At 35.1% G+C, this 72,089-nt stretch overlaps 1 protein-coding gene across 1 annotated transcript; it reads left to right on the plus strand.

Moving 5' to 3' along the window:
- Positions 1-4,463: 4,463 nt before the first annotated feature.
- On the plus strand, positions 4,464-28,169 carry LOC122198202 (uncharacterized). The gene is made up of 13 exons (XM_042902375.1): positions 4,464-5,601; positions 6,814-7,692; positions 7,982-8,158; positions 8,312-8,419; positions 8,536-8,730; positions 8,818-9,003; positions 9,233-9,303; positions 9,402-9,501; positions 26,109-26,165; positions 26,312-26,368; positions 27,313-27,393; positions 27,497-27,579; positions 27,913-28,169. Exons 1-13 carry the CDS (start codon positions 4,660-4,662, stop codon positions 28,025-28,027), a joined length of 3,051 nt encoding a protein of 1,016 aa, XP_042758309.1. The 5' UTR covers positions 4,464-4,659; the 3' UTR covers positions 28,028-28,169.
- The last annotated feature ends 43,920 nt before the right edge of the window (positions 28,170-72,089 follow it).

Raw genomic sequence — 72,089 nt, forward strand, 5'->3', positions numbered from 1 at the left:
TTTAATGATGGCTACTTATACCATTAGCTTAATGATTTGAACGTCTTAAAAAAATATTATTATTATATTGAATCTATTTATAGAAATAGTGAGATTTCTTTTATAAGATAGTATATATATATATATATATATATATATATATATATATATATATATATATATATATATATATATATAGGAGTAGGATCAAATTAGAACGCCTAAAAGATTGAGAACACGAGAACAAATCTAAGCCCTCTAAATTTTAAAATCAAAGGTTAATATTAACGGGTCATTTATATAAATTCTGAAAGTCATAGGATTAAACTGTAAATTTTTAATTGACTAAAAGGGTACTATAGTCATTAGGTTTTATCATATTTTTATCAGCTCCTAAAATCTCTCTGTCTCTCTCACATCTCACTTACGTTTCCTTTAAACCCTAATCGATGGAAGCCAACACTAAAAAAACGTACGCCTCTTCCCTCTCATCTCTCCACTGCCGGCCGACCCTTTGATTTTTCTTCATCTTAGCCGCCGCACAAGACACAAAAACACCAACACTAAAATCTCCATGGAACAGCCATCATAGAAGCCGATAGCACCAATAGTTTTTTATGCATCGAGACCCACCAAAAAAAACCTACAGTAGCCGCTGGATAAAAGAAAACCCTACAGCAGCCACTGGAAATTACAATGTTGAATCTAAGCCTTTTTCAAATCCTAGAAACCCGATATCAACTAATTCATGCGAATCAGAAGGTCTCTGGGGAATAAAAATCAATGATTTTTGTTAAATGCATAAAAAGGTTCACTTCTTAATCTCTATCCGGTAAGATGAATCCTATTTTTTGGTTTTTGTTGTTTTGTATTTTAATTTTGAAAGAATATATTATCTACGAGTTTACTTTTTGGATGTCTTTTAAAGTTTAAATATTTAAGATATAAGAATTTGGCATTCTGAATTTTACAACGCTAATATTGCTTAAAATTTTGGACTTTGTCATTCATTTGAGTTTTCTGAATATGCACATGGTTCAATAATTTAATATATATTGATCTCAATATGTTTTTAATTTGTTTGTCAAGTTGGTATTTTGGAAAAGGCCCAACAAACAACATGCCCAACAACTTGACAAAAATTAATGGTTTATACTATGATATTAATTTATGATTAGAAGTGTATTATTTTTTGTTAATGATATATATAAATATATAAATATATTCATGTATGAATATAAATATAATTATACGAATTCATATGTATTTTATATTTTGTTCATGTCTCTTCATTTATAATTTGATGTAATATGTGTTTTTCTAAATCCTTTTCATTTAACTGATTGTTCATTGTATTTATTTCTATATTTGATGGTGTATAGAGGAAATTGAGATGCTTCTACAAACGGGATGTTTAAGTGTTAATATACAACCAAACAATACAAAGTGGAAAAGATCTGGCCTTATTCATTGATGATTATATAATAATAGTTAATTATTTTTATTCAAATTTTTGTTTATGTTGTATTCATATGTGATTATAGAAAAATAGATATGCATTACATTGTAACTTTTTGTGTTAGTATTTATGAGTAGATGTATAATCTAGATATATATATATATATATATATATATATATATATATATATATATATATATATATATCCAATATGTTCTATTTATTTATGATTATAGTTATATTGTAATTTTTTCCTATAAATTGTGTTATATTCGTTTATTATTACAACTTAATTCATCTATTCAATGACGATTACAACAGATTCATATATGTTTACAAATATGTTTTATTTTTGTATGATTACACACATTTAGTTGAAAATGATAAATTCATCAATTTTTTGGATATACTGCTAGAAAACTAATAATAAAAAAACGTTTTTTTAATCATGGTAAACAAAATTTTTTAATAATCTATTTGATTAAAAATAGATTAAATTCATTTATAGTATTTAGGTAAAAAATCAATTAATTAGACAATATCCCATGATTGTAGGATTTAATTAATTATCCATATTTAATTACATTGTAAAATTCCTTTTATGCCCTTATGGAATGGATGGTCTACAATTGTTCTCGCGTTCTCAACCTTTTACGTGTTCTCATTTGATCGTCTCCATATATATATATATATATATATATATATATATATATATATATATATATATATATATATATATATATATATATATATACTAGTTTATAACTCGTGGGAATCACGGTTATAAAATTAATTAAACTTTTATAGTAAAAATTCAAAATTATTAATCAATTATTTTAAATAAATTATTAATTTAAGAGATATTTTTTTAGTTATGCGAAATTATAATCGTTGATTCAGATAAATATGTAAAATTAATTTTTAATATATATTAGACATTTTTTATTTGTGAGTTAATGAAAACATTAATATAAAATTTAAATTTTAAAATCTCCCTACCTAATAAAAGAGTAGGAAATTTGTCACGTGTCAATCAATTAGAGCTTGAAATTAATTATTTGTCACTTGTCAGTCTTTGGTTTCTTCTCATTAATTATATTTCCACTAATTCACTCATCCTTTTACACAACAAAAAATTGATTTGTAATATTAATTGCCTAATTTATTACAATAACCCTTAATCAATAAATGTAATTTCAAACAATAATAATAATAACAATAATAATAGTTAATATAATAATAATAAATAGATAAATGAATCTTAATTTTTGTAATCTTTTAATTTCGTTCAAATATAATGAATTTCGGTTTACCCTTGATAATAATGTAATTATTGGAAAAGGGGTTGGTTCGTTTGTAAATTTGTAATATATGATTTTTTTGCTTTTTATTTATTTTAATGATTCCAATAAAAAAACAAATAATATTATAAATCACTATCTTACCAAATAAAATATTTAATGTTATGTATACAAAAATATATATAATTACAAAATATATATCTTAATTAATAATTTATTTACAATAATTGATTAGTAATTATAGGTTTTTTTTATAAATATTTAATTTATTTTATAACCATGGTTCCCACGGGTTATAACCTAGTGCACTAATAAAATAGTAGTTCTTTTGTCATGTGTCATCATATTAAACCTCTTAATTAATGTGTTGCCACTTGTCAATCTATTAGTTCTCTATTTTAAATTTATTAGACATCATCATTAATGTGATGCTATTTGTCAATGTATTTATTCTCTACTAGTTTATAACCCGTGGAAACCACGGTTACAAAATTAATTAAATATTCGTAGTAAAAAATTCAAAATTATTAATCAATTATTTTATATAAAATTTTAAGTACATTATTAATTAAGAGATTTTTTTTATTAGTTATGTAAAATTATAATTATTGATTCAAATAAATATGTGTAATTAATTTATCATATATATTAATCTATTTTTATTTGTGAACTAATGAAAACAATAATATAAAATTTAAAATAATAAATAATAAATAAATAGATTGACAAATAATATTAGATTAATTAGGAGGTTTAATGAATTTAAAATGGAGAATTAATATAATGACAAGTGACATCATATTAATTAGGAGTTCTAATATTATGACATTTAGCAAAATCACTAATCTTTTATTACTATATATATATATATATATATATATATATATATATATATATATATATATATATATATATATATATATATATATATATATATATATATATATATATATATATATATATATAGGCTTAGGTTTATTTGAGACCACTTATATTTTGTGAGACCGTGAGACGCATTTTTTTTATTTTTTTTTATTTTTTTTTTTATTTTTTTTTAGTTAATTCATGTTCCGAAAATAATATTTAAAAAAAGAATTTTTTGATTTTTCCATTTATTTTGCATTTTAAAATTATTTTTAGAATATGTACAGTGTAATATTCTATTTAGAATATTTCACGTATTTTTCAAAAAAAATAGAATTTTTTTTTTTATTTTTTTTTACTTTTTTTAGTTAATTCAAGTTCCGAAAATAATATTTAAGAAAAGAATTTTTAGATTTTTCCATTTATTTTGCATTGTAAAATTATTTTTTAAAATATGTCAGTGAAATATTCTATTTAGAATATTTCACGTATTTTTCAAAAAAAAAACCGATTTTTTTATTTCTATTTTTATTTTTTTTATATTTTTTTTAGTTAATTCAAGTTCCGAAAATAACATTTAAAAAAAGAATTTTTGGATTTTTCCATTTATTTTGCATTTTAAAATTATTTTTAGATTTTGGTTTCACGGTCTCACAAAATTAGAATGGTCTCAAATGAAACTGAACATATATATATATATATATATATATATATATATATATATATATATATATATATATATATATATATATATATATATATATATATATATATATATATATATATATATATATATATATATATATATATATATATATATATATATATATGGGAATAAAAATAGCGTGGTTCTCTCTCTCTAATGATGCGAATTGTTCGTTCTCTCTCTTATATAGCTTTGCAGGCTCTAGCACCTTAAATTCTCTCTCTCCTTCTCTTCTCACGTTGCACCACCATTACCGCCCTTCAAGCTCGATTTGCAGGTGAAGAAGACGTTCGGATATGTTTATATAAATAGAACAACAACGCTACTTCTGCCATAACCATACATAAACAATGTCTTCTTCAGCAGTAAACCTCCAAAAGTATCAAATTCGATTAGCAGATATTCATCGGGCCACAAATTATTTCGATAAAGAATATCAGATTGGAGACGGTGGTTATGGTATCGTCTACCTAGGACAACTCTCAATAGGGTCGGAGGAACGCAGTGTAGCCATCAAACGCCTTAGTAAGTGTGGTCATCAAGGAAGCGACGAGTTCCATAAAGAACTTGAGATGGTTCCCACTTTTGACCATCAAAATATAATCTCTTTCATTGGTTATTGCGAAGAGGCCAATGAGATGATTATAATTTATGAGTATGCTGCAAATGGAAGCCTCGATAGTCACATCCAAGACCCAGTTAAAAGGCACCGCATAACATGGGCTCAACGCTTGAAGATTTGCTTAGGGGCAGCAAAAGGCCTTGGCTACCTTCACTCCGCTATTGGGGAGAACACAAGAGTAATTCACAGAGACATGAAGAGTGCAAATATACTATTAGATGAGAATTTGGAAGCCAAAATATGTGATTTTGGTTTGTCAAGATATGGTCCACGAAATCAGCAACAAACCAAACTCGTTACAAAGGCTGCGGGCACAAACTTTTACATTGACCCAGTTTACGTTCAAAGAGGCAGGGTCTCGAAAGAGTCTGACGTATACTCGTTTGGAGTGGTACTATTTGAAATGTCGAGTGGGATGCTGTGTTATAATCCAATGCACTTTAAAGATGCAAAGGAGCAATATCTCCTGGACCTAGTCCGATGCTACTATGACGAGCATGAAGAGGATGGGCTAAACAAGTTAATTGATCCAATAGTAAAAGGGCATATTGACATGGAGTCTTTTCAAATTTTTAACGAAATTGCACATGAGTGCATTAACCTCGACGTTACAAAGCGCCCCTCGACGGAAAGGATTATCGACAGGATTCAGGAAGCATTGACTATTCACGTGAGTCTTTTAATTTAACTGAATTTTTGCTGTTTTCTTTTCACTTAATTATTTTTAACAAAATTTAGTTTGTTATAAAAGAAAATGCATAAGATGGACCATATTATAAGATACGTATTATAAGATACGTATTTAGGAAGGAAACTGATTCGTATACAACAGTTTTTTGTAATACACAACAATTTATGTATTATAGAATTGTATAATACAACATTTTAAAACACCAATTGTTTTGTATAAAGAAAAACTGTTGTGTACAAATCATCTCGTATTCAGGAAGCATTGTTGATTCTTTTAGCGTAAAATAATTTTTGGTCGGTTACTATTTTTTTAATGACAGCCCTAGTAGTTCAATTATTGATATTTTTATATACTATCGAACTTCTTTTGTCAAAAGTAATGCTGGTTTTAATTATGTTCTCATATTTTTTATATGATTTTAAACAGAGAATCTCTCTCTCTCTCTCTCTCTCTCTCTCTCTCTCTCTCTCTCTCTCTCTCTCTCTCTCTCTCTCTCTCTCTCTCTCTCTCTCTCTCTCACATAGAGAATTATAGGGCTGAAGTTGAACTTCTCTATTTTTTTTAAAATCTAATGTGAACCGTTTATATATATATATATATATATATATATATATATATATATATATATATATATATATATATATATATATATATATATATATATATATATATATATATATATAAACGGTTCACATTATATAAATTAATTCGTAGATAATAATTTATACTTTGTATAGTTGTGTAATACGATATTTTATAAAACAAATTGTTAGGTATTAAAAAAAAAATTATGTACAAATCAGCTCAATATATAATACATTTGGTTTTACGGTCACTGTATGTAATTGTGTTAGTGAGCCGAATGTTGATCCACTGTACTATCAAGAAAGTGGGCGCATTATCTCCTTTAATTACCTTCAAATTCGTACCCTCTACAATAATATAAAGACCTACACATTTGTAAAAATCCAAAGATATCTTGTAGAATATTCTCTTTATTACTCATTTGAATTATCTTGTTAGTCTAACACCATTTTTAAATGAAAAGTATAAAATTTTGATAAATATCATTTCCTTATTATCAAATACTTAGTGAAACGTAAATTATACACGGCCGTATTTTATGTTACAAAGTTTCCTATTGAAATTCCTTCATACTATCTAAACAAATCCCATTTCATATTTGTTCAGATTCAGAGTTCCCAATGTCAAACGCCAATATCTTCTTTAGAGGTACACCTGAAAAATTATTTAATTCCACTCGAGGAGATCAACCACGCCACCGACAACTTCAGTGAAAACAAGCGTATCAGGCACGGTGGATATGGTGATATCTACAGAGGACAACTCTCTAAATGCTGGCAATACCGCACAGCAGCCATCAAACGTCTTCATCATGATGGTTACCTTGGAGAGGGTGAGTTCCACAACGAGCTTGAGGTGCTTTCCAAATTCCACCATAAAAATATCATCTCTCTAATTGGTTACTGTGACCAAGATGATGAGAAGATTTTAATATATGAGTATGCTATGTATGGAAGCCTTGATCATCATCTCGAAGACCCAAATAAGATGCGCTGCATCACATGGACACAACGCCTACAGATTTGCATAGGTGCAGCAAGAGGACTCAATTACCTTCACACGGGTCTTCGAGACTACAATGGAGTAATACATAGAGATGTGAAGAGTGCCAACGTATTGCTAGATGGCAATTTGGTCGCAAAAATTACTGATTTTGGTTTGCTAAGATCAAGTCCCAAAAATAGGCTATATACCGAAGCCAAGGTTACTGGTACCCAAATTTACTTGGATCCCACCTACAATGCAAGTGGCATCCTTCGAAAAGAATCTAACGTGTACTCATTTGGCATGGTAATGTTTGAAGTTCTTAGTAAAAGGAGCGTTAGTGATGATGAGCTAATTGATCCTCATATAAGGAATCAAATTGACAATCGTTCTTTTGATACCTTCAACGAAATAGCATATCAATGCACTCATCTCAATTTTATGGAACGCCCTACAATGGACAAGGTTGTTGACAGGATTGTGGAAGCACTAGATATTCAAGTAAGCCTCTTCATTTAATGATTTTGATGGAAATCAAGTTTCATATGCAAGAATGAAAACTCTCATAGGTCACACAAGATGATAAATTTCCCTAATCATTTACATGATGGGCATTATTTGCTTTTAAAAAAATATTCATTTGGAGTCTGGCTACACGAAAACTATCATCTGTCCATGCATTTTTCTCTAAAAGTTTGAAAGTAATAGGTTTAGTGAATAGCTTAGGTTTTTACTGATTGAGAAGAAGTGTTTCAATACAACAAGGTTTGTTGACTGAGTTTGAATGCAGATGGAGGAGAATGTTGCTGTACTTTGTGAGTGTGTTCGGGTAGAAGTTGGATTCAATTATGGCAAACCTGTTGCAGCGTACACCATATACAAATGCCTTCTCCATTGGAAGACTCTTGAAGATGAAAGAACACCCGTATTTGATAAACTTATTTACATTATTCTTTCAGCATATGAGGTAATTCCTTCGATGTTAACAATAAAGACAATATACAACCATTACTGCAAAAAAGGTTTTCAGTTATGTTTTGTTTATTCTTGATTTTCAACCTACTTTTAAAAATGAAATTTTATCCGCTTACTTCAACTGTGATGGTTCACCTTATTAAAGGATGGAGAAAATAACAATCAAATGGCGTATTGGATATCAATTGCATCTACTTTGCTATTCTTAATAGAAGAAAGTCAAAAGAAGCTACCACCTCGATGTTTGGCTATGGTATTTAGACATTTTAACAGCCCAATTTTTTTTTTTTTTATCTAAATACTGGTTTTATCTTTCCAGCTTATACATATTCATCTTCCATGATATGGTTTTGCAATTCAAATATTCAGGGATCTGGTCCGTCTGTATTTTCTGGTGACCTTACTGAGGATGAGGATACAACTGAGATAGTACAACAAGTTGAAGCCAAATACCCTGCTTTGCTTTTCAAGAAGCGACTAATAGCATATGTAGAGAAAATGTATGATAATATTCTTGGAAACGTGAAGAAAGAGTTGGGATCATTACTTGCTTTATGTATTCAGGTAGTTGAACTTCGATTTATCCTCACATATAATATACCCCAATGTATGTACTAGCCATGAGTTTTTCACATGATTTTTAAAATTCAGGCTCCCCCAAGGTCAGAGAAAGTGCTAATATTTGGAGTGTCCTTTGGGAAAGATTCTCACTTCAAATCCGTAAATAGTCTTCACAGCAGATTGAAAAAGAAATTTGGCAAAGATTCTCACTTCAATCATTGGCAAGGCATTGTTGATTGCCTCAACACTCTTCTCAACACATTGAAAGAAAATTTTGTATGTGCATTATCCATGGCCTCATGTCTGTTCTATTAATGTTAAGATATTTATAAGTGATGCAGTTCTTTTTGTGAAAAAAAAATTATTGTTTCCTAAAACGCTTATACAATGATTCCAATTGTCACTCAAATTATGTAAAGCGTGCCTAAACTTTTGATATTGCATCAAGGTGGACTGCAATTGATAAATAATATAATTTTTGCTCTATTCGGATGCATTTCTTCAGGTGCCTCCTAAAATTGTTCAGAAGATATTTGCTCAAACTTTCTCATATATCAATCGGAAGATATTTAATAGGTATTTTGTTAATCAACCATGGCTTTATATATTGGGGTCATTTTCCTTGTTTCCAGTAAAATAAAATATTTTCTTTCTCATTTCTCTTCACTCTACAGTCTTCTTCAGAGCCGGGAGTGTTGTTCCTTCATTAATGGGCAATATGTGAAAGCCGGTTTAGTAGAGTTAGAGCTATGGTGTTGTCGGTCAAAGGAAGAGGTACTGCCATTTTATTAACTTTTCATGTTGTGTACGTATATGCTTGCATGCCAGATCATTCCATAGAAATGAATGTAGTTTGTCACCGCTCTAAATAACTTAGGGAACATATTACAAGATGAATTAGCATCTTTTGCCACAAATAGTTTATTAGCATCTTTTACTTTTAACAAAAGATATGAGAAAAAGTAAACACAAATAGTTTATTATCATCTTTTGTCAAAACTAGTAAGGGCATCGACAATCCACTGAACTCTATAGAGTTCAATGGATTGTCATATCATCCATTAACCATCTATATAACAACACTAACAACCCATTAAACACTTATTCAATCCTAATCACCATTTTATTCCTTATATTGAACCATTCAATGATCATTCAACTCATCCATTCAACTCTACTCCATGTCATCACTCATACTCTATTAAACTCCTCTTCAATCGTAATCATCACCCTATTCAACTCTTATACCACTTCCATTATGGATGCTTTAACCGTTGAAAACGCTCCGGCACTTGATCTACAAGATGAATTAGCATACAACCTAGGATAAGTAGAGCAAATAAGATAAACTACACATCAACCCAAAACTAGTGTTTTCTCCCCTACGCGTAACAAGGAGAGAATGGAGACGATTAGGCTGGAAAATACCTTCTAGATGTTGAACCAATAATACTAGACCAAATTAACACCTGCACGTTTACTTTTGAAATTAGAACAATCTATTAGACCCATAAAACTTCCATAGGATTGGGCAACATCGCATGGGTAGATACGACCCATGCCAAGACCACTACTAAGAACTTTTTTCTGTGTGATCCAAGTGATTGTAAAGACCTTACCTTCCATCGAGAAACCAATGTCCATCCAACATCAATAGTTTGTCTTTGTCCCAAAAGAACATCAACATGATAAGCGACATTATAAAAAAGAATAGAGGCCGTTGCTGAGAAGCATAATATTAGGTTTTAAGCACCTGAAGAAATGATTCAACAATTTCACACATAGAGTAATAATGCAAACAAAATATAAAGAACATAATATTTAATGTGTTGCACACGATCAGAGTTATTAGCTATGTCTACGGGAAGACATAGGAGAGAGAGGAAGGGAAGGAGGATGAGAGAGAGAGAGAGCATGTGTGTGTATGTGTGTGTGTGTGGAAAGGCAGAGTGAGAGAGCATACTGTTAGGTTTTAAGCACCTCAAGAAATGATTCACCAATATCACACGTGGAGTAATAATGCAAACAAAATATAAAGAAAACAATATTTAATGTGTTTCAGACGATCATAGCTATTAACTATGTCCACAGGCTGACACGGGAGTGGAAGAGAAGGGGAAAGAGGGGGGGGGGGGGGGGGGAGAGAGAGAGAGAGTGTGTGTGTGTGTGAGTGAGTGAGTGAGAAAGATTTTATTTATTACATCAGAATTACATTTATTATACCTTAGCTTAGGGTGACAAATCGGGTCATCAGAATTACATTTATTATACCTTAACTTTTCACAATGTTTTATGTAACACACGCACGACATGACACGATGTAGTGTTTTTTAACTAACACAAAAACGAACCAATTAAAAAACGACAAACACAACACGACACGAAAAAAGATAACATAATATAACAATTAGTTTATTTAATTAATATTTAATCATACATAACACCGCAGACACGAAAAACATGACCAAAAATGCTAAATCGTGTCAATTTCGTGTCAAATTTTGAACATGAACACAAGTCGACACGGCAGCGTGTTTTTACAGTTCGCACAAACATGACACGAACACGAATTCAAATTTCAGTTTTGTCCCAATTTTGTTTTGTGTCATGTATTTTTGTCGTGTCGTTCCACTAATTATCACCCTATCTTCGCTTAGGTTACACGAATTTAGGGAATCTATTTATAGGATCATAATGACCTAAAACTTACCAATATGGTGAAGTCCAAAAATTGTGACGAATTTGGCCATGACTTAGTTTTATGTAGAATCTAATAGAGGACCTCTATGCTTGGTCTGCCCAGTACCTATAGAGTCAAAAGGTGAATCATGATCCAAAAGTCAACACATCATTCTTGAAAATAATATTTGATCTTAAACAAAAGAATAGAGTTTCTTTATGTATCCACTAACAAGAGCAAGGATCATGGAATGCAATTTCCCTTCTTGTATGAAGTACTCCTTAATCATTTAAGTGCTTAACGCAATTAAGCACTAAAGGAGAAGCACTTGTAAATCACTAACACTTGAAACTAGTCTTCAAAAGGTAACAAATGTACATGAAGAGAGAACCCATGGTTCTTGAAAGAGTAACAAGAAGAGAAATTTCAAGTAACATAAAAGTTAGTTATGCTTCTCCTTTTATAGCAACTTGCAAGTAGTAAACACCATACCTCATAAATGAAATTTTGTGTTAAAATGGAAGAGACATGGGGGTGTAATAGGTTGCATTATAAGCAACCTCACCACTTACCTCACTATCTATGACTTTGACTGGGAAGAAGTCAAAGCACGGGTGTCTTCCTTTACTTGTTTTATACAAGTATTTACACCTTTTATATATGTAGAAACTATCTTTAAATAAATTGACAAAAAATGGTCCAAAAACATATACACAACATATAAATCATACACAATGACTTTCTAGTTATTATTCTATCTTATAAAATATTATTTCAGTAAATAATAATTTCTTAATTTAATACAACAGTTGGATATATTTATCAATAATCATATTAATAATATTTATTCAATATGTGCCAACTTGCTAAATGCGTGACTCTATAGGATCATATGTTATTGGAAAACATCACTCTAAAATTATTCTTCAGCATATAGATCTAACACCTTCTAGTCTAAAGCATAATAGCTTTGACAATTTTCAACATGCCATGAAGTTCCATTAATGCCTTGTCGAGATTGTTCATAATATAGTTTATAATGAAATGATGATATGAAGCACAAACTGAGTTGAGGACCATGTAAATGACCAACTCCTTTGGAAACTAGACATCCAAGTTCCACAATCTTTCCATGTACGACTTCATTTTATGGATGTGCGAAGATACAAAAGTCCCATATTGATGTTTGCAAGCCATCAAGGATTTCACGTTCTCGAATCGTTCATGTCGAGCCTACTCTTTTGGAGCTCAAAAGACATCGTCGCTAACATTATGCAAGAAAACTTTATTGATTCATCGTAATGCTTATTGTAAGCAACCACTTCCTCTTCAGATGAATCATCATCTAGTAAGGCGAGATATCCATTAAGGACATACTCTTTACCCTCATACATCAAGGAAATCCTTAAGGCACGAATCCAGTCGAAATACTTTGGACCAGTGAGTTTCTCCCTTGAAATGATTAAGAAGAGTGAGAAGTTAGAGTGAGATGGTGGAAGAGAAGGATGAAGGTTGTTGTATTCATTCGACATCTACAAAACGTACGTTTAGTTAGTTTGATTTCATCCTTAAAATAATTATTAAACCTAAAATGAATTATCAATTATAATAGGATACATATTTGGTTTCACAATGTGTAAAGGGATGTCGTAAACACACTACAAAGTTATTTTGGTAGGCATTGCACCTTTTTAGCTTTAATCTTTTTAAAACTCTTAAATCATTCTAGATTCATTGTCAATCAATCGAATGTAAATAGCGTACTGTGCTCATCTCAATTCTATGATGGGGATGTCGTTGCTCATAGACTATATTATGGGTCAATCATGCAAAACTGTGTGACCCTGGATACAAGTTGTTCTTCCATCAACATGCCAGTTTACCACACACGCTCCATTGACAACAAATTTATAAGTGACACATAATTTCAACTTGTACTCTCGCAATGATGTGATGGTTAACTACAAACGCTCCATCATCAGAATACAAGTAAAATGTGTGTTTTTCATACATCTCATAGTTTTATAATATAAAACGAGATTTTTTTTATTACTTTAGTTAATGCTTTTAACTTGAACATTATCTAATCAAATCGTTTCAGTAACTCCACTCTCAAAATGACCAGAGGCGGTGAGTGTGGTAATCTATGAGCTTTTCAAAATCGACCTCATTAGACATTATAGAAATCTCCTTAAACATCTCTTATAACATTAGAGAGAGTGGGCCTAGTCATGCGTCGACGATGATGTTTTAATTAAACATGTGAGGACACATATTGTAAGTTTGTCATACATTTAGTAATCATACCATATAATAAATTTAAACCTTTTAGATTTATATCTTTATATTTTATATATTCTAATTAATTCTCTATTAAACAATATTTAAATTAAATACTCGAACTTAAGTTCTAATTTAAATAATATTCAAATTTTACTTACTTAAATATTCATATTAAAATTTTTTTAAATAACATTTACAACTACTCTTAGATTGAATATTCAAACTTAAATATTTTAAATAATATTTAAATTAAGGGGTTTATCCCCATAATTCTAAAAACCTAGAAAATTCGAAAATCTGGAAATTTAGGTGTGTAGTGTCCATCACAGATCCAGAACAACGTTTTTTGATTTTTACAAAGAAGTGCATATAATTAAAATGTAAAGGATCTAATACCATTGTTGGTTTTTATTACATCTATATATAAAGGATTAGCACAAATAATAAACAAAATCATTCCTATGTGTACATACATCCTAACAACTTGGTTTTACTAACAACCTACTTTAAAAACTAAACTGGAGAAGGATAAAATAACTAAGCTCTTGATACTTTGGTTTTAACCTTATGATTGCCAGCTCTTGCAAAGGATGAAGGACCCAAAGTAGAATCTCTCTAATGTAGTCAAACCTAAAACTCCAATAAGGAAATGTAGAATAACCCTTAGGAAGGTAAATTCAAAAATCACTAATCCTAGGAACAACTTGTGATTTTCGGCAATAAGTGAGAGATGGAGAGAAAGAGAAAGAGAAAGAGGGTAGACGATTTTCAGAGATGGAATCAACCACTGGTGCTTGATCCCTAACAATCTATTTATTCGCAGTTGATAAATCCTTATGCAATCCATATAGTAAAATATAATATTTATTCAAAACACGCCTTAACCCTACCAAGATAGACAAAAATCGTCCATATGCTTCTTCCAGGAGGCTTCTGGATTATCACAATTAATCTCTACTAATTAATTAATATTCAAGCCTTTCAATTAACTAAAACTATTTGATAAAATCCAAAATAATTTCCAATTAATTTATTAATAAATTAATAAATTAATAATGAATTTTTCTTCAGTTCCTTATTGTTAATTGTGTTATGAGACCAACCCAAAAGGATCATGATATAATTAGAAATATTATAAAATAGTTAATGTCATTGGACAATATTTCCAACATTAAAGTACATGCAAAAATGTTTGTAGCTATGCTAATGCCCAATATATGATTGGGAGCCCCAAAGTCTTTCATCTCGAACTCTCTGGACAACAACATCTTCATATTGTTGATCACATACATGTATGACCCACCAATGAACATGACCTCAACATATAATAAAAGGATGCTATATGAGGCATAAAAAAAACTTTAATTTTCTTTTCTAGTTGTTTTTCTTTGGTGTGGATCTTTGTATTCTCATCCTTGTATAAGACACTTTCGTTGAAAAGTACACCACAGATTCCGACAACCTTCTTGTTGTGGTTATCCCATTTGTTATAACGTATTTCATCTGACATGTAGCCTATGAATGTACACTTCCTTTCCTTGACCATAACCTTGTCTCTTTCGAAGTCCTTGATCTTGAAATACTATACACAACTTAAAACTTTCAAGTGTCTGAAAGAGACCTATTTACCTTTCCATCCGTCTTCTGGAATTTATGAACCATTTAGATTGTGATGTACTTGATGTTCTTCAAATTCCAATTAGTTCCTAAAGTTATTTTGAGGATAGCATCCTCAACACCCGTGATATCTAGTATTTTGTATTCTTCCAAACCAACCTTTCCACTATAATGGACGAACAAGAGATAAAGAGAGAAAGAGGGAGAGAGAGAGAGAGAGCAAGAGAGAGCGAGAGAAAAAGAACTTAATTGATATGTTTTATTACATTTAGGATATCTTAGCTTAAGTTAGCTTAGGTTATAAAAATTCAAGGAAGCTATTTATAGGAGCACAATGGCCTACTACCAATAAGACCCGCTAAAAAAATTGTGACGAAGTTGGGCCATGACTCATTTTCAAGTTGAAATTGATAATGGAACTCTTTCTTAGTTTGTATAGCGGCCTTAGGGTCAAATGAAGAATCAGGCTCCACAACTCAACACATACCCCTTAAATAAAAGATTTGATCTAAATCTGGCATACAACCATTTAACTAGGAAGTATGTAAACAAGACTTACATATAACTCATATTATTAAAGAACTAGTGTGTAAAACTTCTACAACTCACAACTCATAACAATAATTCTCTTAACAACTTGCACTCAAAACTAACTTTTAAGTGATATATTTAATATCTCTAAATCAATAGACATGACAAGAAATCTGAACTAAACTAATTAGGAGGACTAGTATTAGAGAGAATTATCTTTTCTTTCTATACATGTGGCTAGATAGAGATAGAGTTATCTTTTAGGGTTTTGTAACACTCATATTTTCAAATCATATAATTTACCGTGGATGAACTAATATCATGTTATACAACCATTGTAAAATAAGGTTTAACAAAATCTTCTAAAAACATCAGAGTGAAAATACTTAGGTGTTACAATATCAATAACAAGAACCACACAAAAGGGAAATAATTGTACAAACACGTCTACATCATAGATAGTATGTCTCTCGTTGCGTACTATAATCTTCACCTCCCAAACCTAAGAACATATCACATACAATGTAAGTCATGAATACATGGGTTTTGACCAACACGATACTCTAAAATATAATTTCGAAATATATTGAAATATAATCACGACGTTATAAGATTTAAACAAGCAATACACACGCTACACCAAAGGAAAAAAAACTAGCTAGGGATTTTATCCTTCAAGTCCCAAAAATCACATTCGGATAAGATTATTCATGTTATCAATAATTAGTCTTGCATATTTATCTTCAATAGCACATACCCCTAGTCACTACTTTCCACTAGTAATGTCAATCACGTTCACTATCTTTCACCAATACTATCACATAGATGCCCATACCTAAATCTGTCATAAATAAGGATATGTACATACTATAAACACAGAAAACTCATCACGAATAATTACCAATAAAGTTATCAATAATGGAATCCCTTGTATAATATAAATATCAATACCCAAAAGATTGATGTTATACACTCATTATAAGACTTACTAATAAATCAACACACTAATTAATAAACTAACCTTATTTTAATTTTATAATAGTCACCCATGAATATTCAAAGCACTTTAATCACCAAAGTTTCCTATTTTACAATAAGAAAACATGGGAAATCAAAGACTCACACTTTCAAAACGTTTTCATCAAAAGAAACAAGCTTGTGCATAGTTATCAGAACATATATAATCACCAATAGTATCACTACATACAAAATATTTCACTTTAGTATGTACCTAGAAAATCCCCATGTACTTACCCGATTAGTTAGTGAAAAATAAAGATGGTCTTGGTCTTAAGTTGCATGATGGTTACTCACGTGTCACCTTGTCAACACCTATTAATGCAATATAACAAGTTCTTAAAGCTTGACCATAAAATTGGGAGCTTAGTTAATACATTTACAACTATGATCATTCACCCGACCACTAACAATTTTGGTAACTATTTGTCACCAAATTAACAAATTTCCCAAACACAACTACTAAACGGTTAAACCCCATAAGGGGTTAACTCAATCTTACATGTTTGGTAATTCCTGTGAACTCGGTTTTATTACCATCACCATCTAAACTAAATATTTAATCATAAGATTTATCCACTAATCTCACTTTTGAATTCGTAATAGCACCACATCATGAATGCCTATAACACACTCGAGGGTTTATTAACCTGCTACAACACACCACCTGAACATAACCACGTTAAAACAATACTAGAGGATACCTTTACCCACTCGATGGTTCGCACTCTTGTTATACTAACATAAAAATTAGCAGGTGTTTTCGGCTTTTTGCACTCTTGTTATACCTTAACCCACTCGATGGTTTACACACACACACACACACACACACACACTCTCTCTCTCTCTCTCTCTCTGATAGTAGAAACTATATAACTAGAAAGAAAGAAATAGGTTAACTAAACCAGAAATGATCCCTTTATCCTTATAACATTTCTAGATATGAGCTCTAGTCCTCTAACTTTAATCTTTTATCTACTAAGAACCTTCAACCTCTACATTACTAGAATATACCCTGTAGGAAATATTAGGGTTTGTGGTGGAGATCTGGATACCAACTTGGATCGTGATATCACTTTCTGAACTGATATTTCTACCCTATGCATGGGTTACAAGAAATTCAGCCTGGGATAATCCAAGTGGACACTTATGTTTCTAGGTACAGAAAACGTAAGCCAATATGCTAGAGGATTCTGTGAAAGTATGATGAAAAACGAGAGCTTAAGATCGTAACCCTCTTCTGTAGAGGAAGAGCTGTTTATATATTAAACAAGATTAGGGTTTCATTAGGGTCAGGTCGTCCTTAGTTGCTTCGGAAGCAAGTAATATTAATCCGGATTTAATGAGGATTTAGGGTTACCAAAACTAATGAGTTTCGTTAGTTTTACCATAATCACCCTCAAGAAATTGAATTTTCCACTATGTTCCCATATGTAAAATTCGTTGAGGTTTTGGGGCGCTGCCACAAACCCCGCAGGTCGACCCTGCCCGCTGACCTGGCAGCGGGACTCCAGCTAGGGGCTTTGCCCCTTGGACCCCGCTAGGGGTGCTTCCCCTAGACCCTGCCAAAGGGGCGCCGCCCCTTTGGAAACTCCGGACCCAGGGGCGCTGCCCCCGGACCCGAGACTAGTCGTCGCACCAGCTTCTAATTCGATCTTATACATGCGTGCATTCCGCACAACCCCGTACATATATTAGAGTACAAATTATGAAGCCCCTTATCTCACATGTTAGTTCCAGTTACTTACAATGACATGGTGACACTAAAATCACCAACATTCCTCCCCCATTTTAGTGTAACCCTTGAACAAACATAACCTTATCAAACAAAACAAACTAGTACATAATGAAAATATCGAAACGACTGAATTTCCATATTGTATCATACATTTTCAAATACTCGAGAATCAGGGTGTTCTAAGAATTGAACCCATCAACCCATTTGAATACCAGAAAGGAAAATACATACTAGTTTATTGAATTTCTAGCATAATACAACTTGACACTATTATAAAGCCATGTGTTCCAATCCTCTCATGATCGTATCAAGGTCAAGTCCACAACCTCTTCAAATCCGGCTACACTTGACAATCACGTAGGTAACTCCTTTCCATGTATCTGCACATACATTTATCAAAGGAATTATTAAGAAGTTAAACTTCAACCTGGCTAACTTGCATAACTGAACACATACCTGAGATGAATACTTCATGTGTTCCAATCTATAAGTATGAACTTTCCACATTTAATTCCACTCCTAACATTATATTAGGAGGGAATTGGATGTCTCATCAATATAGAATTAAATGGACTTTAATCCCATCCCGATTACAGACTTGTGCAGTAAGTCTCTTTTCAGACCTTTAGTCAAGTGATCTGCCAAATTTTGTTGCGATTTCACAAACTCAACCAAAATCACACCAGTCATGATTAGTTCCCTAATCATACTATGTCTAACACCTAGATGTCTAGACTTGCCAGTATAAACCTGGCTATATGCCTTAGCCAAAGCGGAAGCACTATCACAAAGGATAGAAATAGGTGCTATCGGTTTAGACCACAAAGGAATCTCATTGAATAAATTCCTTAGGCACTCTGATTCTTTACCAGCAGCTGCTAACGCAACAAACTTAGATTCCATTGTCGAGTTTGTAATGGAAGATTGCTTCTTGGAAGCCCAAGTAATGGCACCTCCCCCAAGCAAGAATACCCAACCAGAAGTTGAGGAATTGTCCTCCATGTTGGTAATCCAACTTGCATCTGAATAACCTTCTAAAACCTAAGGACTCCCCAAATAACTCAAACCATAATTCATGGTTCCCTTGAGATATTTAAACACTCTATTCACTGCTTGCCAATGCTGAGCACTAGGATTGCTAGTGTACCTGCTCAACTTACCCACAACAAAAGTAATATCAGGTCTGGTACTTGTCATGGGATACATCAAGCTACTAATAGCCTTAGAGTATTCCAATTGTGAAATGGGAACGCCATTATTTGGCATTAATTTCACACCTGGGTCCATAGGAGTACTCACAGGAGAACACTCGGTAAAATTAAACTGCTTGAGAATTTTCTCAATATAATGACCTTGAGTCATTACCAATCTTTGTTCATCTTCCTATTTCTTATTCCAAGAATTACATCAGCCTCTCCTAAATCTTTCATGGAAAACTTGGATGATAACAATGTCTTTGTTTCATCCACTTGATTTTGGTCGGTACCAATAATCAATATGACTTCTACATATAAGCAAATGATCACTCCAGCTCAAGTAGCATCATTAAATCTACTATAAACACATTTGTCACATTAGTTTATCTTGAAACCAAAAGAAAAAATCACCTCATCAAATTTTTGATGCCATTATTTAGGAACTTGTTTCAGCCCATACAAAGATTTGACAAGTTTACAAACCATATGCTCTTTACCGGGCATAATGAAACCTTCTAGTTGTTTCATGTCAATATCCTCGTCAAGATCACCATTTAAAAATGTTGTTTTTACATCCATTTGGTGAATAACTAGATTGTGGATACTTTCCAGGGCAACCAACAATCTAATAGTATAAATAAGTGCAACTGGAGCATACGTATCAAAATAGTCAATACTGACATTTTTTTCTAAAACCTTGAATGACTAAACGGGCTTTGAATTTGACAATAGTCCCATTAACATTCATTTTCTTTTTGAAAATCCATTTTGCAAACGAGTGGTTTAGAACCTGGAGGCAAATCAGACAACACCCATGTGTTGTTCTCAAGAATTGATGACATTTCATCATCAATTGCTTCCTTCCAAAAGGCACTATCACGAGACTCCATGGCCTCTTGATAAGTCTTAGGATCATATTTAATACTATAGCAATAAGAGTATTCAATATTAATTTCATCCCTTGAACCTTCCACCAAGTACAATTGGAAGTCGGATCCGAAATTTTTCGCAATATTGCCTCTTTTGCTTTTACGAAGCTCTTGTGGTTCTTGCACATTACCACCATATCGTTTTTCTGAATTTTTCTCTTTAAGAGCACCAAAAGTCAGATCCTTAGGCCTTTGAATCGATGAAAACCGCATCTCATCAAAAATTGCATCTTGTGATTTGATAACAGTGTTAACCGAAATCGAATCATTATGTTCCACTACATAAAACCTATATGCTTTGGAATGTTCAACATATCCAATGAATATACAATCAATTCCATGTTCTCCCAAATTCTTCTTTTTGGGCTCGATGAGTTTTACAACTGCCCAACATCCCTAAACCCAAAAATAAATCAAATTCGGCTTTTTCTTGAACCAAAGTTCAGATGGGACAATTGTGTTCCTTTTATTTGGAAACCTATTTGATAAATATCAGACCGTTAATATGGCCTCTCCCCAGAATCCTTCACTCAATCCCGAATAAGACAACATCGAGTTTACCATTTTCTTTAAAACTCGATTTTTGCGTTCAACAATACCATTCTGTTGAGGCGTGTAAGGTGTCGTGGTCTCATGAATGATACCCACTGATTGGAAGTATATGGGATCCATAAATTCACATCCCCTATCAGTCCTGAGACATTTAACCGGAATGCCCAATTGCAATTCCACCTCGGTTTTGTATATTTTGAATTTATCCAAGGCTTCATCCTTAGAATGCAACAAATACACATAGCAAAACCGAGTGCAGTCATCAATAAAAGTGACTGCCTACTTTTTATTCCCCAAAGAAGGAGTGAAATGAAAATCACACAGGTAACTGTGTACAAGTTCCAAATCAGCTGAATTTCTAGTGACACTAGGAAAGGGCTGTTTTGTCACTTTTGTAAGCATGCATGTTTTACATTTATCAGTTGTCATATCAAAAGCTGGAATTAATCCATCTTTTGACATCTCATGCATCCTTCTAAAGTTGACATGACCTAATCCTAAATGCCAAAGCATAGATTTATCAACATTAGAAGCAAAAGATACAAATGCAGAATTCTGAATAGGTAATAATTTGCCAACAATATTTAAACGAAACATTCTATTATTTAAATATCCAAAGCCAATAAACCTTCCACCCTTAGACAAAAAAAACTTATCCAACTCAATAACTTGTTTATAACCAGGAAAACTCAAACAACTAGAACTAACAAGATTCTTGCGAATCTTGGGACCAAACAAAACATCAAATAACCTAATTGTCTTTCCAGAAGTAAATTCAAGACACACGACACCTAAACCAAAAATAGGAATAAAAGAATTGTCTCTCATTTTCAGCACCGACCCATCTTCAAGCGGAGTTAGTGTTTCAAACATCCGTTTATCCTTGCATACATGGTTCGTTGCTCCGGAGTCGATCCACCAAGTAACATCATCATCCTGCACATAGAATGATTCAGGGAAAAATGAAACATAATAAACATTATTCTGATTAGAATTATCAAAGTTTGTCAAAAACTGACCTCCTTTAACTTGGGCCGAACACCCGTTCACTTTCCCATTGGTTCCACTGTTTCCAGCACCATTGTTGCCCAAATTCACACGACAATCACGCTTGCAATGCCCAACTTGATTGCACCTCCAACAAACTGGATCCTTTCTCTTTTTGTGGGAGTTTCTTAGGACATGTTCTTGCTTATGTTTGCCATGTCCTTTGTGGTTCTGGTTCCTTGGTTTGTTTTCAACCATATGAACCGAGGGCTGTCCAGGTTCAACTTTTCCTTTGGGTTTTTCATATTTTTCACTTTCCTTTGCACGAAGAGATTTTTCAATACAAATGTGACTAGCAAGTTAAACCAATGACAGTTCCTCCTTATGATGTTTCAAGTTATGTTTGAAGTCCTTCCAGGACGGAGGCAGTTTATCAATGATAGTGGACACAACAATGGATTCATTCATATTCATACGGTGCAGTTTAAACTGGCCGTATATGCCAAGGAGTTCATTGTACTGTTCAATGACAAACATTGAATCTTCCATCTTGTAATTATTAAAGTCACTGACCAGAAACTTCTTGCTAGAAGCATCCTCAGTAATGTATTCCAGTTCAAGACTGTCCCACAACTCCTTGGCACACAAGGCTTCACTATGGATATCAAATAAAGAATCAGACATACCGTTCAAAATGTGACCTTTGCAGATGTAGTCATAATTGTCCCACTTCTGTCTCTTTCTTGTCTCTTCATCCGTCTCAACAACACCTTCCTCAGGCTCTGCTGGTCTAGGAGTAGTTAGCACATACGCTGCCTTGAGAGTAGTCAGCATTAAGTGCATCTTCTTCTTCCACCGCCTAAAGTCAACACCTTCGAACTTCTCCATCTTTGCAAACTTATGGGTCATCTCGTAGATTGAGTCACCCATCTCCAGAAACAGGAAATATCAGTTTGATTGTAGGAAATATTACAGTTTGAGGTGGAGATCTGGATACCAACTTGGATCGTGATATCACTTTCCGAACTGATATTTCTACCCTATGTCTGGGTTACAAGAAATTCATTCTAGGATAATCCAAGTGGACACTTACATTTCTAGGCATAGAAAACGTAAGCCAATATGCTAGAGGATTCTATGAAAGTATGATGAAAAAGAGAGTATAAGATTATAACCCTCTTCTGTAGAGGAACAGATGTTTATATATTAAACAAGATTAGGGTTTCATTAGGGTCGGGCCGTCCTTAGTTGCTTTGGAAGCAAGTAATATTAATCCGGATTTAATGAGGATTTAGGGTTACCAAAACTAACGAGTTTCATTTGTTTTACCATAATCACCCTCAAGAAATTGGAATTTCCACTATGTTCCCATATGTAAAATTCGGTGAGGATTTGGGGCACTGCCCCAAACCTCGCAGGTCGACCCTGTCCGCTGACCTGGTAGCGGGACCCCAACCAAGGGCTCTGCCCCTTGGACCCCGCTAGGGGCGCTGCTCCCGGACCCCCGACTAGTCGTGGAACCAGCTTCTAATTCGATCTTATACATGCGTGCACTCCGCACAACCTCGTACATATATTAGAGTACAAATTATGAATCCCCTTAGCTCACCTGTTACTTCCAGTTACTTAAAATGACATGATGACACTAAAATCACCAACATACCCTTCCATAGTTATTCGTTCCGGAATAATCCCTTCGAAAATAAACAAAACAAAAAGACCTTCGGTAAACATAATCAGCTTCTTATTTGTCGGTTCATTTATTACACATTTAACAAATGACAACATATGTTTCTTGTACAAAATTTTCTTCATTACATAACTCATTTAAGCATACTTCTTACCATCAATTAGGGTACTAATAGAATAAAAAGAATTATGTTTTCAACCTATATTGTCAAAAATAAATAGGAAATAGACAAGTAATACTAGCAACAGATACAAGCAATACTTGCAACAATGAAATACAGACAAAAACGAAAAACATACATGAAAAACGTGAATAGGAATTAAACATAAACCTTTTTAATTCAGTAACTACTGCCTACAACAAAGTCTTCCACATTTAACAAATAGAAAAATATGGATTGAATAGAGCTTTAATACCATAATAATTCATAACAAAATAGATGGGATTATAGTATGGAAGGAAAACTCAATTAGACAGAAAGGAAAACAAGACTACAAATAGGAAAATTTTGTTATGATTAAGAACATCTCGGAACATAAACACGTTAATACGGATGTGTATATTAAACAATAACACAAGGATATAAGTGGTTCACTTGATCATAGGTAGGTCTGCTGTCGAACTAAAGAGAGATTTTATTGATAATATTCGACACACATATTATTCTTTCCTTAAGGTTACACTCATAAAAATAGATCTATTTATAATAAAATTTTAACGTGTTTATTATGGGCCGAGGTTTATGTACCTATGATGTCACCGCCATATATGTGTCGATATTTGTACATACTAAACCTGGTCTTCAAGAAAATCACATGAAATCACAACCAAGATTCGGAACTTCAAGCGATGAGCTCCGATGATAGTATTCATGTTTCAGTTCATGGCTTCACTGACTCTTCAGACTTTGCTTCTAGCTTGCTCACAACCTTGCTTCTAAAGTTTCGTCCTTAAGCAACACCCAACAATTTCTCTAATTAGATTTCGTCTAAAGCTTCACCTTAAAGTCTTGGACTTTGTTATACAAACTACACAAGTATATTTATCTTTCTCTGGTGTTGCCAATGACGAGGGCCAGGGGTTCCTCTCCCTTGTCCCCTACTAACACATAATAGTTATTGGGAGACTGGGTAGGTAATAGGGGGGGGGGGGGGGGGGGGGCTTCTAAATCTAACAAGACGGACATAAGCCTTTAAAGCTCTTCTTCCTAGCAATATAAACACCAATTTCAACATGTTGGAAGGTTCGTGATTAACTAAGAAATTGGAGAAGTATAACTAAATGGTTTAGTTTATGCAATGCATGTCATCCATGTCAGTCATGGTAACATACCATAAACTTGTTGAAAATGCAAACCGGGATGAACTACTATAAGCTTTTACAACTCTTAGTAGATAGTAATTTATGTGTAAAATGTGCTAATAGATCATTTGACATTAACTTCAACATACTCCGTGTAATATAAAACTAATGAAAGAGTTCACGTATAATTAGACATGTAGTTTTTAAATTATTGTTCCTTGTGGTGAGATATGATATCCACACTTTGCAGTTTCATAAAAATAAAGAATATGTACCGTAAGAAATAGTCTCTTGTAATTAACGACCAAACCTTTTAGAGAAATGTCTGCCCGAATGAGTTATTATTGTACACACAAAAAATGAATTTTAAATGAGTTTGTTATATCTATTAACAACTAAGAAAAAAAAGGATATTATAAAACCGATACATACATACGTGCATACAAACATCTTGTATGACAGTGTATATATGTATGTACATACATATGCGTCTCTATGCGCACTAAATACTTTATTAGCGTAGATTAGCCCTGACTTGGAAATGTAATTACTCGATTTTCCATATAAGCTCTAGAACTATTCGTGCTTAATTGCGAAAGTTATGTTGTTTTTATGTTGATGAATAATCAACTCTTTTTTGGAATGAAATACATCACATTAACGAGTAATTTTTGTACCGTTGAGGAAATGTTAGGTGACTACATATGCAATTTCTTTGTAAAACTATATACATATCCGATAACGAACCACCTTTAAAATGGGTTAACTTTTAGCTATCTAGTATTAACTCTTCGGTAATAAGTTTAGTTAAGTCTTATTTGGCAATTGTGTTATTTGTTTTTTTTTCTTTCTATCATAGTATGCAGCCTCATTTTTGGATGAACTAAAGCCTGTTACAGAGGCTATTGGGTTCTTGGTATGTTTCTTTCAATTAAGTTTTCCTTTTGAGGTTCTAGTTTGGTTTTCTTCTATCCTCATTAAATATATCTTTTTCTTTTTCCTTATTTCAAATTAAGGGAGCATTCTTTTGCGTGTTAACTTTATTCAATATCTTTATTTTAGACATTAAATGAAAAAGACCAGATAACGTATGAAGAAATCACCGATGATCTATGCCCAGTAAGTCTCTCTTTCTCGCTAGACACTGATTTAGCCAGTATTAGAATGAAATACATACGTTTATGAATACTAAAATATTGATGCATGAACAATTGCATATGTTGAGTATTGACATATGTTCAACTACATTCACACCAAGGTTGTTATTGGGCACTCGATTTAACACCGCTTCTTGCAACGGTAAAGATAGCATGAATAAAAAATTATACTACAACAAAATTATAAAAGCAGTTGCTAAATTTCATACCACGTTCGGTTCATTGTTATGCATAATATTTATTTAATCTGTATCATAAATATCAAAGTTGAAGGTATCAATTGTATAAAGAGAAGATTAATACAATTGCTTTTTATGTGGATAGCATAACTCAATATTGTGTATTTTATTATTTACCGACACCATATTGATGCAAGGAATGGTGTGGGTTGGAACAACTATACACTAAATTTGGTGTAAAATAGCATTTTGATTCCCTAATTTAAAAGGTTATTTTCAAAAATATATATATTAGAATAGTAGCTAGTGGACCAAATCTGAATGAGCCTCAGCCTATTTCACCATGTTTAAAGCCTGTTTGACCATGTTCAAAGCATTAGTCTTCGTTGGACTAATTTTATTATAATTTCATTCGTGAGAAAACAAAGACTTTCACCATTGCAAAGACTTTTGGGGAATGGTTTTTAAATATATACCTTGAACTAATTTAGTATGTTTGAAAGAACCTGGTCTGTTTGAAAATTCTAAAACTTAACCTGATTAATTCAAGCTAATTTCATAATCAAACTGGATCAAACAAATTACAAAGTGATTATTGTTTTCAAAATTCTATGTAAAACAAACCAATATATCCCTTTAGGGGAGTTGTCATTCATCAGGATCCACTACGTACCGTCATCCAGATGCCTACGTGCTATCTCATACGATGACTCGCTACTTATTGCAGATTTTAAGTCTCCAACAATTGCATAGAATATGCACTCTTTTTCAGGATGACAATGGCAACACTCCATGTGTTTCCCCGGAAGTAAGTATTACATGTGAAATTTCATATTTAGGTAACTAAAAATTGTCCTGTAATTTTGTATATAAATTAACTTAATAACTTGTCATTATATTATCTTGAATAGGTTATTTCAATCTTGAGGATGTTGATGATAGAAGAATCTAGTAATGCTAGCAGCAATTCCTATTTAATAGAAGATAGGTTCAGGTACAATGCCTCATGTTGTCTTAACTTAGATAAATATAGTTATATATAATTCATAGGATTCTTTATCTCTTTGATGATATGCTTATTTAACAAGATATATTCTTCTTTTCATCATCGTATGTTACTAATTCAATGAAACCCTTACTGACCAAACACATAAGCCAAATATCTAAATATTCTGAGTTGATTGGACTTAGCTTCAACCTTAGTTTGAATGCAAGTTCGTGGGAACCTCCAATAATTATGGATTTACCTCCTTCACCGATATTGTCTTACTTATCCACATCAAATGAAACTATATTACTAATTAGAAATTTGTGTTTTCACATGCAGAATGCCTTTCTCTGTTGATGACCTAACTACTGCCTTGCAAGTAAAAGATTATGCAAACGTTAAGCCTAGTGATAAACTTTCCAATTATCCAGCTTTCCAGTTTTTGTACAACTAATTAAATATCGGTCCTTAACATATCATTTCTTGCTAATATACAACATACACTTTTGGTGTTAATTTGGACACAAACATAAGTGTAACTGTCAAAACTTATGCTTCATTTTTAGTGATTGCAATGAAAGTTATGATAAACTACACTTATTTATATGGATTTTTCTAGGCCGAATGATTAGGATACATGTGATAAATAAACTTAATTTTTAGTCGCGATGTTTAAGGGTTTGCATGATATGATGGAGTTTAATAACAAAAATGATATGCACATGGTAATTGAATCACCATCCTAATAGACAAGGCGGTTATCATTCTATTGTCATGTATTGCACTACAACAAAAATGACTTATAACCACAGTTTTTATGGCCTATAAAAAAGTGATCGTATCATACAGTCACACTTATTTTTTTTCCTCAAAAATGTCACCGTACGTCGTGACACTACATGTGTCTTACCGCCACATTGAAATTTATCATTTAAGTATGACTATAACCTAGCTTTTAGTCACATATAACGTGAGTCGAGTTTGTGTTAATCATGGTTAGTTTATACAAAAATGTGACTAGTGTTTACCCTTTAGTCACATTAATTTATGTTTAAGTAAGACGTATGATATCATTTAATCACTTTAATTTATGTTAATGCGTGAAATATGATTTCATGTATTCACATAAAGGAAATTCATAAAGAAAAAAATGTAACCATTGGTTGGGTATCAGTGATACATATTTGGGAAAAAAATCATTGAATATTACTTATCGCACCACTTGTTTTCTAAATGATGTGGCCATTTGGTAACATTTAGTGACATTTATTTACGATAAAGTGTGACATGAAATCATTTAGTGACATGAACAAGCCACATAATGAACAAAAATGTGATCATTATTTGCTTTTCGTCATACATAGTTGTTAAATCATCGTTGAATAGTATGTATAACAACACATTTTCCTAAATCATGTGGCTATTTGTTACAATGTTACGCTTTAGTGACATTTATTTATGTTATACTGTGACTTATGATATCATTTAGCCACGTAAAGAAAAATCACAAAGAAAAGAATGTGACCATTGGTTGCTTTTGGCGATATATAATTGTTAAAACCATCGTTGTAAATTAGTTATAGCAACATATTTTTCTAAATAATGTGGCTATTTGTTACGTTTACTTACATTTCCATTACGTAAAAGCGTGATATGTGATATCATTTAGTCACATAAATAAAATTATAAAAAAAATGTGACAATTGTTTGCGTTTGGTGATACATAATTGTTAAAACCATTGCATTTTTATCTAAAATGTGTGTCTATTCTCTACCATTTAGCCACATTTAAATTTCTAAGCATGATTCTAATTAACATTCGGTCACATTTATGAATGGAAGGCGATAATATTAAAATGTGGCAAATAGATATTATAGGAGTAAATAAGAATATAATAAAATAATATTAATCATTAATCCAGGTTAAATAGTATACAAAAATGGTGTATTTAAAGTATATCTACAATGTATACAAACAGAAAAGAAATATAAGTCATAAACTAAAAAGAAGATATTATTACCATTTTATGTTATTAATATTGCTCCTTATTTTCTTTATATCTTGAAATGTAACAAAAAAGGCACCCAAAAAGAAAATTCATCAAGTTTTTAATCACAAGAGTTTATATCATTCTCTTCAACTTACGACACTAATGTAGTTGAATACATATCGATTGAAGGCAAACGGGCAACAAATTGTGCCGCTAGCCTTTCTGGATGACAAAACCAATTCTTTTGAAAACAACATTTATGGATTTAGGAGATATGACATTAGAATGCATGACCCGTTGGACTTTATTGAGGAGCTCCACCGCCTCTGGAGCAAGAAAAATTGTAGACCCAATCATTGTTAAAGAAGTTGCAGAATCATCCATTTGTCCATAATTAAGACCAACTACAAAAAAAAATATATAATAGGTCAAATAAATTCTATTGAGAAGCAAGAACAATTGTAAATTCTATAAGGTAAGATAGAAAAATACATCTAACTGTCGCACGCATACTTGAGGATACTTTTTGAGCTTCTTGTAATGAAGTTTCAAGTAAACCTAAAAAGTATTCTTTAGGAAAACCTCCTACACTTAGAAGTGCGATCAAGTTCCTTGATAGATTAGCTTTCCTTGGTCTTAGATTGAAAAAAAAAGACGAAATAAAGATATGAAGATCATATCTAGTACATTGCTATTAAGGGACACTTGTATGTTCCACATATCATGTCAAAAAAATCATTGGTGTTATTGGTTGGCCACCAGATGTACTAGGTAAAACAGTTAAACTTGGTGTCATGAGTGGTTGTCCACCAGGTGTGGATGGCAAGTAAGGGCTTGGAGCATCAACTTACTTGTGTCATTGCCAAAATGTTGTTGCATGTGTGCAAACCTATTGTGGCATTCTACTTTTGGGTTTTCTGCATATCAAAAAGGCTAATATTAAAAAAAAAAAACAATAATAATAATAATAATAATTTAAAATTAAAAATTAAAAACTAGGCATAAACTCACAAAAGTAGCCTTTTCCTTATCAAGTCTGGCATTTGTCATTGTCTTGTTTTGTTGGTCCATTCCTTGAATTAACTTTTTCATGGGGACTTTAACTAGGTCTTAAACATAGGTCAACCTGCATTAGCATTATTTTAAGTCAAAAAATAAGCAATTTATATGTGTTTATAAAAGGTTGAGAACAATAAATCTCAAAAAAAAAATGATATCATAGAAATCATTTTTATTCTTAAATTATAGTCGTTTTTCTAAGTTTCACAATTAGAAAAGCATTCATACTATAAAAAATGATCATCAAAATTCATTACCACTTCCTTTAATTTGTCATCATAAAATCCACTAATGTTATAAAAGGTATGTCTTGTTGGGTAATCTTGATGGGTTAAGCTGGGTCACGGGTACGGGTTCGAATGGGTCGGGTCGGTTTCCATATGCACAAGTTGGATAGGTCAGACCTAGTCTAATAATGACCTAGTTTGAAGGGGTTTCAAAACGTGGACTTAGTAGTCCTATATTTGTGGTTCTTAACTGATAGTTTATTCCTGTTTCTTAGCATGTTTACCACTATAAGTAGAGTAGAATTTCTTCCATTTGTATGTACGTATATTTTCTGTTTTCTATGTAAGAGATAATCCAGAGAAATGGTGTGTGCATGATTGTTTTTCTTGGGTCTGGACCAACACTTGGTATCAGAGCCCTAGGCTCATAGTGTGGGATGTAGAAGAAGGGTTGATCAAATGTTGATGAAAGCCGCAAGTTTATGATATGCAGAAAGGAAGTAGAAAGGCTAATCAAATTGTGATTGGCAGAAAGAAGCATGCAGCAAGCAAAAACATTTGCTCAAGAAAGAAAGAAAAGAAGCAAGAGAAAGCAAAAATCGAAGCAGGAGACAACAAGATTCGGAGGATGATAGCAAGATCCGAAAGAGACTTTAGCAAGAATGAGCGGTGGAAAGAATGTCGCAGGAGAAGAATTATGGTAGGGGGATCAAACGAAGTTGTGGCTCATAAGCAAGATCCTCCAGGTTCATACCTGGTTCATATCAAGAAAGAAAGGGCTGATTACAACTGTATGTAATCAAATGGAGAAGATGAAAGCAAGTAGAAAGCATGAAGAAAGGCTGCACAGCAGCAAATTAGAAAGAAAGAATGAAAGAAAGAAAGAAAGAAGATAGAAAGAAAGAAAGAAAGAAAGAAAGAAAGAAAGAAAGAAGAAAGATAGAAAGAAAGAAGAAAGAAAGAAGAAAGAATGAAAGAATGAAAGCAAGCAACAAGTCTGATCATGTTTGTTAATCAGAAGAAAGATGCAGCAGCAGAATTTTGTTGTTTGTTAGCAGGTAATAAAGGAGAAGCAGGCAGCAAGTGATTAACAAGCAGGAGAGGGCCGGTTTGCAAGAAAGAAAAGCAAGAAGGGTTGTTGCATAGTCTGTAGCAAGTAGCAGCCAAGACTAATCATAGCAAGAAGAGAGTTTCGGGTTTGTAGCAAGTAGCAAACAAGAAACATAATGCATGAGACAGCAAGAAGTATACTTCTTGAGCAAGATAGAAGAACCGTGTGTTCTTAAAGCAAGTAGCAAGAAAAGAAAGATCAAGTTCATCAAGATTACGGGGGTGAATGTTGGGTAATCTTGATGGGTTAAGTTGGATCACGGGTACGGGTTCGAATGGGTCGGGTCGGTTTCCATATGCACAAGTTGGATAGGTCAGACTTAGTCTAATAATGACCTAGTTTGAAGGGGTTTCAAAACGTGGACTTAGTAGTCCTATATTTGTGGTTCTTAGCTGATAGTTTATTCCTGTTTCTTAGCATGTTTACCAGTATAAGTAGAGTAGAATTTCTTCCATTTGTATGTACGTATATTTTCTGTTTTCTATGTAAGAGATAATCCAGAGAAATGGTGTGTGCATGATTGTTTTTCTTGGGTCTGGACCAACATGTCTTCATTAAACATTCACGTTTAATTAGTTATGATGTCATAAATCAATTATTAGAAAAACTAAATCTAAAATAGTTATAGAAAAAAGATAGGACATATGAACATAATGAGAAACTATTGCTAGGAGGGGAATTTTTTGTTAGAATATTACCTTTCTGTGATTTGTTTTCCCCAAGTGAGATAAGCAATCTCACCACCACTTGCGGTGACACATTCTGTCATGCTCTAATTAATCTTTGGGTTTCGGGTGTTCATGATTTTATATTATCTTACCATTACATAAAAATAGAAAAAATTGCCACGCAACCACACACAATTTATAAATAAATAGCCATACATACACATACATTCTAAACAAAACAACCACACACACACACATTTGTATTAAGATATGGTCCCTGAAATAAGGAATAGTATCCCATCACATAGCAAGAAGATATTGAAGAAACAAAAAACCAATGATATGTTTTAGATAGTAATCAAGATGCTGCAAAAAGAAAGATATCGAAGAACATAATACAAACCTTGAATTGGTGATTTCCATCGGCACTCACATAACAATGATAAATATAACTCTTTCTAGAATCCGAATCAAGATGCTACAAAAAAGAAAGATAACCAGAAGATCTAGGGTTGAGCATGTCGGAAGACGAAAGAAAACTCACAATGACGATGGAGGTGGGGCGATTTAGGGTAGAATGGCGAAGCAGGGTGGACGATATAGGGTGAATCAGTTGAGCGTCGGAGGCGGATAGGAACCACAAAAAAGAGAACTCATTCCTACTTTCTAAAGAGAACAAACTTCTTTGAAGGATTTTGTGATAAACACTTTTTCGTTTTCCCGCTAGGTAGGAAGGAGGAAGCGGTATCGAAATTTTTTTAGGTTTACATTCGGAAGTTTTTAAATAGGGATAATGACTTAGGAGGGTAATAACATTTCCTATTTGTCCATGTTAGGTCTTTAACGTATTTTTTGGGTGTATTACACCATTAAGGTTGTTATAATCGTTTAAGAATAATCCTTTTACCGGTTTCTTCCCGTTTTGCTTAGTTGGCATCTTACGTGTTCGGTGACATGGCTATAATCACCAGATTCGCATAAGGTCCCGTATTTCTTGTGCCCTAATTTGAAGAGTTGAAGAAGAAGAAAAGAAGAAGATGTCATCACAAGCCTCCTTTGCCTCCACCTCAAACAACCGAATCATGTGCTACTGTGGACTCCCTACTCGGATTTGAGTCTCCACTACACCACAAAATCTGGGGAAAAGATTCAGAATAAGCCCTAATTCATTGGTAATGTCCAATTTTTAAGATTGAAGCTTTTCTTTTTAAATCTCTATTATAAGTGTGTAAGTTATGACATTTATCCTAAAACTTTGTTTTTTTTTTCATTTTTTATAGAGAGCAGGGAGAAAATGTGGATATTGGAACCATTTCCATGTTTCTTTGTTCTCAACAGTTACAACAACCCAAGCTATAAGGAACATGTGGTTATTGGAATCCGTACCCACTGCAGCTAAGAGTTCACCCTTGCAAATTCATTTGAGAAAGCGTCCATCAATCCCAATGACTCTTTTACACCCCTTTACCCAACCATCTCTTACACCTCTGAAGCATACATAGAACCATTTGAACATTGTACTTCCATCAGCCATATGGTCCACTTCCATGCTTACAATTGATCTTGGATTAACTCTTTTGATTTCTATGCCATAGTCCCACAACCTACTATAATGCTCTTTCAGAGTGCCTTCAATCTCAGATAATGCAAACCTTTTTGCATTTCTACATTGTCCAATGCTAACTATGGTCTTGTATGTGTTTGAGATTTGAGCTTTCATCTTCCTCAAACTAAGCTTGGGGTTTTCTAGAAGTACATTGAAATATTGTTTCCCTATCCACTTGTAAGTCACTAAGCCTATTTTAAAAACTCTACCACAGTTATGAGTTGATTTAAGTGACTTAATCTGAAAAGTCCTTTCCTCTTGCATCCAAGAAGCCCACAACCTAAAAGTATGTGTAGGTTCTTTACCTTTGCAACACTTCACTAGAAGTCTGTTTTTATCATTCTTTTCATACCACAAATCATAACCATGCTTAACAGCATAGTTGGTAAGACAATGTTTGAGTTCACTAGGATTGGTGAATTTCATACCTAACACAAGAGCCATTTGATCCCATTGTTGCTCAGAATTGTGCACAGGGTATACAAGAGGTAGTTGCTCAGCATTAGGATCTTCTTCCTCTTCATCATTTGGGCAAAGTTTGTTCAAAAACATGTCTTTCTTCTGCATACTTTGAATACATGCTCTTGCCCTTTTCATAGAAAACTTCTCATCATCCACCTCGTGTTCCCAACCCTCTTTATCTATTACATCAACTTCATCTTCATTGGAGTTGGTATCATCTTCAACTTCAGGCTCTTCCATTTCAATCCAGTCAAACAGGGGTTCATGCATATGGTCCACATACACAGTTACTTTCTTTTTGTCATGAAGATATTAAAGAAATTCATGAAAATCACAATCGTTTTGCAATGTGGCCAATCCTTGACACAATGTTTTGCCGTCTAGACAATAGTATACATCTTTACACATCCTTCTAGTAATCAGCCCTAGGTGAGCAATGAATTCAGAATACCCTTTGTCCCTGAAATCGGCGTACCTTATCTCCTGTTTATCTGGATCAAAATACGTAAATGGCCTCGGGAAGAAGTGCCCGTTGTATTGGACTTCCACGACCAATGTATCATCTTTATCCATCTAATCTGATCGGGGTTGCTCGAGGAAAGAACAATGAGAGTGAAGAGATAGAGACGGGGGATTTGTCTTGCCCTAATTTACGGAGATAAATACACACGCAACACCTAAATAATGCCAACTAATCATCCACATAATGGTTTAACAGGAAGAAGCCGGTAAAATGACTATTTATAAACGGTTATAATAACCTTAATGGTGTAATACGCACAAAAAATACGTTAGGGACCTAAAATGGACAAATGGGGAACGTTATTACCCTCCTAAGTCATTATCCCTTTTAAATATTTTGATGAACTTATAATTAGTTACCCTACTAATAGATATGAAAGTTAGTAAGTTAGTGTCAGAAGAAGTAAAGTTCTATTAATTGATATTAGATGTATGGGAAATTCAAAATATTTTAGAAATATAAGAGGAAATGCCAAAATCTATAAAATTTACCTATCATAAATTCAGAAAAATAAATATTTATTCTTTTAATAAATAATTTTTTTAATCATATTATTTTATTTTATAATACTTGTTATTATTATTATTATCTTAAATTAATAATTTTTAATATAATCATAATTTTAAAACGTATATATGTATTAATATAATGACACTATAAATGTTGTCATTTTGCAACTTATGGCTTGAGTTGTGAACAAAAAATCAAGTTATCGGGGGTGAGGTATGTATCAGTGTGGGCTTGTAGGAATAGTGTGTGTCTATATATATATATATATATATATATATATATATATATATATATATATATATATGTATATATATATATATATATATATATATATATATGTATATATATATATATATATATATATATATATATATGGGTGGTGTAGGTTATATGGGGTGAGGGTTGGTAGGCATCAGAGTATGGGTGTAGATGTGGGGCGATGTGGGTGTGGGTGGGTGGTATAGTAGGGTGGATGGGTGGAGTGGGTACGCGTCGGCATTGGCTTGTGGGAATGCGCATTAAGCTCTAAGCTCTAAGCCATACGCCATAATTCATAATTAGAATCCTTAAGCCTAAGCCATAAGCCCTAATTCATAAGCACTAAAGCCTTAAACCATAAATCATAAGTCATAAGCCTGAATTCATAACTGTGTATGTGTCACACCTTCGGCCGAGGCGGAGGAACATGTCGGGTTGTGCAACTGAGTTCATCGATCATAGGTAAACTGAATATATAGCACACGTACAACAATAAACCAAATAATATTTGTATTCCATTTTGATGTTTGAATACATGGTTCTTAAAGATAATAGTATAGTACATGAATTACCTTAAACATGTAGGCAGAGATAACAAATACAAGATTGCCTAATATCCATGACTATCCATCGTCTCAAAAGTTTGATTACTGATTCCCTAAGAATGCATGTAGTTTTAAGGGTCAACACAAGGTTGGTGAGAGTTATAGGTTTTCTTCCAAGAGTAGTAACACTTTCAAAAAGTCTAAAAAGTATTTTCTTTGTAAGTATAACCATACTTAAAACTGTGTTTGTAAAGAGTCTTTCAACAAACTTTGAAAACCAAAATGTATCATTGTATAAGTAAATTCATACTTAAAAATAGTCATGAAAACAACCAAGTCCATGGTTTGTAGTAAGTGAGAGAGATTCTAGTTAATGTTTATAGTGAGTCATATAACTAAGTTATGCGACTGAAAATACCCCCTACAACACTTCATTTTATGTCATAGTAGCGATATTAGATACTTATAGCTACAACACTCCATGGTTGTAGCTACTAATCGCAGGTGGGCATGTCAACTCGTATAGATCTATACATACGTATCTCACTCCGTATATTAATGGTTATAGTATTATAGGTATGCTAAGTGTTTAGAATTAGCTAATGAATATATTCTGATCACTAAAAAGCCCTTAACTAAAGTATGTGAATAGCTCTCAGCCCTAACTTATAAGTGGATAAGTTACTAGGAATAACAAATTGTATAGAGTTTATAAAAGTAGAGTGTACATGGTATGTATGTATAGTGTAAGGTACTCGCTTTTATAAAGAGGCATGTCTCAAGAAATGTTCATGTATAATGTTTCATCTCAAAAATACCAAGTAAAAATTTCATTTTAAATAAGTTAAAGTCATTCATTCATGTTTCCAAAAGACAATCAGATTCAAAGTATTCTCAAAACATCAGCGTAATTTATAAACATTTAGTGCAGAATAAAACTTCAGGGGATGCAGTGTGATCAAGTCGGTTCCTACCTTTTGGAAACAAAAATTCCCCGAAACCATAAACATAAACTGTAAGCATAAAGCTTAGTGAGTTCCCTAAAGTATCACATACCATACATATTTTTGGGCCTAGCATTGTGGTATATTCGAACACAACATACAATCATGGGCCCAGCTCTTGGGTTTCTTTCAACCCAATCATAAATACATGGGCCTAACCTTGGGGTTTATTTCAACACGATCATCCAATAATGGACCCATCCCTAGGGTATATTTTAACCTAGTCATACAAACATGCAAGAGTCACAAAGACAGCTAGCATCTTATATACACAATCCAGTAGGTCACATTGGTGCCTTCGACGCACAAGTACAGTGAGAAGAGCACTAGTAGAAAACAACCCTTTAATGACACACAAACAATGACACGCACCGATGTACGATACGCATTTTTTGCGTGTCCTAAATATAATGTCAGGTTTCAAAAATTTGAAGGATAGACGAAACACATTTGTCCGTGCCCTAAAATTACTGTAAAAAAAAAGCTAATAACACGGAGGGCACCTATCTTAAACGGGTGTCGTCTTGTGTCACACCCCCAAACCAGAAGGCGGAAATGTTCGGGGGCGGAGGACGTCATGCTCAGTATCATAACCATAGTGAAGAAAGTAAACACAATCATCATAAATATAATTTAAAAGGTTACATTGTTTCAAAAGTATATGTTTCCAAATAAATTATGTATGATGTCAAAATATAGCAAAAGAATCTACGCCTTAGCATCTTGACTTCAGAAATCTTGTGGTTACCTGTTTTACTGATTACCTGAGAATATAAGTTGTTTTGAAAGAGTATCAGCATAAAGTGGTGAGTTCATAAGCAATTAATGAATGAAAAATGAATGATGTTCCTTTTTGTTTGTTACAAGTTTATGTCCAGAAAATCCAATATTTTCTAAAGGGTTGTTATAGTCTTACCTGAACCAAAACTTAGTATATGTAAGTAAATCGTCATACTTATGTGTGTGTGGTTTTATATTTAAATAAAACTCCTTAAATCCCCATGAACTGAGTGTTTTGCTAATTTCTCATGTGAGATGTTTTAGCCTTACTAAACTCGAAGACCTCGTACTCGATGTTCTTTACGAGTCAGAATTTTATGACACTTGTCACCCCAGACGTGGCGGTCTAGCTGTTGCAAGCAGCTTAGGTGCGGGTTTGTCAGACCCAATATAGATCTATATACAACTATCACGCTCTCCCTCCAGGAGATTCTGATTATAACTACAGGACTTTATTGTGGTACTTAAGATTACCCCGAAGGAGAATGTCTCATAAATTTATTTATTAACAAGTTCACATAGTGTGTAATGAAATACTTGTTTTGTAAGTCAATTGAGTTATTGTTTTCTTTGTCAAGCGAAGTAAGCCAATAAATCCTCTAGGGATTTCTATATATATATTTAAGGTTGTTGGAGCAACTTGTAAGTTTGAAGTGATGCTTGCATTGGTTTGTGTGATGTGGATAAGGTTGGCTAATGAGAGGATGACACATGGAGGCAAGTGGACACACTTGACCCACTTCTGGGGTAGAATACTCCTCTTATTATAAAATAATGATTTTTAATTAATAATCCTTGAAAAATAAATAAAATATGAGTTTTAGGGGTTAAAAATGCTAAAAATATGAATTTGGTGAAAAAATCCCGTCAAAAATGGGCTTAGGAGGCGAAAGTAGTCGAAAACCGGGCATTATGGACCGAACATGCGAGGTTCGGCTCTTAGGAGTGTGAGAACCGAAAGAAGGGAGGAGGAGCCAAAGGGGGAAGATGGGATCGAAGGCGCGAGGGCGGAAACGAAGGTGCGAGGGTCTCGGTCCGAAATGTGAGGGAGGCGAAATAGGCCGAGCCCTCGGTCTATTTCGGTTGTATCAAGGTTCGGTCCTGCTGAGGCTCCGTCCGAGAAGGGTAGTTCGCTTCTGACAAGTTCGCCTCTGACATCTTCGGTTCTGAGAGGGTTCGGTTCTAATAGGAGGGTTCGGTTCCTAAGAGGTTCGGTTCCTAAGAAGGGTTTCGGCCCTAATTAGCTGTTTTCCGATATAACTCTCCGTTTCAAGCGGTTTTTCACCAAGTTAAGGGTCGGGATGATTATAAAAAGTTGAGAGAGATTTGGGAGAGATTTCACATACTTGGAGAGATTTGGGGGAAATTTCACATACTTGGAGACATTTCACATACTTGGAGAGATTTCACATATTTGTAGAGATTTCACATACTTGGAGAGATTTGGGAGAGATTTGACATACTTGGAGAGAATTGAGAGAGATTATACATAGCTGGAGAGATTTCACATACTTAGAGAGATTTGGGAAGGATTTCACATGTTTGGAGAGATTTGGGAGAGATTTCACATACTTGGAGAGATTTGGGAGAGATTTCACATACTTGAAGAGATTTGGGAGAGATTTCACATACTTGGAGAGGTTTAGGAGAGATTTCACATACTTGTTGAGATTTGGGAGAGATTTAACATACTTGGAGAGATTTCACATACTTGGATAGATTTGGGAGAGATTTTGTCTTAGCCATTATTATCGTATAATCTCGTGATACAAGGTTTGTGAACTTTGTTATGCTTCGTTTTTTATTGTTTTAAGTCCCCGAAAGGGTCCTTATTCATGTTTTGATGCGTTTAACTCCCTTTTTAGGGTTTTTACATGGCTAAACATATAGATTCTTCGAGACACTTGAATTCTTGACATACAAATGCACATTTTTTTATACATAGAATAAGTTTTAGCATACAAGTACTAATTCAGTTTGACCGATTTGACTTATTGAGTTTGACTTGTTGACTTTCACTTGAATTTGACGGTTGTCACATGATCCCCCCGTTAGAAGGAATTTCGTCTCGAAATTTTCATTTTGAGTGGGACTTCAAGGGTTGGGGAATAGATGTGGGTACCTTTGTTTCAGTTGGTCCTCATGTTCCCAAATAAATTCGGGTCCTCGCTTGGCGTTCCACCGGACCTTTACAATGGGAATGCGGCTTTGTTTCGTCGATTTGACCTCCAGGTCCATGATTTCAACAGGTTCCTCTACGAGGTGGAGGTTCTCATTGATCTCAATTTCTTCCAAAGGAATGACAAGAGTCTCATTAGACAAACATTTCTTCAAGTTTGACACATTAAAGGGTGGATGAATGTGATTGAGTTCCTGTGGTAATCGTAGCTTGTATGCCACCGGGCCAATCCTGGCGAGGATTTCGAATGGCCTGATATACCTTGGATTTAGTTTCCTACGTTTTCCAACACGTATTAATCCCTTCCAAGGTAAGACTTTTAGAAGTACTTGATCCCCAACTTGGAACTCCAAAGGTTTTCGTCTCTTATCCACATAGCTCTTTTGTCTGTCTTGCGAAGCCTTCATTCGTTCTTGAATTTGGACGATCTTCTCGGTTGTTTCCCTTGTGGTCTCTGGGCTAGTGAGTGCGTTGTTAGGGACTTGCCCTCTTTCTAGTTGCGTATCGCCAACCTCAGCCCAGCACAGGGGTGATCTGCACTTACGGCCATAGAGGGCTTCAAACAGAGCAACTTTAATGCTAGTGTGATAACTATTATTGTATGAGAATTCGATAAGAGGTAAATGGAAATCCCATGCCTTACCAAAGTCCATCGCACAAGCTCTTAGCATGTCCTCTAACGTCTGGATTGTTCTTTCACTCTGCCCGTCAGTCTGTGGGTGGTAGGTTGTACTAATGTCTAACCTTTGTTCCCATAGACTTCTGCAGTGACTGGTAGAATCGTGATATGAACCGACTATCTCTATCGGAGATAATGGATATCGGTACTCCGTGAAGGTGCACTATTTCTTTAATGTAGATCCTTGTCTGTTTCTCCATTTGCTCTGTCTCTTTTATTGGTAGGAAGTGTGTGGATTTGGTTAATCTATCGACGATTACCCAAATGGTGTCAAGTCCACCCGATGTCTTGGGTAACTTGGTAATGAAATCCATCGTAATCCGCTCCCACTTCCACTCGGGTATCCCTGGTTGTTTAAGTAGTCCCGAGGGCTTTTGATACTCTACCTTAACCTTGGCGCAAGTCAGGCACTTGCCCAAAAAGGTAGCTATTTCGGCTTTCATGTTTGGCCACCAATACAACTTCTTGAGGTGTAAGTACATCTGGTCTGAGCCAGGATGCAAGAAGTAGCGAGTTTTATGAGCTTCATTCATTACAACGTCCCTGAATCCACCAAATTTTGGTGTCCAAATCCGGTTCATGAAACAACGAACGCCGTCATCCCTGACTTCAAGATTTTTGTCCATGCCTTTCAACGCTTCACCTGTCACGTTTTCTGGCTTCAAGGCTTCTTCCTGAGCCTCTTTGATTTGTTCGGACAGGTGGGAATAGATGGTCATGGTTAACGCCTTTACTAGGCGGCCCGAGTATTCTTTTCTGCTCAAGGCGTCTGCAAGCACGTTGGCTTTTTCCGGGGTGATAACGAATCTCACATTCGTAATCATTTAGTAATTCCACCCATCGTCTTTTGTCTCATGTTGAGTTCTTTTTGATTGAGGATATGCTGAAGGCTTTTGTGATCGGTGAAGATAGTGCACTTAGTGCCATAGAGGTAATGTCTCCAGATTTTTAGGGCGAAAACTATTGCTCCTAATTCGAGATCGTGCGGCGTGGAGTTTACCTTGTGTGTCTTCAATTGTCTTAAGGCGTAGGTAATGACCTTTCCTCATTGCATTAAAACACATCCTAGACCTTGGTTTGACGCATCACAATAAACCACAAAGTCCTTGGTTCCATCTGGTATGGACAAGATCGCAATAAACCACAAAGTCCTCGGTTCCATCTGGTAAGGACAAGATTGGAGCACTACATAGAGTTTGTTTCAGTGTTTGGAACGCAGCCTCTTGCGCATCCCCCCAGACGAAAGTCACTCCTTTTTGAGTCAAGGTGGTGAGTGGTTTTGCGATTTTGGTGAAGTTCTGAATGAATCTTCGATAGTAACCGGCGAGTCCTAAAAATTATCGGATCTCTGTGGGTGCTCTTTGTGCTGCCCAACTTTCAATCTCCTTGATCTTTGAAGGCTCCACATGGATTCCTTCCATCCTGACTACATGTCCAAGGAAATTCACCTCTCGAATCCAAAACTCACACTTTGAGAACTTTTCGTACAATTTCTCCGCCCTCAGCGTCTCCAGGACTTGATGTAAATGCTGGCTGTGTTCTTCCTTACCTCGGGAGTAGACTAGTATATCATCGATGAAAACAATCACGAACTTGACTAAGTAAGGTCGACACACCCGATTCATCAGGTCCATAAATGCTTCAGGTGTATTTGTTAACCCGAAAGGAATCACTGCAAATTCGTAGTGACCATAGCGCGTTCTGAAAGCTGTCTTGTGAATATCCTCCTTCTGAACTCGTAGTTGATGGTACCTAGATCTAAGGTCAGTCTTCCAGAAGAAACTTGCTCCTTGTAGCTGGTCAAAGAGGTCATCGATTCGAGGCAAAGGATATCGGTTTTTAATGGTGAGTTTGTTTAATTCCCGGTAGTCAATGCACATGCGGAATGATCCGTCCTTCTTCTTGACGAACAAAACCGATGCTCCCCACGGCGAGAAGCTTGGTCTAATGAAACCTTTGCTCAGCAGTTTGTTCAGTTGAATGGACAGTTCCTGCATTTTGGTCGGGCTAGGCGATATGGGGACTTGGCTACGGGGGTAGCTCCAGGAATTAAGTCGATTCGGAATTCGGCTTGTCGAGGAGGGGGCACTCCTGGAAGGTCTTTCGGGAATACATCGGGGAAATTGTAGACCTCCGGAATGTCCTTAATGTCTTTCACTCCTTGTTCCTTGTCTACGACGTGGGCTAGGAAGGCGTGGTACTCCTTGCGGAGATACTTTGGAGCCTTGACACAAGAGATGATCTGAAAGTTTGAACTAGGTTTGTCACCATAGACAACGAGAGTTTCGCCACTTGGCAAATTAAGGCGAACGGCCTTTTCGTGACTTAGGATTTCAGCATGGTGAGGGCATAACCAATTCATGCCAATGATAACATCAAAACTTCGGCATAAGGTCTATTTGGAAAGAGTGATTGTTTATGGTGAGGGTACACCCGATGTAAATGTCGTTAGTGTTCTTTGTTTTTCCGTTAGCCATTTCTACGGTGAATGTGTCTTTTAGTGTTTGTGGTGTTTGATTAAGCAAGCGTTTAAATTAGTGGCTCACGAAGCTTTTCTCCGTGCCACTATCGAAAAGAATGCATGCATATGTATTGTTGAGGAGGAACGTATCGGTAACCACAATTGGATCTGCGACGGCTTCCTCATGACCTATCGCAAGAACTCTGCCCACTTTGCCGGGGTTGGGGTTTCTTGCCTTTGGGCAGCTACGCTTGAAGTGTCCTACTTCTCCACATCCATAGCAGGTTCGACTGGCTCCGGCGTTGGCAGCTTGTACATTTGGTTGGGCCGGAGTTCTACAAAACTGGGCGGTGTGCCCCTTTTTGTTACAGTTGGTGCAATGCATTTCATGGCATGCACCGTTGTGGTGATAGCTGCACTTGTTGCACTTGGGAAGGTCCCCGGTGTATTGCCTTATCGGAGTTGGGTTGGTAGTGGTTGTGGCAGCGTGCACAACAACCACTAGTTGTTTCTTGGCAGGGTCTTGATCAGGTTGGCCTTTCTTCTTATCCCAGAACTTCATTTTGTTGTTTCCCCCTTTTGCTTGCTCGGAGGTGGTCGTCACAGTGCCATGGCTGACTTTATGGTCGGTGAGTTGTTGTGCCAGTTCCTTGGAACTGTCAAAGGTAATTGGATTTGAGACCAATACGTTTCCTTGAAGTTGGGAAGATAATCCCCATACGTACCTTTCCACCTTCTTGCTTTTAGTAGGAAACATCCCGGGACACAGCATGGCTAGATCGCTGAACCTTGAGGTGTACGACAGGATGTTAGAGGCTGTCATTTTGAGACCCCAAAATTCTTCTTCTAGCTTCTGTATCTCACCCATGGGGCAGTACTCCTTTATTAACATGGTTTTTAGATCTTCCCATGTTACCGAATTAGCCACCGGGAGCGTTAGTGCCTTGACGTGGCCCTTCCACCAAGTGAGGGCCCTTTCAGAGAATGTGCATGCAACAAATTTGACCTTGCTGGCTTCAGTGTATGCACATATTTCGAAAATGGTCTCGGTTTTCTCGAACCATTGTAGCAACACTATGACACCTCCGCTTCCGTTGAAGGTTTTGGGTTTGCCGTTAGTAAAGTCTTTGTAGGTACACTCTCTCGAGCGTCCCTGGCTGTCCCCGTTATTCGAATTTGAGGCACCACTACCCGCACCTCCTGAATTACTGGGGTTGATTTGGGCTATCGCGGCTGCCACTGCGGCCGTCACGACAGCCTAGAACATTTTTGGGTCGAACTAAGGGGGCAGTGGAGGTGGTGGTGGCGCTGCAGCTCCTGCGGCACCGTCACGTCTAGGATTTCTACGAGGTGGCATTTTCTGCCATATCAAGAATGAAAAGACAATAAGTCTTTGATAATACTCACAAGTCGAGAGTTTAAAACTAAACATTATTAGTTCTTTATATGCATCATGATTCCGACTCGTAAAGATTTTGTAAGAATCCATTCATACTGGAGGTCTATAGATAATGAAATTTAAACTTTATGAATGCTGATAGTTTTGATCCACATGAAATTTCTGTAATAGACTTTATGAATACCGGGCCCATCCAACGATCGTTTGAGGTATATTATTTATATATAATTAAGATTAAATAAACTTTCGAATCTAATGGGTCTGCCCTGGGCCCACAACCAAACAAGGAACAGGATCCAAGGCGGAACCACCATTTCTAGGTCGACATTGTCTTAATCATATATATAACTTTGATTTATACACCAAACTATCATAAATCGGACACCAGTAATTTTAATCTGAAAATAGCTCATGTTATGAATCTGAAGTAGTAAAGCAAATAGCTTGTCAATTTCATTGATATAACTTAGTATACAATATTGAGGAAAATTTGACCCGACTAGGGGTCTATGCTACATCAATGCATGGGAAAATTTTGACCGCCTAACTGATCCCGGAAGTGTAAACACTTAAATCGTGAGATCGGGCATAAATACTAGAAAATAATAGTAATATTTATCCGCAAAACTAGATTAAACTAGAGCGAGCAGTGCAACACTACTTGTGGTGGTTGAAGCTTTGAGTATCACGAAGTGTAGACACGATGTTCCTCATTTCGGTTCTGGATTCCGCCGCGTGGCGCTCTACTTCTGCCAGACGTCCTTCTAAAGTGGCTCGGTATTCTCAGAGTTTTTGCACTTCAGCTCGGGTTGCAACCATTTCCCGTCGAAAAAGCTCGGTGCGGTCTCGAGTCTGATCATGGTCGTCCTCCAACCGGCGAATGCGAACGGAGTTGACCTAGCTGGTGGCACCAACTTCCATGAGATGTCGGGTGTTAACTCTTGTTTTCTCTCCGTGGCGTGTGACACTGTGAACTATGACAGGGAGAGCTCGGTCGGCTGACCCTCCTCTGCTGAGATCGTAGAAACCTCGTTCCATGCCATAGGGAGGTCGCTGACCTTGCTATCTGCTCCATCGATGTATAGTTTTGGCCCATTGGGGCGTCAGGCCGTGGAAGTGTTGCGGAGGAATAGGGGCAGGGTGTGGATTGTAAACTTCGGGTTCAGAGTCGGTTCCATCTGAGTCTTCTTCCTCTTCACCGTCTACGGATTCTTCCTCTTCCATGGGTTCCCCATCCTCCAGGGGCTCTTCTTCGGGTTCTTCCTCTGGGTTTTCCACAATCCAACCGACATTCCCTTGGTTGGGAAAGTAGGGATCACCTGGTAAGTGAAATCTTGCCATTGTGCCTGTACAAGAATAGGGATAAGAAGGATATCACAAGAACTTTTGGGAATAAGAAGTTAGTTATCGCTATTTATAATGTGCTTATTATGGGTTTTGATTTAAAATACTCCTATAGTATTTTTATGTTTGATTCTTGAAGTTTTTGGTAAGTTGAAGACTTGTTGCTCATCATGATCCTTCTTTGGCATACATTGGTCGTACCTTGGCTAAATATAGTTTATCAGGCTATTTTCATCTAAAATCTAACTACATACCCCGAAGCTAAATCATGGTGTTCAACTTGTCTTGATACTTTTATGTTATTGCCATTATGATACTGAATTAGTATGTGCGCTTGTGCGAATACTTTTATAAAAATATTAATTTTTATTTTAAAGTATTTTTAAAAAGCTACGTCAAAGAATATTTTACCGTTGCGTTTATACTTTGTACATACTTAGTTCACTATAAACAAAGCTCTGATACCAATCTGTCAGACCCCCAAACCAGAACAACGGAAACTTTCGGGGGCGGAGGACGTCATGCTCAGTATCATAACCATAGTGAAGAAAGTAAACACAACCATCATAAATATAATTTAAAAGGTTAGATCGTTTCAAAAGTATATATGTTTCCAAATAAGTTACATATGATGTCAAAATATAGCAAAAGAATCTACGCCTTAGCATCTTAACTTCAGAAATCTTGTGGTTACCTGTTTTACTGATTACCTAAGAATACAAGTTGTTTTGAAAGAGTATCAGCATAAGGTTGGTGAGTTCATAAGCAATTAATGAATGAAAAATGAATGATGTTCCTTTTTGTTTGTTAAAAGTTTATGTCTAGAAAATCCAATATTTTCTAAAGGGTTGTTATAGTCTTACCTGAACCAAAACTTAGTATATGTAAGTAAATTGTCATACTTATGTGTGTGTGGTTTTATATTGAAATAAAACTCCTTAAATTCCCGTGAACTGTGTGTTTTGCTAATTTCTCATGTGAGATTTTATAACCTTACTAAACTCGAAGACCTCGTACTCGACGTTCTTCAGGCGTCAGAATTTTATGACACTTGTCACCCCAGACGTGGCGGTCTAGCTGTTGCAAGCAGCTTAGGTGCGGGTTTGTCAGACCCAATATAGATCTATATACAACTATCACACTCTCCCTCCAGGAGATTTTGATTATAACTACAGGACTTTACTGTGGTACTTAAGAGTACCCCGAAGGAGAATGTCTCACAAATTTATTTATTAACAAGTTCACGTAGTGTGTAATGAAATACTTGTTTTGTAAGTCGATTGAGTTATTGTTTTCTTTGTCAAACGAAGTGCTCAAACTATACCTATTATAGTTTATCAAAAGTGTTGTGTGTTTGAATGAAACCTTGTTATGCATGTCTTTGTATTTCCATAAAATGACATTTAAAATATTAAGTGTAAATCGTACACACCTTGCTCAACATGTTACAAGGTGTGAATAACCCTTAAACATGTATTTGACAGTTTTACCCTTAACTGTCACTGTTTTAGAATATTTATAGAAAAATCATCGTAAGTCGAAAACAGAATCCGTAAACTCTGAGTATTTGGAAAAAGAGTCTACTGTATCCATAAATTTTCTAATAATTTTTGGTGGTCTCAAACCAGGGTGAAAATGTTTATCTTCACAACCTGGTCCGACTTTGATGCTGCAGTGATAGGCGTATTTGTAAAAATCTCCATAAATTGTAGAAAAATCGTATGGAGATGTGCATGTAGGCATTTTAAAAACATCAAACTGAACTACATGCATATTAAACAGTTTTGAAAAATATTAAGTTTAAGTTGGGTAACACAATTCGTGAACATGTCACAACTTTTCTGTTGTAAGCTGTCAAGTTAAGTTTCAAATATGTTTTGGTGTTTTAACTTGTATTCCCCCCCCCCCCTGAAAACTAAAGAAAACGGGAAAATGTAGGGGTATGAACTCACCTTGAGTGATTTCTTGAAAAATGGAAGGTCGAAGACGAAGAGTATCAAGTCAAGAACACTTGATGAACACGTGAAAACTTGGATGATCCTAAGAACGACTTTTGGTGTTAAATGTGTGTAGATGATTTAAGGATGTTAGGAAAACATGGAATGACACCTGAGTTTAGATGAAATACTTACCAAAAAGTGAAGTAGTAGCTCAAGAACACAAGCACAAAGTGGTGGGAAGTAGAGAGAAAAGAAGCTTTCTTGAGGTGGTTTGAGAAGTGCAAGTGTTTGAAATGATCAAGTAAGCCAAGAAACCCTCCAGGGATTTCTATATATATTGAAGGTTGCGGGAGCAACTTGTAAGTTTGAAGTGATGTTTGCATTGGTTTGTGTGATGTGGATAAGGTTGGCTAATGAGAGGATGATACATGGAGGCAAGTGGGCACACTTGACCCACTTGTGGGGTATATTACTCATCTTATTATCAAATAATGATTTTTAATTAATAATCCTTGAAAAATAAATAAAATATGAGTTTTGGGGTTAAAAATGGTAAAAGTATGAATTTGGTGAAAAAATCCCATAAAAAACGGGCTTAGGAGGCGAAAGTAGTCGAAAAGCGGGCATTATGGACCGAACCTGCGAGGTTCGGCTCTTAGGAGTGTGAGAACTGAGAGAAGGGGAGGAGGAGCCGAAGGGTGAAGAAGGGACCGCAGGCGCGAGGGGGGAACCGAAGGTGCGAGGGTCTCGGTCCGAAATGCGAGGGAGGCGAAATAGGCCGAGCCCTCAGTCTATTTCGGCTGTATCAAGGTTCAGTCCTGCTGAGGCTCGGTCCGATAAGGGTAGTTCACTTCTGACAAGTTTGCCTCCGACATCTTCGGTTCTGAGAGGGTTCAGTTCTAATAGGAGGGTTTGGCTCTTAAGAGGTTCGGTTCCTAAGAAGGGTTTCGACCCTTATTAGTTGTTTTTCGATATAACTCTCCGTTTCAAGCGGTTTTTGGCCAAGTTAAGGGTCGGGATGACTATAAAAAGTTGAGAGAGATTTTGAGAGAGATTTGGGAGAGATTTCACATACTTGGAGAGATTTGGGAGAGATTTCACATACTTGGAGAGATTTCACATATTTGGAGAGATTTCACATACTTGAAGAGGTTTGGGAGAGATTTCACATACTTGGAGATATTCGGGAGAGATTTCACATACTTGGAGAGATTTGGGAGAGATTTAACATACTTGGAGAGATTTCACATACTTGGTGAGATTTGGGAGAGATTTCATCTTAGCCATTATTGTAGTATAATCTCGTAATGCAAGGTTCGTGAACTCCGTTATGCTTCGTTTATGATTGTTTGAAGTCCCCGAAAGGGTCCTTAGTCGTGTTTTGATGCGTTTAACTCCCTTTTTAGGGTTTTTACATGGCTAAACACATAGATTCTTCGAGACACTTGAATTCTTGACATACAAATGCACATTTTTTATACATAGAATAACTTTTAGCATACAAGTACTAATTAAGTTTGACCGGTTTGAATTGTTTACTTTGGCTTGTTGACTTTTACTTGAATTTGACAGTTGTCACATCTTGAAATGTCGATTTATAATTTTTTTAACCGCGCGGCATAAACATAAAATGTAAGTACTATAAATTCCACAGAAACGCATGACCATTCTAGGGATTTTTTTGAAGAACGAAAATGCTTTCACTTCTCTTTTGCCTCTGCAACAATTGAAGATCTTATTACCTCACCTCAATCGCCTTATTGACAACCTCTTTGGTGGATTCTCCTTTAAGAATATCAGGGTGACTTCTCCTCGTTGGTTACTAGGCCTCATGTCTGACCTTGACTGAGACTACGACACTTGCTCAAATTTACAAATTACATTCTAAGAGAAAAATAGGAAGGTGGATGAGGATTGCCTGCTATGTCGCAGATTCCACCTCCATTAGTTGATCTTGGTTTTGTTTTGTTGACGAAAGTTTTGGATAAGTGTTTTGAGATCCGGAGAGAATGGGGAGTTTAGGGTTGCGATTTAATCAAGCATAATAAGTGTGATGCGTCGTTTGAAGTGTCTCGCCTCTGTTCGTATTTCTATTTCGGATATTGTAAGTTTCTAATGATTTGATGTGAATTTTATCAGAATCGTGGAATTTCACGTTGTCTGGCGTTTTTTTCGTTTCGATCGATGGAAGCTAATGTTTTCTTTTTCAAATATCGTTTTTTCGTGTTGTTATCTAAATCCAATTGTTAAGTCACATTCAACTAATTTCCATGGGAATGATAATATATATCTTTCATTTTTGGAAGATCATTGAATCTGGTCGTTTTTCTGTTTCAGATACTAGAAGTTTTATCATTTTGCTTGCTTCAGTTACTTGGATGTAAGTTTTTATAAGATTTTGGATGTAAGTTTTTATAAGATTAAGAAACTTTCAATTGTTCCTTGTTTTCTTACCTTTTTCTTATTGGAAACTAAACGTTTTAAAAATATTTTAGATCCTTTGTTTTTTATCAATGAAGATAAAAAGGTTTTGAAATTCCATTAGTTTTTATTTTATCCATTTATTTAGAGAAAAATTAAAGAATTTGCTAGATTGATGAAAGCTCAATATCTTCTAGATTTATCTGTTTTCAAGATCCTTTTCCAATAGGTTTCGTTTTTTGATAGTTTTTGTTGTTTTATTGATAAAAGCTAAATTTTTTTGATTGTGTTGTTTTTTGATTCATTCATTTTCTGTCATATTCAAATAGTTTCACGAAAATGCCTTATTTATTTTTTGTGTTCTTTAGACTTAGTTTGATTTGCTGTTTGTTCTCGATTGGATTTCATTATAATAGCAATAAAATATATAGTAGCATAATAATACTAATCATCAACAAAAACATCATTATTGTTTGATTAAGAGTATGTCAAAGTCATTCACTACAAGAAAAATACCCTTTTACGACGTACAAATCACGACACTCATTGATTTATGTTACGCAAAAGAGAGTGGCATTAGAAAAGAGTCGTCTCTTCAAAAAATTTAAAGATTTAGGTCACGCATTATTTTGTTCCCTTAAACTAGTGTCTAAAAAAACACGGAGAGCACCTATCGTAAAATGTGTGTCGTCTAAGGCTATCGCTTTATAAATTTTAATGGAAGGCGCGTTCCATCCTTTAATAGCAAGGGGAAAAGTGAAATACTAAAAAATTAAAAACCCCGTGTTTCATCCATCTTTTAGGGTTTCCATGTAAACTCTAGACCTCATTTGCAGGTTATGTTCTCTGATGAAGTTGTTGTTCGGGAAGGAATAACAAATTCATCCTCTCCACCAGCCGACAACCTTCACTCTCTCCTTCTCCTTTTCTTGTAAACCCTAATCCGCCTCCACCACTACCAAATCCCTTTTGTTTATCCTAAAGAAATAACGCAACCAAGCTTGTATCTCAGATCAAGTACTCCGACGTGGAGTTAAGAATTGAGGGCCCGCTTCAGGCTCACATCCTTGCTGACGTGCATCATGTGATATTCCAGACCATCGAGGTTTGATGGACTTGCGGGATCCGCTCGGATGCTGGAGCAGCGGCTCGGGTCCATGGAAATCAGAGGAGGTGGTTGGAGGAGGGGATGAATAACATGAACGAGGAGACCTTGTTCCTGACTGTATCCCAGTCTCGAATGTACAACAATTACGGCAACATATTTGGGGGTTTCTTTCAAGAAGCAAGTTTAATGTACAATAAAAAAAGTTTACTTGGTCTCAAATTCTTCTTGCCCAGGTTGTTTTTCTGCCGTCGTTTTACTTTTAATTATCCAAAATCTTCTTGTAGTTCCGAGATGCTTTCCATGTTCTTATAAGCTTGCTGCTACTTACAAAATTATTGCCACGCATAAACTCATTTATATCTTGTAATCAAGTTCATGTTTAATAAGAATATATACTGCGCCTTTTGATTGTAGTCTGAGGCTTGTAAGATTTTCAGGTCGTATTGAATCAAAACTACATAGGCTAAGTTGATGATCTGTTGTGAAGTGTATGTTGCTTTGTGTTGATATATGTTTATTTTTTTAGGTTCCAATGGCTCCAAAATAGCCAAACACAGGACTCTTTGTGGGTCTAATTAAAGGGCATGTTGTCACCAAGAAGGAATTAGCACCTCGTCCTTCAGACAGAAAATGGGTAAGTAACAAATCATGATATCCAAAATGTGTTGAGTTTCTTTTGGTTAAATCAATGGTTATGTTTCTTTGGATTATATATAGAAAACAAGCAAGAGATCACACTTTATGAGAAACCTTATTAGAGAGGTTGTTGGATTTTCTCCTTATTAGAAGAGAATCACTGAGCTTCTCAAGGTTGGAAAGGACAAACGTGCCCTGAAAGTAGCAAAGAGGAAGTTGAGGACTCACAAGAGAGCAAAGATGAAGCGTGAGGAGACTACAAATATTTTTTTCTTTTTTCTTACATGGTTCACAAAATATATACTGATATTGACATAGTATGATGAATGTTATTTATTTAGTATGATTTGTTGTATTACACTGGTTTGATATATATTGGGTCTTCTTTTTGTAGGTCTGGTGGAGGCGCTAAGAAGAAAAAGTGAGTTTTTTCATTTTTGTTGGAAAGATAGAGATCTCTTGAGATTTTTTGTCTTTTGAATAGAGTAGAGGTTTTGGTATTTATTGAAAAGCCTAACTTTTATATCAGGCACTATGTCATGTTGGATCAACCATGGACCATAGATTTGTAGTTATAATATGCATAACTAAATCTTTTCTCAATCGCTTTACAAAAGTATATGTTGATGACATTATGAATTTATCTATCTTTCTGTGTGGCTTTTATAAACACAATAAACATTAGATCTTACCTTTTTATTCTTGTTGTTGGCCCCAAAATTGAGTTTACAGAACTTTGGGAGTCAAGTAGATGAAGACCAACAAGAACTAATTGTGGGACCTGAGTTATGAGATTTGCTTATGTGGTTTTGAGAATTGACAGGAGGTGAGGGGCAAGTGTGTAAAGTTATCAGAAATCCAGGACAATCATACACTATATTTGCGAAATATTAGCAAACAAAAAGGAGGAAGTAAGTTTAGTCTTTGAGGCATTTTATCAAATAACTTATGTTCTGTTTTCTCTGTACATATTACACTTATCTTTAGGTCTTCTTTATATTGGTTAGTTCGTAGCCTTATGCATGTGTGTAAGAATATTTAGGCATTCCTTTCGTATATGCAGGCGATGATTACAAGATCAAAGTATGGAACTACAAACTACATCGGTGTTTATTCACGCTGCTTGGCCATCTTGATTACATCCGGACTGTTCAATTTCACCATGAGAACCCCTGGATTGTTAGTGCTAGTGATAAGGGCCGGCCCTAGACAAAATGGGGCCCGGGGCAAAAAAAAAAACGGGGCCCTGGTACTGTTTTTTTTTTCTTAAAAAAAAGAGGGCGGCACCTCCGGAAATTTTATTAATTAAAAAAATAATACAATTGAAGGGTGGGGACTCCCCACCTATAGAAAGAAAAGACTTCGGGACATGCCCCGTAATCCAAACAACCTATCAACTATTAATACAAAAGAATAAAATAAAAAAGCCAAAACATGCTCTAAACCCTAATACATAAACATGTCAAAGAAAAACTAAGGAAATTTACATTTACGAGCTTTTTTAGATTCAAAGTCATCAATTATAGAATCAAGTTTAATATTATCAAACAAATCTTTTTCAATGCATAACATAGCCAAACCATTTAATCTTTCTTGTGACATTGATGATCTCAAATAAATTTTTAATAATTTTAGCTTTGAAAAATTTCTTTCTGCTGATGCTACAGTAACAAGTATGGTTAATAAGATTCTATATGCAATATAAACATTTGGATAACAATCTTCACCTTTGACAAAGTCTAAAATTTCAACCGATGACATAACAACATTTGGCAAAGTTTTTTGTAATACTTTAAGTTCTGTAAAAAAATTCATTTAAATCCACATCACATAAGTTATTATGAGTAAACTTATTTACAAAAATAACACAACTTTTTTTAAGTTCAATATCATCCAATGACTTTAACCTTTTTGAATCATATAAATATCCAAAAATGTTTTCAAAGTTTGTTAAATGCTCAAATCTACTCTCTAATGACGCAATTGCCACATCAACAATATATATAAAATACTCGATTCTAAATGATTCTTCGGGTGATAGTAATTCATCTTCACAATTGATTTCATCAAATTGTTTTTTCTAGTAATTTGGCGTTTTTTTGGGAATATAGGTTCAACTTCGATATCCGATGCAATGCCCTTAGCGTTATCGATAGTAATGGCATAACCTTCATTTCTATAATTTTTAAAAAATGTCATCATATTTTTTAATATATCAATTGTGGCATTAATACCCATAGTTTCGGTTTTCATTTTTTACTAACTTTATTTATAGTAAACAAAATATCATACCAAATTACCATACCAAGTAAAAAATCATAACTTTCAATAGCATTAACTAAACTTTCAGCTTCACTTTTAGACTTTGTATCATCACATGATGAACTTAATTCTATCAAGGCATCCCTTATATGAGGAACTTGAAACCTAATGGCTTTGACACTTTTTATTCTCCTCTCCCAACATGTATTAGATAAAGATTTTACCGTTAAGTTAGGGACTTTATCAAGTAATATTGACCATCTTTTGGTTGAACTTGAAAATAATACAAAAATGCGTTGCAAAACTCCAAAAAAAGAAATGGCTTTAGCACAAGAATGAGGCATATCACTAACCGTGAGGTTAAGACTAAAAAAAATTCTTCAACTTTTATTTTATTATTAGACATGATCATACATCGAATAACAAGAGTCATTTGTTCTTGATGGCTAACATCGGGGGTGCAATCAAGGATAACAGAAAAATATTTTGATTTTTTTATAATATTAATTATAAATTTTTTGACATTATTAGCTAAAATAGAAATGATTTCATTTTGAATTTTGTGTCCTAAATAATAAAGATGAGTTTGATGATTTTCTATGTGTCTAAGATGGTCTTGCATTATAACATCAAATTCTGCCATCATTTGAATTGCTCCCAAAAAATTACCATTAGATTCTTGAAAAAGTTTTTCGTTACAACCTCGAAAAACCAAATTATATTTTGCCAAATATTTAATAACAACAATTATTCTTTTTAAAACTTGCCTCCAACGTTCTTTTTCAGTTAAAACTTTATTTTGTAAATCTTTATCAATTGTTTTATTCTTATCCAATCTTGCAATTAGTTCATCCCAAGAATCCATACAAAAAAGATGTTGTGAACTATTTTCATGTTCTTTAAGTCTATCAAATAAATGTTTCCAATCATTAAATCCATCATTCGCTAAAGATATTTTAGTAACATATTTATTAGGTTTAAACAATTTACAACAAAAACAAAACACTTTATCAACTTTTTTTTGAGTAAATTAACCATTTTCGATCACTCGTCTCACAGTTACTTAACTTTCTAGTATATGAAGCAAAAGAAAAATGTCTAGATAGATTATCTTTAGGATATACAAAATTTGATTCTCTTATTGGCCCTTTTTCAATCAAAATATCTCTTAAGTTATTGTCAAGATTTTCCCAATTACTAGGATCATATATATCTAAAGGTGGAATAAATTGTTCATTGTTATCATTCATGACATTTTCATTCTCATTCTCATTCAAAATGTTAACATTTTCATTACTGACATTAACATCTTCATTATTAATATTTTCATCATCAAAATCAACATTTTCAGATGAAACTTTTTCTGTAGAAACATTTTCATTCAAGACATTATCTTGCTCATTAAAAACCATTTCATGTGTGAGATTATCTTGTTCATTTACTTGTACATCAGTAGAACTATTTTTTTTAAAAAACTTGTGCATAGACCCTTTTTGAGTTTCATTATCTTGTTCAATTTTTTGTTTTTTCTTTCGTTTTTCACTTCCAGACATATACTTTCTAGGATGCATTTTTAATAGAGTGATAAGAGGTAATCAGGCAAACAACAAGCAAATAATAAAAGAAGGGTTCTTGTTCTTTGTACCTACTGCCAGTGATGCCTTGATGGTAATTGGTAAATTGTTGATGTTGTAAGCCTTTAAATAACCTCTAAGCAATTGCCAAATGCCAAGTGAAAAAGCCCCACAACTACAACAGAAAATTCTGAAGTTAAAAAAAAAAGAAATCAGATTAAAATATTAACATTAAGAAACTAAAATTAAGCAAATGCATAACAAATTATCTCTAAAAAAACCGAGAAGGCTATTTATAGTTATAGAATCAGAGTCAGTGAGTCACAGGGATTCACAATCACACAATCAGAAGGTCATTTTCCTTGATTTATTCTACATAGCATAAACTTATGAATATCATATTCATAAAAAACACAGAAAAATAAGAAATATGAATGCTAGAAATTAGAACTTACAGATACAAATAAAGAAGAAGATTCACAACCGACAACTTACAGATACAAATAAAGACAACAATTATGTGGGATTAATGCTTCTTCAAGTGATCTTGTCTTCGTCTGTGGTGTAGTTCTATTGTAGAAAACAAAAATTAAACTTTAAAATCGAAAATAGAAGGCAATAATCGGTAGAAAGGGGAGAATTGGGGAAGAAATCGGTAGAAGGAGAAGCAATCAGATGTATCTGATTATTGAGACCGTTGCTAACCTTAGAATTCGAAGAAAACGTTTCGATTTTCCATAGCCGATCGTTGAATATTTAATTGCGCCTTGGAAGTCGGCACTCTTGCACACCCAGTCGTTCCCGATTCCAGTCTTCCTGCCGCTTTCTTTTTGGTTGACAACGTGTTGATAAGAGACTAAGAGAGGGAGTATTGTAGTATTGGGCTTCAATAATAATCAATCCAATAAGCTTAAACCTAATGGGCTAATGCTATACAATTAATATAAGAGATATAAAATGGGGCCCTATGGCATTTGGGGGCCCGAGGCGGTCACCCAGCTTGCCCAGGCCCATGGGTCGGCCTTGCTAGTGATGATCAAACTATCCGGATATGGATCTGGCAATCCCGTACTTGTATTTTTGTCTTAACTAGACACAACCATTATGTAATGTGTGCTTTGTTCGATCTGAAAGATGACCTTGTTGTGTCAGCATCATTAGATCAGACTGTTCTAGTTTGGGACATTGGTGCTCTGAAAAAGAAAACAGTTTCCCCTGCTGATGATATCCTCCGCCTCAGTCAAATGAATACTGATTTATTTGAAGGACTTGATGCTGTTGTGAAGTATTTATTGGAAGGCCATGATCGTGGAGTCAATTGGGCATCATTCCATCCCACTCTTCCTCTTATTGTTTCTGGAGCTGATGATCGCCAAGTCAATATCTGGCGCATGAATGGTATGGTGTCTTTACAGGGTAGTTCATTTGTAATAAGCTTTTAATTTCCATCTCTTCTCGTGTCATATATTATCACCAAGATACTTCGGGATCACAAATGTCAGTTCTCAACTTTGTCTTTCAGATACCAAAGCTTGGGAAGTAGACACATTAAGAGGTCACATGAACAATGTATCATGTGTTCTTTTCCACGCAAGACAATACATAATAGTATCAAACTCAGAGGAAAAAAGCATATGCGTTTGGGATGCCACAAAAAGAACTGGCCTTCAAACATTCCGCAGGGAACACGACATATTTTGGATACTCGGCTGTCATCCCGAAATAAATCTCCTAGCAGCTGGCCGTGATAGTGGCATGATTGTTTTCAAGATGAAAAGAGAACGCCCTGCTTTCTCTGTTAGGATCCTTCTGCAGCACATTCTACTTGGGGATTCTACAACACTACAACAGTAAGTACATTCTTTTCTCAACTAAATAAATTATTTTATGGGTATGTCTAATTTAATTTTTTTAATGTTTGATCAGATTACGAATTGAGAGGTTACAAAATTAGTGTGGGAATGGCCGAGAAATCTGCTCCAAGGGATCATCCTGCTCATGAGCAAGGGTCAAAATTTGATATCATTGGGTCAATTTTGTATGTTATTTCCTAGTCTATACATGATCGAAAATTTCCATATAAAATATTAAATTTCTTAAAAAATAAGTAAGTAGCATTTAAAAATATTAGTTTACAAATTATTCTTTGATTTGACAAAATAAAAGTTAAAAAAACTTAAAAACTAAGTTACGTTGTAGCATACCAAAACAATCTATAACTTGCAAGAAGTATACACAGTTAGTGTGAATAATATGTTCATTATGCTACTTCAGGGGATTGAGAAATTTGAGACAGGTCTTTAGACCTTGCACCCTATTTTGACTGAATACCGTGTTTTGAAGTCAAAATTGGAGCTTTCTGTGATCTAGTATGCCAATGATATAAGTTCTGAAGCTCATATTGAGGTAGATATCAATATCATTGCACTATGTAATGACTAAACTGAAATTAGCTCATTACTAAATAATATTCAATTTCACAATGCATATTATAACATTATAAGTTGCTTGTACATGGTGATCTCATCTTTTGGTGATATTAATTAACTACTTTTGTAGTAGGTAATGAGGAAAACGAAACCAAAAATGAAGGAGTATCAGATAGAAAGCATATTTTTTCACCACACATACTACTATGGTAACTGTAGGCATTGTTCATATACCTGTATTTGTGCAACTGGTGACAATAGGTGATAATTTTTTCCTTATTGAGTTTCCATCTTTCTTATATGCTTGTTTATCATCTACAAAATTTAATTTATTTTTCATCCTGCAGTTATGTTCTTCATTATGGGCATGTAGCAGCTCCAAGACAACCACTGTTCTGTTGCAAATAAGGTTTACAACCCTAAAAATATTAGCTCAAACTATAGAAACCAAAACATTACAGAAACAAATGTTCTTAGGCTTCTAGTTATTTCATATAGTGGTAATTTTACTATCTAATAATCTTACTTCACCCAAAACAGATGGTTCTATATATAGATCCTACCATACAACCTGATAAATATTTAATGATGGTAATAATAGACTGTTTGAGCAAACATGAAAAACTTACATGGAATAGAGATATGATTTTACCCTTCCAGTTTGCCATCGGTGTGAAAAAGGGGTTGGGTTTTAGGGGTTTGGACACCCGCATTTCAACCAATTAAACAAGTTGAAATTAAAGATGGTGATAGTTTGCCAATGATAACTTTATTGCATTAACAAACATTTAAACCTTATGTTCTATTACCAAAGCTATAAATGATCAAGTTTACCAACGGGTTGGCATGTAGGTTTTGTTGGAATGTCTTCCTTAGTTAATATGTTCGGGGTTTTAGTCTCGTTTGGGTTCACTGAGAAAGCCAATGAATTAGAAGTACGATATGTAGGTTGCATTTAAAACTCCTTTATAATAAAACATCTCACCACAAACCATCTGGATTTTATTAATTCAAGTCTTATTTTGGATCTTTATATTTCCACAGGCATGTTATGGCCCTAAAATGACTGTGCTACCATACTACAATCTTGTTGTTTCATCTGGTCATGCCCCTCGCCATTATATGTGGGGTCCTCCACAGGTATAACATGCAAACAATTATCTCTATTCATTGAGATTTAACAGGTTGACCTTTCTGTTGACTTTTTGTACTTGCAAAATCACAAAATCAGCATATGATGCCACCATATGTTGCTTTCTATCCACATGGAGGTGTTTATGCACATCCTGTGGTTCATCTTTTAAGTCTTGTTGACCTTTCTAAGACCATCTTGTAAGTCTTTTATAAAGGTGGAAACAATATTGATGGGAACTCACACAAGTAACATAATTTGCATCAAGCCTATATTGGTCAATTTATGTGTTTCCACTTTCCACATATAAATGGTAGCTCGTTTATAAAACAGTGGGGGGACTAAAGGACCAAGTGAAGGAATTGATGGGAATACAATTGAGGTAAGAAACCTTTTTGTCATCAGCTGAAGTTGAGAAGGCTGAGCCACAAATGATGGCTAAAACTAAGGTAAAAATGAGACAGAGCTCTATTTTTAACTTTGTTTTACTAACTTTTTGTTTTTAAAACATCATGTATCTTATAAAAGTTTAATCTTTATCTGGTTGGTTGATCAGTTGAGCAGTTGGCAAATACCAACAGATGTGACTGAGCAAAGAAAAAAGCAAGAGAGGTCTGGTGCCGAAGATGGGCTTTCATCGATTGAAATCATGTTTTACAGCAGTCTTCTATCCATTCTTGGCGTTTCTTATAATAGTTACTGGAGAATTCTCAAGTTCAATCTCATTATTATATGAAAAGGTCAGGATCTCCTTATGTGTGTATGTTTAGTGTTATAAGAAGCCTTTATTTCTTGACATTGTTTGGTAAATAAGCAAAAAGTTAATTACTAAGACCCTGGTTCTTCCCCCCCCCCCCCCCCCCCAATTAAGTGTTGTCTTGGATGAAGTGCTATATGATAAATGATGTTAAAACATATTTGAAAAGTGAATAATGGGAAACTTCTTAAAAGTTAGGACTTGATAAGGATAGTTAAATTCACATGTTTTGAATCATTTAGATTACATGTTTCTCTTTTACATTATTTTTGTTTCATTACTCTGTAGGGTGGAGATGATGCTCTTGACTAAGCTACAAAGGAAGGGGGAGATAGAGATACATTAACTGTTATGGCGCCCCTTAATAGAAATGTGGACATGATATCTGTAACAAGACGGTGCCCCTTAATAACAATGTAGTATTAGGTCATACAGTTAGGGAAAACCTCTTAATAACAATGTACAATCGGATCCCCTTTATACCAATGTATTACAATTTTTTGACATGATGTTATGCTTGAAATTGATTGTTTTGGTATATATTTGTTTCCATATTTTTGTATTACGCATAAATGAGTATCGTAAAGACGCGTCGTAAATGTATATCGTAAATGGTTGCTGAAGTTTATGACACGCAAATGCGTGTCGTAGACTTGTGTCGTAAGGTCACCACACGCAAATGCGCATTGCGTAAAGGCCTCGTAAACGCAAATGCGCATGACAGGAGCTTCCTTGATACGCATTGCGCTTCGTAAACGCGTGTCGTAAATGTGTGTCATAAATGCGCGTCGTAAATACGCGTCATCTATAAACGACGCACAAAAGCGTGTCGTCTCTTGTTATGACAGGGTCTTCCTTGACACACATTTGCGCGTCGTCTGAGTGTTTTACGACACGAATTGCGCGTCGTAAAAGACTATTTTTCTAGTAGTGATTGGGTATATTATTATTTATGAGATAAATCATACACATACTTTCATTTAGTCCGTTACTGAATATATGCATTAATATGCTCTTATTCATGAAGTTGTACTTGGTGGCTTTTTAGGGTGGAAATCCTAACTTTAAAAGGTAAAGGGGGAATCAAATTTTGGGATTATATAACAACTTGGGAGTGTTAGATCTTTAAAGATGTCTGCTAATGCATCACTTGCTAGACTTGGAAAATATGACTATGACAAGCTCTCAAACGAAATGAATGAAAATTATTGTAGATAATGCTAATGACAATGTAATAAATACATTCAACATATGTTTTAATATGGTGATTAATCGATTCAATGATGACGGGTGGTCATTAATCAACTGTGATGCTGCTGAGGGCGCAATTGTCGCGATCAATTCCACCAAGAATTCAAATTCCCACTTGTTTCTCGGAGGGGTTCTTTGTGTAAAGGCCTCGATGTTGTTTCAAGTGAGTTTTGTGTATTGACTAAAATGGCCCTCATTTTAATTAATGTCTTATATTCTTGTAATTTGTTTGCTCTAGAATGTACCTCCGGCTGTTTTGGTTCGCTTTTTATAGGAACATCAATCAAAATGGGCCGATTTCAATCCCAATGCTTACTTTGCTTCCTCCATGAAAGCTAGCCCGTATGGGTATCCCGGGATGCGGCCCACAAGGTTTATGGAGTCTCAAATTATAATGCCATTTGGCCAATATATAGCCCAAATCTTGAATCTAAACATTTTTTATAACGGATATGTAACATATGCTTGAAGTTGTTAAACTCGAAGGTCAAGTAGTTGGTTTTGTGTCAAGAGACATTCATCTCTCAAAATTTTACTTTATTAAATTCATTAGAATTGTAGTTTATTAATCATGTATCTAATTTTTACTTTTTTTTTTATAAATTTTGGTAGCTATGTAATGGTGTTGATGAGAATGCAGTGGGAGCTTGAACTGAATTTATATATGCTCCAATGGACGAGATGTTTCTAGATGATGCGCCCCTTATACCATCCGGTTTCCAAATCATTCCATTAGACCCAAAATCAGTTGAGTTTCACCTTAGTCTTCCCTTAGTTTTGACTTTTGTTGACCAAACCAATTAATTTTCACCTGGATGATTTAAAGGATGCATTAGCAACAACACATCAGACCACCCTTGACTTGACTTTGAGTCTCGAGGTGGGCCCGTCAACGAACCATAACCTGACCGATACATTGAACACGACATCAGTGTTAACCATTGCATTCCAGTTTCCTTTCAAAATTTATTCGTGTATTGACATTTTTTTCAAAGAATCGTGTAAGTTACTCCGGTTGATGGAGCATTTAAAAGAATTGCAAATTTAAAAAAATTATTTTCATGTTGCTGGAGCATTTAAAAGAATTACTCTGGTTGCAAATAAATTGAATATCTGATATCATTCTTTTGAAAGCAATGAACTTACAATAATCTATCTGAATTAGTTCAGAGATCTTGTGGATATTTCCAATACTAACATTGGTCATAATCTTTGTGTTCGGTTCATATCTCCTAACTCGGTATGTCTACCTTTCTTTATGAATAGAAATGCTTCATTATTTGTTTATTTATTTATTTTAGAAAAACTAGTGATTTACGATATGCAGAGAGGATAAGGGAAGGTTAAAAGTTAAATAAAGTTAAGTCAAGATTTCTTGAATCGTTTTTATTTTCAAGATTCTCGGTTGACAGTTGTGATTTATGCTATGAAGAGCGGATATGATGAACATAAAAGTGTAGAGATTGTATGGTTTAGCTTAAGAAGCATATTAGAAGCAACATGTTCCTTTCCAGTGAAAACAAAGAATTTGCTGAAATATATCTAAAAGATATTGATCAAGTAGCCGGAAGCTCATTTCCTTTGTGTATGCGTCACCTTTTTGACTCAGTAAGTAAATTTTTTTTTTGGAAACGGAAAATATATTAAAAAGCCACATGATTAGCAAGTGACTAGATCATGGCCAAGGAACTAGGAGATTACAAAGAACATGCTTAACAAAATTTAAAAGGTGAAATACACCAACAATCCAACTACCACGCGAACTAAAGCTTCGGTATTTAAACCACGAAAACGATTGGGAAATAATAGCATTCACGATCTTTGTCGGAGTCGTAATCAACTTGTTGAATGCCTTGTTGTTCCTCGTCATCCAAATGTACCAAATCATGCAATAAAATACTGAAATGAGGATCAACTTCTTCTTAGGGCAATTACCCCAAGAAGCAGCAAAGTCAAGATAGTCTTCCATGTTGGAAAATTGCCCACCAGTAAGTAAATTAAATGATCATAGATTGTCAACTATCTAAACAATTTTTTATTTATCTTTTGAATTTCCTTCACGATATATGATTAGTTAAGAGACGATCATCATTTGAAACATGGAGGGAGGATGCAATTGGGATTGTTTCTTAAGGTAATTAAACTCATCATTTGCATTTAAATTATATACTTTTAATTTTATTTAGTGTAATAGTAATCTTGGAAAATATATTAGTTGGGTTGAAGTTGGATGATGCCCTTTCATTTTTACAAGCAGAGTTCTCCCAACAGGTTAATAATCTCACCGTGTGTTTGCGTGTGTGTTTATGTATCTACTGTGTGTGAATTGTAATTAGGGTTTATAAATGTAGGTTGGAGCTGAGAGATTTGACAAGGAATATGCATATGGCATACGTCACAATTTTGGTAAAGAAGGAAAGAGAACGGTATATAAATAAAGCTTCAATTTTTTTGAAACCATTTAACTTTCTTATTATTATTTTTTTTAAATCTTTTATGGGTTTTGACATATATAAATTAATATTTTTAAAATTTTATGATTATACACCTTTTTAGAAAATCATCCTATCAACTCCATGTGTCGGAGATCATCATGGTTGCCCTTATCGTCATTTTAGGTAACTTGAAATTAATTACTATTTTCTCATTTCCCAAATTTAATAATATTCAAGAAAACTTATCAATTCTGTTTAGAGTGAAGAAAATCTAAGGGTTGCTCTTGGTAAAATCGGACTAAGCAGAAGAGAATTGGAGCAAGTGGTGGGTATAGCAAAAGGGAGACATTATCAGGTTTGTATATAAAAACTGTTTCAAAGTTATGTAATTATCAAATTTTGAGTGAGGTGTTTTTTTGTAAATTCTTATTTATAATATGTTTTGGATTGCAGTTAGCATGCACTTTAACCTTTGAAGCTATTCATGGAGCTTCTTCTGATTCTGGAATGAATCATCCAAATCGGTACTTTAAAGCCAGCCAAAACATCCTTCAAGCCCTTACTTGTGATCCATGCTTGGTGGACAGCCGCCCATGACACCAAGTTCAACATTTTTACCTTGGCACACTAGGTGACAAACCAATGACATGAAGGATTTTTTGTTGACATGATATGTGAAACAAGGAGGTGTCCCTTAATAGTAATGTAGTACCAGGTTATATAGTAAGGGAAAATCCCTTAATAACAATGTCCTATCCGATCCCCTTAATATCCATGTATTACAACTTTTTGATAACTTGTTTGACTTGATATTGAATGAAATTGATTGTTTTGTTATATGTTTGTTTCTATATTTTTGTATTATGCGTAAATGAGTATCGTAAAGGAACGTCGTAAACGCATAACGTAACTGGATGCTAAAGTTTATGACACGCAAATGTGTGTCATATTTATTTATTGCGGGGATATAATGATCACAACATGTGTCGTAACTGCACGTCGTAAGGTTACGACACACAAATGCTCCTCATCTTCCTTTATGACAGGGCCTTTTTTGACATGCAATGTGTGCCGTAAATGCGTGTCGTAAATGTGCATCGTAAGTTTACGACACACAAAAGCGTGTCGTCTTCCTTTATGACATGGCCTTCCATGACATGCATTTGCATGTCATATGTGGCTTTTACGACACACAATGCCTGTCATTAAAGGGTATTTTTGTAGAAGTGGCCTTAGCTCACAATCTGAAAGAATATTTGCACCAATCACTGCTCCAAACGTTATCTCTACCAGTCACCAATACAATTAACTGGGACCCAAATCTCAAACTACTATTCAAATTACCCAAAAAGTCCTTAGGTCAAACTTGGTCAAATTCCTGGTCAAAGTAAAAAACTCAAAAAGTTAAAGGAGGTCAACAAAAACTGTGTATGCCCAATGTACTCAATCACTACGCTCAGCGTAGTAGATCCCATCCTGATTACAAGGCTCCAACATGGTATGCTTAGCGTACTACCAAGTACGCCCAATGTACTCAACCAATTCCATTTTCCTTCATTAAGTGCTTATTTCGTTAAGACCACACGTCCAAATCTCAAATCTAGTCTGGAAAAACATTCTAAGTCATAATGTTTCCAACTTTATGACTTCCCATGGATAAAAGGAGTCCATACACCAAAATTCTAACTTAATACGCAAACCAGAGCACCATGGATCTTGCATGGAGGAAAGAAAGGGACAAATATCACATTTTAATGATTTCGAACACCTCCATAATGTATAAAGTTTCCAAATTTATCCATTAGGATGGTCCAAACAATCAAGATCTAGTCATTAAGTCTCAAAGGGACCAAAATGCATCTTTTTCAACTTAATCCATTAAGTGCAAGTCTCCAACGTTCATATCTAAATCAATATGATGTTTAGATGGATAAAGTTTCCAACTTTATCCATAATAAGGTCACAAACTTTCAAGATCGAAAATTACGCACTAAAGTGACCAAATAGCTCATAAAACCCAAAACTAGCTAGAGTTGAGAAAAGCAATGTAGGCTCTGGATCCACAAGCTTGAGCTTCAACAATCAACAAGCGTAAACTTCACTTTCATCCAAAATGCACTCAAAACACATAAAAAAGGCTCACGATTTGATATAGGGGACCAAGGTTTCCAGTTGGAGGCTCAAGTGGGTGGAGGCTGATGTTAGGAAGGACACTAAGGGGTTAGAGACCTTATATAGGGCTCAAAACCATGGAAATAGGGTTTTTACTCTTCAGCGGTATGCCCACCATACCTAAAGTTACTCCAAGCATAATGCCATAAAAACACGTCCCTTCAGCACAGTACGCCCAACAGACTAACTGGTGTACGCCCAATGTACTGCTAGACTCCATTTTTCCAGCTCAACTTCAAATAGCCATAACTTCTTCGTTTCAAATCCATTTTCTATGATATTTATATCCAGAGAAAAGTATCGACGGGTTCTACAATTATATCTGGATACTTAAGAGTATAAACATCTCAAACTAAAACCCATTATTTAAGCAAAAAGCCTGAAACAAAACCTTTACCATTTTACCCTTCAGCTTCCATCGCACGATACAAGGTTTAAATATCTTGTCCAACATTGTACACTTCCAATAGAGTCTAAACTTCATTCCATTGAAGCCTAAGGTCTCCATTTTATCCATTTATTTTCAAAAATCCTAAAATAATAACTTCTCGAAACAGGATGTTACAACTCTCCTTCACTTACACTTGATTTCGTCCTCGAAATCATTCCTTACTACTTCCACTCTCCTAATACTCAATCATTTTCAAATACCTCTTGGTGAAAAATGAACCTAATCACTTTGTCTTCAAAATTCGAAAGAAAACCCAACTGCTTTCCCTGGAAATAGGGAACCCTAACATGTATGTCTTCTCAACAGACAAAATTATCACATCCTACCTCCATAAAAACCCAACTCAAAATCCGAATCAAACGAAATTCTTCTGACCCTAAATTATTTTGTTGACCACTGGAAAGGCAGAATCCCTATCTTTTCATCGCGGCTGAAACATTTCATTTGGAAACAAGGTGACTGCTAATGCAGGTTTCACCCCTAGGTGTTAGAACAATACATAACACATGTTCTGATAACCAAGTATTGGCATATTTTATTTACCCGAGATCTCTTGATTCCATGATGACCTTCTACTAAACTGGGATGCGAAATCCCCAACCGCCCGCAAAGACTGATAACCTCATGCATGGTCGCGCATCAAGACTCCACCTAAGAGTCTAACTAACAAAAGTTAGCTTATCCTGTTCACCAACATGGTTCCAATAGTCCTGAAGGGGCGACGTAACCGACCTACATACGAACATAAGTTACCCCACTGCATTCTAGGTGAATGATACCGACCCGGTCGTAGCCTTACATCGTACCCGACCCCAAATCGTCCTATAACCTTTCTCAACCCCATTAATGTTGTGGCCTTTCCATAGTATTTGAATCCTGCATCCAATAGTCTATCTCATCCTAGTAAAGGCTACTATCCATATCGTGGTCTTACCACATTGACACAATCGCGTGTCAGTCTAGTAAATGCTACGGCTACCCCACAGTCTTATAACACTTCCATTACTACATATCGACCTAGTGAATGCTACAGATTTCTTCCATTCTTACAACACTTCTATAACATCCTATCAACCTTGTGAATGCTACGACTACCCCGTATTCTTACAACACTTCCAAAACTGCCATGGGTCCAACCCATGGTCTGGCCAACTACCCACAAGAATACCGAACCAGAGGTCAATATGAGCCGAATCCCTTAACCTGCTAGAACTTAATCAGGTGTTCGAGTCATGCTTCGAAATCCAAGTCCTTCATTAGACAAGAACACGCAGATAGATTCTAACACAACTATCAACTTGAACCTAGTCCTCAATCTGCCATGCACCACTGTCGTTACTTCGTGTCTTCAAACCAGATAACCCTGTATCTTCAACCCGTGCTTCCCTTATTACACCTGACCAACTGACAATCTACCTGGCTTATGTAACATCTGGACGTTCAGGTATATTATTGTATGATTAATTTTGAGATTTATGGAGTGACTCGACGAGTTGTGAGTCCAACTCGTCGAGTAGAGTCGAGTATCCACGTGGGATTAATGATTGGACTCGACGAGTCATAGAGCTGACTCGCCGAGTAGGTGTTGGGCAGAGAAACCCTAATTTCCCAGGTTTGGCACCTATTTAAAGGAACTTATAGCCTCATTTGTGGCTACCCTTCCTTGAGAGAAAACCCTAAACGTGCATAGAGAGCCATGAGAGTCTTAGTAGCTAAAACTTGAAGTAGACTAGTGCATCTCTTGAGGAGAATAAGATATCACCCATCAAGGGCGTTAGAGAATCAGTGGATCTGGTGTAACTTCGTGCAAGGGATTGAGTAAGAGGTAAAAGCTTGCACCTTTCTTGTTATTTTGCTTAGATCTTGTAAATATGAAAGATTAGGGTTTCTTCCACCATTGTTATGACTTTGTATGCGTAAGGTCTCTCTTGAGCCCTAGACTTCAGATCTGGACCTTGTGAGGTCCAGAGAGTCCAAAGATTATAGCTTTCTTTAACCATAGAAGAGTTATTGTGGTTAATCATCCTTGTTAGAGTTATATTGGCATTATGAGCCTTATATGCCATGTTTAAACATAAAGCTTGCAGATTTACATGACAATCGACCCTTAGGATGGTAGATATAGTATTTGGGGTGATGGATCTGCCTTAAATCGTTTGAATGAGGAATCTGATCGAAGGGACTCACCGAGTCCATGACCTGACTCGACGAGTCGGTGACGGTTTGTCCCGATGGGCTGATTGAGTGACAACTCGACGAGTTGGGGGTCAACTCGACGAGTTGAGCTAGACCTTTTGAGACTTATGAGGATACGAGGGGACTCGACGAGTCACAAGAGTGCACTTGACGATTCGGGTGAAACTTGGACTGTTGACTCGAGTGTTGACTTATGTTGACTCTGGGGTTTTGGTCAACATGAGTAATAAGGACCATGGAGGGGTAAAATGGTCTTTTATCCACTTCAAAGAGTTAGAAAGATAAAGAGTAGTCTTCGGTTGTTTGAATTGTGAAAAGAGTATTAATTAGTGATATTCATCCCTTGTGTTAGGCGAAGGCTAGTTCAAGATTCGGATGCGAGGTTATTTACTTGCTGCTTGTTAGGTGAGTCTTCTCACTATATGTACCTAGAGTGGTAATATGAGTTGTGTGTGACCAGAGGGTCTTATGTGTTTATTTGAGTACTGTGATATCCTACTTTATGTCTTTGTGATATATGTTGTGAATTATATTGAGATTACTGAGTTGAGGGACCGGAGGGTCCAACCGAGTTGTGGGACCGGAGGGACCCACTGTGACACATTGATCGGAGGGTCTTATTGAGTTATAGCCTCGAGTGGATAACGAGTTGTGTGTGGTGTTTTGGGGAACTCACTAAGCTTTGTGTTTACCGTGTTATGTGTTATGTGTTTCAGGTTCTTATCAGGAATCGCGGGAAGGCACTGGCTTGATTATACACAAATCTAAGTTAGAGATATGTCTTTGGAGGATCCTGGAGTTGTGACAAACAATTCTGAAATGTGTTGATAGATTGATACTTGTGATTTTTGAGAAAATGTGACATGTGATTTACTGTGTTTTAAAATGAAAAATTTGGGTTGAAATTTTACGTCGTTACAAGTTTGTATCAGAGCCTTGGTTTGAGGGATTCGGGTGCACCTTCAGGTATGTTCGGACTCAAACTGAGGATTTGAGAAGAAATTTCAAAAGTGATAATTTTTATAAAATGAGAAAGAGTTTAAGAGAAAACGAGTTGGAGCAGTGTGTACAATCAGCCAGAGCCCGAACGGTGATTTCCCAAAATACCCTTACTTTTGTGTTATGAGATATTTTATGAGATATTATGCATGATAGAGATAGGCCAGGTATTTCATAATTTAGGACTAGAGTTGCCTGATTTGTTATGCCTTAGCCTAGGAGTTGTTGCTATCTGTGATGTGCTTTTGAGTCTGTGCTGAGTAATAGTATCTAGCAGGAATCACCTATAGAGAGAGAGTTTTGAGTCGAGAGATAATCTAGCAGAGATACCTAGATGTGCATTTGAGGAGTCTACTGAGTATAGTAGTTAGATACCTCGAGAGGTAGGGTTGCCTGAGTCAGCGATGTCTTTTGAGTTGTGAATAGAGCAAGAGGAATTTTACGCCATAGTGGCTTTATGTGTTAGTGAAGGTTATTTGATGTCCGAATGTTGCTTGCTTCGTGCTTTGTGGAACCCTTGATGATGGGAGACAACTACTAAGTGAATATGACGATATATTCAGGTGGTAGATGGCAGGCATCATGAGGAGTTCTTTAGCAGCTGATGGTAGAGAAGTGTGAGAACCTAGGAAGAGCCTACGGAGTGAACTTAGTCAGATGAGTACACTAGTTGGGGAGTGACCAGGTTTTATGGGATTGAGGATCGAGAAGGTTGAGTAGCTACTTAGGAAAACTTGGATGATCCGTGTGGAAAGTATGGGTAGATGTGGCAGGTAGTATGGTCCCGTACTACTAAAAACAGAGGACTCATACTCGAAGCAGGGAGAATTCCATAGGTTCTAAGTAGTAGAGTGAGAGGTGATAAGACGGTTCGAGTATCATGATTCGTAGCAGAGTGAGAGGTGATAACAGGGTTTGAGTACCATGATTTTTAGCAGAGTGAGAGGAGATAACATTGTTCGGGTACCATGATTCATATCAGATCGAGAGGTGGTCACATGGTTCGAGTACCATGACTCGTAACGGTTAGTGCTTCTGGTTTTACCAGTTATTCCATTGTGATTGATTAGATTGAGATCATATGTGATAGAGTGTGGGGCCAGAGGGCCATGTTGAATGAGTTTCAATGGGACATACCAGGAGAGGAAAATTGAGTTAGTTCTGAGAGATTTTCTTTGGTGAGATGCCTGTTGGAGTCGCAAGACACATGGATGAGTAGAGATGAGACTTTATGGGGAATTGTGGCCTAAGTTGAGAATTCATCCGATAGTTGAAATATCACTTTCTATGACAATAGTTGCGCTGTTCCCGTTTCCTGGGAGAAGCAAAACGAGATATTGAGCTTCCGGTTTCAGTGTTGGAGGTAAAGCCCGTGGGGTAGCATCGGGTTGCAACCTTTTCACCAGAGTATTTGGGTAGTATTTTTTGTTGCAAGGGTCCCATATACCACGAGAGAACTATTAGTTGAGACGGAGATGAGGACAAGGAGATGCCTTATCCGAGTCAGACATACTTTTAGCAGCGGTTTCAAGTGATCAAGAGAAGTATACTCGGGCGGTGGCCCCCGTTGTCTACGGTCTGTAACGACTGTGAGAGTGAGGTCTCTTGCTTTTATGATGGTTTCTGCGATGGGAGGTTGGTCATGGGAATCAGAGACGAGGTGCGTGTTAGTGAATTAATTCTAGATTGAGAGTCACGACTGTTTCGGAACGGTAAGGGGTATCCGGTGGTGTGTCGGTCTAAGGCTTCGAGATGACTAGAGGCAGTCACATCGAGGGGATTCTGAGATTTTTGTCTGAGTTATGGGATATTTGAAGTTGTTTGGTTTTCATCGGAAGATCATCGAGTGTTGTGTTGTACAAATCCAAGAGTCAAGTGTGACGTACCTGGTGAAACAATATGTGGAGTGGACTGTTGGTATGCCTATTGGTGATGGTTCGAACCCTG

This window comes from Lactuca sativa, chromosome 1 (assembly GCF_002870075.4).
Source record: "Lactuca sativa cultivar Salinas chromosome 1, Lsat_Salinas_v11, whole genome shotgun sequence".
Classification (NCBI taxonomy): Eukaryota; Viridiplantae; Streptophyta; class Magnoliopsida; order Asterales; family Asteraceae; genus Lactuca; species Lactuca sativa.

Bases quoted from the DNA above. Each gene is read 5' to 3' on its own strand.
- LOC122198202 (XM_042902375.1), top strand. From the start codon at position 4,660: ATGTCTTCTTCAGCAGTAAACCTCCAAAAGTATCAAATTCGATTAGCA. The intron at 8,731-8,817 runs GTAGTTGAACTT...TTTAAAATTCAG, and splicing joins TACTTGCTTTATGTATTCAG to GCTCCCCCAAGGTCAGAGAA. The intron at 26,369-27,312 runs GTAAGTCTCTCT...TACTTATTGCAG, and splicing joins TCACCGATGATCTATGCCCA to ATTTTAAGTCTCCAACAATT.